A 72,089-nucleotide genomic window follows, 5' to 3' on the forward strand; every position below is an offset into this window, starting at 1 on the left:
TGTCCCGCTACCTACCTGCACCTGGACAAGTCCTCCCATCACAGCAGTGGTACAACTTGCTATACGCAGACCACTGAGACTCTCCCGTTACCTACCTGCACCTGGACAAGTCTTCTCATCACAGCAGTGGTACAACTTGCTATCCGCAGACCACTGACTCTCCCGTTACCTTCCTTCACCTGTTCACGTCCACTCTACTCTCCTACCAGTACAGCTGCAAGTCGCTGACTCTCCTACCAGTATAGCTGCAAGTCACTGACTCTCATCTATTCCATTGGCATTCTCTCTCCATCTGCTGTTATATACGTTCCTACTATTCACCCTACTGCCCAGAGGTCCGCTGTGTAAACCCCGCCCCTCTGGTAAGCATTGTCAACTGGTGAATCCTGGGCAGAACTCCTAGTGCCCGTGACAGTCTCTTGATAAAGATAAAGATGTGAACTGAGAATTAAGTTCGAAGTGCCCTCAAGACTCCACCAGGAGGGCAAAGGACGTCTCCATGGAGAGACCATTCCCCCTGGTTAAATGTCTGCCTGCTGAGACTCTCTTCCTCTCACCTATTCATGTTGGGATAATGGTTAAAAGTATGGAAACCCCACAAGCTGCTCAGGCCATAACCTGGTCGTCTCTCACACTGCCCTTGTGATGCCATAGAAATGCAACAGCCATGGCATAATCTGACAGTCTCTAGAGGTTTCCTGATCAGGACCTGCTGGGCCTGACACCACATTCTGTGCACCAAATTTGAAAGAACAGTCTTCATGGGAGGACTGAAAATACCCTGGAAACCTAAGGATCCTATTAATCTGGCTCCATCTAACAGACTAGAGCCTGTCAGGACCGGGGTCCAGGACCTGGTGAACGACTGACCTCACTCCTGACTGTCTGGTTAAACCACTGAGAGAGAGAGATAGACGTGTGGGTTTGGACAGAGTGATGATCTGTGAGTCCAATAACCTGGGAACCAGCCCTTTCTGGAGAATTTCCCTCTGGAGATGTCGAAAGTGAAGCATGTAAACTTTACTGCCTCGAACATTGGTACTCTGTTTTCCAGAAGCCTCATGCCACTGAGAAGATAAAAATTCCCTCCGCACCAAGAGCATCCTTTTCCTTTGCCGAAATGGGAGGGCACTGTCCTCCAGTAGGAAGACCCTGTGGGTCACAGTACAGAAGATGAGGTCTAAGAAATGTATCTGTTGTGGCAGATCGTGTGGAGACCTATGTAGTTTCCGCACCCAGATGTGTGCTTCCAGGAACTGGATGGAGATCTGTCTGTGAGAGAGAGATGACAGAGCTCTCGGAAAGTAGTCATCCAGACAGGATACTTTCGTGACTCACCATGTGCGCCATAGCCCTGCCATGACCGCCATAACCCTGGAAACCCACGAGGCGCAATGTCCAGAATGAAAAGGCAGGAACTAAAATTTTCTGTACCGCCAGGACGAAAAAGACAACAGTTCCTGACTGGTACATGTAAGAAAACCTACATGATGTATATTGAGGCCAGGAACTCTCTCTCTCTACACTGCCTGCAATAACTGTGCGTAGTAACTACATCCGAAACAAGAGAATGCAAGCCTGCCTGTTGAGGGACTGCAAGTTTAAATGGAACGAAAGGATCCATCTGTGGGCCAGGAAGAGGTTGAAATAAAATACCCCAACCTCCGGAAATACCACCAGGTATATAGGTTCCTTACCTAACTGCACCTTTGTAGGTACTATATGCTCCTATGTGAGCCAAGAAGTGACTACGCAATGGGGCACCCTCACCCCAGAAAATAAAAAAAAACAAAAGGTTTAAGACGGCCCTTGACGTGGCCTAGCGAAGCTGATGGGAAGAGAGGTACTCTTACCTCCAGGGGCCACTGGAAACTACACTGTAATTCTGCAAAAGAGAGAAGCTCCGTTATTGGAACTTCCTCCAGACTACCTCTGGCTAACTGCTCTGACCATGGCTGAATGGCCCTTCTTTAAATCCAAACTATGACCCTGTTAGATGTAAACAAACTGTCTGTAAATCCAGATTCAACTAGCGTCCTCTGCCGAGGAATGGACGATATCCTGATCCTGACTGTGAACAACTCTGAACAACCAAATTATGCTTACCCCTGTGAGATGATGAGCAAATGTGTCTCTGTCTGGGTGGACACGGACCAGGACAGCGACATAGCCGTTTCTGTCTGGGAAGATGTGCCTGCCACAGATCTAATCTATGTGGGCTGAGTGTGTGTAGAAGCGTGAGAAAAGGGGGATTCACGTACCTTTTCGGACCCTAACATCACCTTAGTGAGTTCGGCCATTGATGCTGCCAGTGATTTAGCCCAGACTGGCTTCTCCGGAGCTGCTGATACCGAAGTGGGGGCACCTCGTTCGCAGACCTTAGCATCGTAAGCTGCACATAGATCATTTGGGCTAAGCTTTTCAAAAGATAATTTAAAAATGTTTTTGGCACAGATATAATGCAGCTCAGACATACTAGCGAGTCCGTATGAAACGGAAGACAATGTTAAGCAAAATGTTACAGAATAAAACTGGATCTCGTAATTTTTGTACAAATGCATTACAGATGTTTACCCCTTGAGGTGCTCTTTTAGACATAAAGCAATGCTAGGAAAAGTGTTACAGAATAAATCAGTATCTTATTCTTTGGACATATAGACATCATCATCATCATTTTATTTATATAGCGCCACTGATTCCGCAGCACTGTACAGAGAATTCATTCACATCAGTCCCTGCCCCATTGGAGCTTACAGTCTAAATTCCCCAACATACACACACACAGACAGAGAGAGAGAGAGAGAGAGAGAGGGTCTAAAGTCTAAATTCCCTAACAAACACACACACACACACAGATTAGGGTAAATTTGTTAGCAGCCAATTAACCTACCAGTATGTTTTTGGAGTGTGGGAGGAAACCGGAGCACCCGGAGCAAACCCACGCAAACATGGGGTGAACATACAAACTCCACACAGATAAGGCCATGGTTGGGAATTGAACTCATGACCCCAGCTCTGTGAGGCAGAAGTGCTAACCACTAAGCCACTGTGCTGTCCTATCTCCTAGGCACTTAACAAAAACTGAGGTCTGAGCTGGAGAGGAGGGGCATAGTAGGGGAGGAGTGTGGGGAACAAACAAGTTGATAAGTGCCTAAACTCCTAGTCTCACCTACTATACCCCAATGTCTCGCAGTGTCCCCCAATGGTAGGAAAGAGAAATGCTATATTTATACTTTAAGACTGCAGGTAGTCTGCAGCTCCTGTAATCCTCAAACAAGCAGATTTTAGCTAGAGGTCTAGGTTAGTAGGGGTGATACATTGCTCAATTTTACATATCATTGTTTTTGTTTATTTTTTTGTACTACAAAAATACTATAGTACATAAATTACTATTTGCCTGTTAGTATTATTTGATTTAGGTTGCATTAGTTCTGAGTTATTTTTATGTTTAGCTTGCGAGCAGGGGCTTCTCACCGCTTTGTCTGTTTTACCCAGTTTGTTTATTAGTTTACTATGTTTGTCCCCAATTGTAAAGTGCTATGGAATATGTTGGCGCTATATAAATAAATGATGATGATGATGTTTATACATGGGATGCTGTGGAGGCTTGAAGTATTACTAACCTACAACTATCCAACATTGCACATGCACTGAAAATGCCGCCAAATCCATCAGCATTCTGGATACACTTGCACTGCTGACTATTCATTCAAGTTCTTCAGGGTACTGTTCCCTGGTAAACTGACTGTTAAGCATCCAAGGAAGGGAAAATGCATGTGTCCTGGAAATGAGAACCCTGTCCACAGTAGGCGGGGTGATTGTTTTGTTAAAAAAATTAATTTAAGTACAGTACTCCCTTAAAGCACCTCATGCTGCAAAATGTTCTTGCTCCACATTGCTATTCATTTGATTAAGTATTTAGTCATAAGCATTCTATTTCCCATTGATGGTGGTAGAAAGCCTGTAGTTATCAAAGGCAACGAGGTGTTAGTTAAGAAATGCATAAACAGACAAGGACCGTTGACCGGTGATATTATATGTGCAAAAATAAAACATATTGCATTGTTGCTAGCTGCCCATAACTCATACCTCCTGTCCCGAATTTGAATATTCCAATTTGTGGGCTGCAAAAGCAGGTGGACTGTTTTAACCAAATTTGTGGATCTGTCGGCAGAGTTTAGGCGCAACAGGAGTGCCTCCAGAATGGTCAAGAATGTTGGGGTACTGTAGTACCTGGAAATGTGTGCAGTTGTGATGTTCAGCAGAACATTGTGGTAAATTAAATTCTTTCCAAAATGTTTGGAAATATGCACTAATATCCTGGGATCCTCCTATGAAATATGCTGTCGCTGGAAATGTTGAAGTACAGTATTTAAATGCAAAATACTTCCAAAGCATCCTTTTGTGGGAAATGTCTTAGATCTGCTGCCCCATCCACAAACTATTAAGCCAGTGTTTCCTAAACCCAGTCCTCAGGGACCCCTAACAGTGCATGTTTTCCATATCTCTTTTCTGGAGCACAGGTGTATTCATTACTGACTGACACATTTTTAAAAATCCACAGGTGGTATAATTATTTCACTTGTGACCTGGAAAACCTTCTCTGTTAGGGGTCCCTGAAGACTGGGTTTGGGAAAGACTGGATTAATTTCTAAAGCACTCATAAGTAATTATGAATCTACAATCTGAACTACTGTTTATTTGCTCTAATATTGCTACTTCTGAGTTTCCATTCATTGCTAAGTATTTTTGCTCTAACAGTTAAATACGGCATTTAAAAGATAGTGTTTTAATTGCACCGGTGACATTATCCTAACAATTAAAAATTATTAACAACCAAGCAGTTTATTGAGTGCCCAAGGATGCAAGAATGACATTCAAAGAAATATGGTAGAAGTGAGGGAGCAATGTCTGATTTTTATTGATTAACCAGAACTGTTCTAATATTCAAGACAATACCGTTTACTCTCCTCTATAACACTTCAAAATATATAAGGGGACGCCTGTGAAAGAAATGGTGCACCAGGTAACTCTAAAAAAAACTATAAAAATGATGGATATAATCATTGTTTCTCTATGGGCTGCAGTCAGTGATTCTTGAACCAGCCTTGTTCTATACCCTCAAAATATAACTTAGTCCGGCACTGAAATGACTGCTCAGACTCGGTACCAGCGCTGGGGATCTGCACCCCAAAAGTAGATAATTAAACAACCAAGGTATGCGGTGGTATGTCCGAGTCTGCCACAAAAACACTCATGCACAAAGTATATATTTATAAAATGTTTATTCTAACATATAAAAAACCATAATAGGTACAACCAATGAGGACTATAATCTGTGCCAGAACAATTGGTTGCGAGGTAGGTGCACCTACACGTTTAACCAGATATTATATGTACCAGTCCAGCAACTGTATAAAAACCGTTCCACTCTAATATTATAGAGATTGCGATATATTTTTCACGGAATTTCCAAACCCTGTCAGGGAATTTAAATGGAGAATAAAGTGATGTATTTGGGAGGTCCAACTCCGGAATAACTGATGAAATCCAATACGAAATGTCAAAAGGTAACAAAGGTCTCTTACCAATTCTGGCGATGTATTATAGGACCAGTACCTTATTCTGTACTATGTACTGTGTAACCGACATGGATCCTCCTCCTCTAGATGCAGAAAATATACGGAGCTCTATGGATAGCTCTTGTTCTCACCACATGAACTCCAAACACTAGCGCGTGGTCTCGCTAGTGACCGACGTCATAGAAGTGCGTCCCCGTCTCCTCCGGGACTCCTCGGGACTCTTCAAAAGTATAAAGTTGAACGGTGATAGAAAGATGCACTGGTATAGGCACTAGACTGTAGTCCACAAGAATGGTTAAAATAATTGCTGTTCATCTGACGCGTTTCATCCCCATATAGGCGATTTCCTTCCTTGTTCTATACCCTAACTGCTTCGAAACTTATGCAATTTTAGAACCATTTAAATGAAAAAACAAACAAACCATTGACAAAGTAAAATAAGTTCACGAACGTTCGAGGCAGTTGTTATGTGGAAAAAAGAGCTCAAACATGTTTGTGTTAAATGTGAAATATTCAGGTTTTATTTTTATTACGAGCAGCAAACGAATTACTAACTTTGAAAACAGTAACGTTCGCAGTTCACTTTCAAAGAAATCTAAAATATAGTAATCTAAAAATGTTAAAAACATTTTAACATGAACAGCTATACACAAACACAAACTGCAGATTTTGAACCCATGGTTTTAATACTTCCCCCCCCCCCCATGATTCTATCATACTTCAACTTGATACAATGTAAACTGTCCTTAAAATGATTACACACCCTTCCACTGAGCTTTACCTACTTAATTCAAGCTTTAGGGGGGTATCCAATTGTCAGTGAGTTTTTTCTCTTGACTGAGTTAAGTCATTGTAACGCTGGTTTTTTTCTTGTCATTTTCGAGCGGGTTAACTTTACCCGCAATTCAATTCCATATTTAACGCTATTTTTTTTTTTTCATCAAACGGTCCTCTCGCGCTCCAGTGGAAGGTCTATTGAAAGTATAGGGTGTGCGAGAGGCAGCCGCGTAAAAAGCTATTCAATTGTTTTTAACGCGGCGGGTAAAACAGGAAAATATGCTGTTTTATCTCACACCTCCTTGGGGTGTGTTTAAAAATAAAAAACCTCTGAAAAATATCTGAAATCATGGCAAAATGTGGAAAAAAGTTAAACTTATGTTTATCATTAATGCCTAACTTGTGTAAGTTGATTTTTTTGCGAAAAAATAATGAAACAAAATAAAAAATAAATAAAATCACTAATTAATTATATTTATATATGTTTTTGGTACAAATATGAATGTAGTAATGTGTTTTGAAATGGTGTAGATGATTGTATGGTAAAAAATAGTTCATCTTAATAATATGCTAAAGAAAGTACTATAATGTAAATATTATCAATGTGCAATGGAATTTAATGTATGAAAATGTATTAAAACTCCCCTTCACTTCCTTAAAATCTTGCAAACACAAATTTTAATGCTCGGGGCAGTGTTCCCTCTTTTTCAATTAAACTGCACGAGTTTTCCCGCTGCGCTAACTCAAAACGGTCGCTATTGGCGTGAAAAACCAGCGGGAGATTTTTTTTTTTTTTTTTTACACGGCGGGGAACAAAAAAAACTTGCTAACAATTAAATACCCCCCTTAGGGTAGTTCCTCTGTGACATGCCTATTATATAATTAGTGGTTGTGTTTCTGCAAAGGTCGATGCTGCAAGCAATGAGAGTACCACTGTTTTCATGACCAGGTGATACACAAGAAAAGGTTTAAAGTTAAACTTCACCTTAATAGGGATGAAAAATAAGTCAACTATTTCGTTCTTTTCAAATTCGTTTTTAATGCAGTGTATACAATATATTTACAGTATATGTAGTTCTTTCCATGGTTCAATATCAGTCTAGGTACAAGAAACATTGGATTATATATAAAGAGGAACATTAACAAGTCAATAAAAAAGTAAGATATAAATTGCCCTCTCTGTAATGTAGAACGAAGGAACATATGATCACTGTCTGCTGAAAAAGTTATTCAATAAAGTTTGCTGCTACAGTTAAAAAGAAAGACATAGACAACGGAAGTCCCGGCATACGCTCGCGAGAGTTAGAAGGGCCAGCATGTGGTACTATGGTACGGACAGGATGTTAGTTCTCGCGAGAATTTGCTTTGCGGCGGCCGTAGCAGGGTGAGCATTATGGTCCGAGTCATCGCGACATTTGGCAACTGCAACGAAAGCTCGCGAGATTCCGAGGCCAGGCTGCTGCCTGTGGGAAGAGCGATTCTCGCGAGATTTGGATAAGGTAGACTGGTGCCTGTGGTAACGCCAGGCGGCCGTTTCTCGCGGGGGCAACTTCATTCTTCCCGCCGAAATCCCGCGAGATCCGTCCCCGTAAGAAGCTGTCGGTAACGGGGAAGAGTGGCTCGTTGTGACAGAGCAGACGGACCGCTTGCTGGGCTGAAGTACAGCACCGACAAGGGAGGGGGGAGAGGCCGCACCGTGCTGACAGGCAGGACAGGAGGCCTTCAGTCATACTTCATGAGAGAGATACTCTGATGACTGGTGTTGTGCAGGCAGAGGAGACTGCCCGGTGTTACCTTTCTGAGGAGCCACACGCAGGCGGTGAATGCTTTGTGAGGAGACTCCCATAAAGTGCAAGAGAGAATATCCCACCCTCCACACCACCATTATCCAGCCTGTAAGAGGTTCAGCACCGTATTTGCATTCAAAACAGACTTACCTTCAACAGTGTGTAAATGAAGAGAACTGCGAGGCCCCTGTCATAAGGAGCTTGTCTGGGACTCATGATCCTTCATCTTATTAACGCCCTGAGACTAATCAAAGTTGGGGTTCAGTAACACTGACAGAGTGAAGACTACTTATAACCTCGAAAAGGTGAACTTTTCCACGCCAGTAAACTCAGCAAGAGGACAACAAGGAACTGTTTTGTGGCTGTAATTCTTTTAGCACTGCAATACCAGAAAAGTCATAAAGTTGTGAAGGAGACTTTGTTATATGGAGGGAGGGTAGTTTAGCTGGCCTAATTTTACTCCCAAGTTGGTGGAACACTGCCTCTATGCAAAAGTTAGAGGTCTTGCAATTCTGTGAATGAGGGAAGAAACAGGCTAGTGAGGAAAGAGGGCAGTTGTCTTCTTGTACTCCCTAAAAGTTTGGCTAAGGAAGCTCCTCATATTTTGTGGGGTTCACCCCTCCCCTCTCCTCTCCCTTCCCCTTCCCTTTTTTTTTTCCCCTTCAGAAGAGGAATGCCAAACCCAGCACGACATGGGAACAAGAAGGACAGTGGAGGGTCTGTATCTACTATGCCGCAAAGTAGTGGCAGTAGCAATAATAAAGAACGGCAACGACTTAGTTTTAAACACAAGCGGCACAAGTCCAAACACCTCAAAGATTCTCCAGTTACCCCTGAGCCTATGGCCCCTAGCACACTGAAGCTGGTTGAGTATGATGACATTAGTTCAGACTCTGATACCTTCTCAGATGATGTTCCTTCCAAGCCAGATAAAAGGGAAAATGATGAGCGTAAAGGTTCTGAGAGGAGTGATAAGATTCATAGAGTACGGCATCGCCATCAACACAAGAGAATCAAAGAGGGTACCAAGACTAAACAGTTGGAAAAGGAGCGGAAACCGGAGAAAAGCCAGGATACAATCATGAGCAAGCTACCAACCTCCAAAGACAGGACCTCCAGCATGACTAAGCGGGTGGTTGAGGAACAAGACGAGCATGGACGCAGCTCTAAGAACAGCAACAAGGATATTCGGACATCCAAGATACATAGAGAGAAGACTCGTAGAGAGAGAGAGCTTAAATCTGGGCACAAGGACCGGAGCAAGAGCCACCGTAAAAGGGATTCATCTAAGCGTTATAAAACATCAGACAGTCCTAAGAGGAAAGGACGTAGCCCACGCAGGAAGTATGGAAGCAGCCCTAAGCAGGATGATAGTAACTCTGATGCATCAGGTGGGCAGGACTATGATGGAAGCCCACCACGTTCACATGCCTCAAGTAACTATGCAGAGGCCTACAAAAAAAGTGCGGACAGTCCTAACTACAAAGAGCCCTCTGCCTACCAGAGTAATGCTCGGTCCCCTAGTCCATACAACCGAAGACAGCGTTCAGTAAGTCCCTACAGAAGGAGATCATCTAGCTATGAGAGGGGGAGTGGCTCCTACAGTGGGAGATCGCCAAGCCCTTATGGACGCAGACGGTCCAGTAGTCCTTTTGTGTCCAAGCGCTCAGTGAGTCGGAGTCCTGTGCCCAGGTGATTATTTAATTAATGTTTCATAGTTATGAGTTGTACTTACTAATCCTATTATTATACATATGGTTCTCCAATGTTTTCTGCACAGTTGTATAGAGTAAGTTGTACATGCAGGAATAGTTAGCTTCAAGTATAAGGCATGGATAAAGAGTTGAAATGAGGACCTGGCTTGAAAGGGTTTACAGTCTAAAATAATTTACTTAACTCTTTGGCTAAAGAGGTGAAAAAGCAATCTGCATTCATTGGCAGTGACAATTTTTCTTCTCCCTATTCTGCTTTGATGCCCCTTTGGTTTAAAGGGCAATATCCAGCTTTAATTGTTAAAATAGTACTCCTTTTCAAAAACATTTTGTAATAGAAATCATTGACCTAATTTCTGTTCTTCTCAGGTAGCAGTGAATAACTGTAACAGTCTAAGGCAGGGCAGGACAAATTCCAAAAGCCAATGTCAAATAGTTCTACAACAAAATGTACATTTTAAAGTGTTTTTTTTTTTTTTTTCTTAAAGTCTTTTATCAATTCCTCTATTCTTTCCATTCCAAAATAACTTATTTCACTGCAGGACAGTACCTATACTTATTTTGTACCTGCAGTCCAGCACTTATCACTACAACTGATTCTGATCCCTCTGCATAGCTTCTGGGACCTGGCTGTAAGATCTCATACCTTCAGCATTTGTTTCTCTGCACTCTTCTTCCAGCCATACTGTGCTGTACTGTTTGTTGTCATAGTATAGCACATAACAATCCGATATGACTGTAATGAGCGCTCTAAGTTGCCAGAAATCTGAAATTCCACCAAATGCTGTAAATATAACAACTTACAGCTATTACTCTGAGCTAAACAGACTTTCAGATTACAGACTTCCTGGTCTTCTCCTGTTGGATTTGTTTTACATGTTTCTGAAAAACTATGAGGAGAGAAACCTGTAAGTGGAAATACTGTGGGAAAACACAAGGTACTCAGTTACATAAACTGTACTTGACTATGGATATCTATAGAGCTCTGTCCAGTCTGCAATTTCTCCAAATTTCACTGATCTGGTGGTTCAGTTCTGTGTCAAAGATCTACAATGTTACAATGTGTAATGCTTTCCATGAATGAGACATGTACAAATTTTGTTTGTTTTGCTACAGATGAAATTAGATTTAATCTTTTCTTAAATTCTTGGTGCCTTCATACAGTACAGTGGCTGGTCATTTTGGTGCCGGTCACAAAGTTGCACTGTGTGGGGGTCATTTGAACACTGAAATCCATTTGGTGGAACACTAAACCTATTGTGACGGGAGCAGACTGTTAAAGTGGACTCATCACCTACATACTCTGGAGGCAACCATTTGCATTTTGTTAGCTGAAAATATTCAGTTGGTCAATTCACTAGCTCCCAGCTACATAACTGAGGCTTGAGACACAGATTTAGTAACTTCTGGTGAATATTGGTTTAGACAAATGTTAGATGAAAGGGTACAGTTTTATATATATTTTTATATTGTAGGGTACAGATGTGATTATGGTAGTATGTGCATTCTTTCTGTCAGTGTGTAATTTTGTATGTCCTGTAGAACAGGGGAAAGGTGTTCATTACATGCTTTGTGTTGCAGGCAGATGTCATAAGCCAGTGATTACCTACCAAATTTGACAGGACACGTTTATGTGTCACAAAAAAGTCTATTTGTCATAGTGGAACTATCATATACAATTGGGATGCTTTGAAACCATATCTTAATTGAAAATGAAATTCATGAACACTTGCCTGTGTTAGCTGTAATGTTAGTGTTTATTTTCAGATATCTTATTGTAGTTCTACAGGTGTATACAAAAATCCCAGCAATACATTTTGTAAGTAAAATTTATGCATACACCTGGAGTTCTCATGCTAACTTGTAGACAATTCTAGTTTTCTGTCATAGATTTATTATTCTCTGGATGTCATTCCAAAACCAAAACTCGTAATTAAGGCTTATATTGTGTAGTAAATGTAAATAAACATGTTGTCCTCCACCAACACAAAATATCTGTAAGTGATAAAGATATCTTATGGTGTATGGTGACCCTTATCCAGATTGGTGTATAGATCACTTCTATAAGCAAGAAAGTAAAACCGAAGATCTCCTCCACACGTGATTATACTTACAAGAAATTTTCTTGCTCTGAGCCTTGTGTCATGAGTATTTGGATATCTCGCAATAATAATACTGTTTTCCATAAGGTATATGAACCATTAATAAATGAAAAAAATAGGGAGTATATAGTGTATTAGTCTTTTTTGTTACAACTTTAAAATCAAATGCCCCATAGCACTCACATTATAAAAACATTTATGTATAAACATCCATATAAACAGATTGAACACTTAAACTAGAAGGTCCATATGTTAGAGCTCCAAAGAAAGGAAACGACTGATGGTCCGCCTGGGACAATGATTCCTTTCAAGCAGCAATGATACGTCCTCCAGTGAGGAACTGTACCCCCCCTTCTTTGGGATTTTTGTATATACCTGCAAAATTTTTATAAGTAACTTATATATTTCTAAGCTTTAAAAATGTGCACGTGCTAAAATGTCGGACTTAGAGCATGAATGCAAGAAAGCGTAGAGGAGAGTACTGTCCTATACTACTCCATACACTCTTTATATATTGTGCAGCATACTTTGAATGTACAGTTCTGGGCTAATGGTAGCCTGTTCCTGGCAGGTATATGTCCTTTTAATTGGACTACTGCCAGAAAGTCAAACCTGCCTCAGAAAAGGACATAGTAGCTAAGTTTTAATTGAATATTTACATACAGCCAAGTGTTACTGTAATTTTTTTTTTTCTATTTGTCATAGTTATTACTAAAGTTTTGCTTTGTGTGCCAACGAAAAAAATGAATAACATAGAAGGCATGCCAGAAGATGCTTCGCAACATCATAAATGTTGGGAATCTCTCCCTCAGAAAAAAAAAGCTCTTGAAATGTTTAAATGTTTTACACACAGTGGCTCTTCTGTATAAATGTTTGTACTTGTTGGACGTTTAAATTGTGTGTTCAGTCACAGCAGAGAATGTTCCCAGGAAGGTCATCATGCATATACAGTACCTAGGTAGGTATCTCTGATATGAATCCTGTGCTGTCTGTCACAGGCACTCTGACTGCGCGCTCCCTGTCTCATCAGCTGCTCTCCTGGTAATTGGGCTGGGTCACGTGAAGAAAACCTGCCCATAATGCAAAAATAATGCACTTTGTTCACTTCTGATGTAGAGCATGTTCAACAATGAATGCACTAGTTTGATTTGTTATGGTTTTGGTGCATATTTGCTTTCAGCAATGTTGGTAAATGTCAGTGTGTTTTATCTTGTGATCTGTATTCCTATTTTATGTAGATGTGTTCTGAACTCTTTTCCCCTCTTACAGGAAGTCTGCCAAATCTCGAAGTAGGAGTCCCATGTACTCAAGGAAAACATCATCTTCTCGCAGCAAGAAGCAAAAGTCTCAGTCGCGAAGTCGCCATTCCAGTATTTCACCTGCCCGTTTGCCATTAAACTCCAGCTTGGGTGCTGAACTGAGCCGTAAGAAAAAGGAACGGGCATTGGCTGCTGCAGCAGCTGGTAGAGAGTCTAAGGGCAGTCCGTTAATAAAAAGAGAGCTTGGGGATGGGAGAGGGCTTTCAGTACTGGAAGCAAAAAAGATAACTAAAATGATTAAATCGGATAAATCTGTCTCTGATACAGAGCTGTCAATTGCAGTAAACGTGGACGCAAAGACACTATCTGGTTCCATCAGGGCAGATGAAAGTGAAAAGAAGCCTCTGTTACTAGCCAAGGACACAAAAACATCAGGGTTAAAAGATAATAAGCCTGACCCCATCAAAGAGGAGGTATTAACGCCAAATGAGGGAGTGACTGACGTAGAAAAGGAAAAAGATATACCTCCCCCTCTTCCTCCTCTGAGGTCTCCTCAGCCCCCTTTGCCCACTTGCTCCCCTCCTCTTCCAACTCCTCCACTACCGCCTCTCCCTCCTTCACCAGCTGCTCCTCTACAGCCCCCACCACCTCTCCCACCACCACCCACATTGATATTTTTGCCCCTCCCTACCACTGTGGCTGACTCCTTGACTTCCTACAGCCACACACGGGCATCTGCCATATCTACTCAGGCAAACTCCGTAACGCCGGCAATCTCCCCTGCCAAGACCCAGCCTTCTGTTACCCTCACTGTTCCACATATGAAAACATCTACTCTTCCTCTATTGCCGCTTCCACCATTACTACCAGGAGAAGATGACATGGAGAGGTGAGTTCAAGACTGAAAAAAAACAATACAATTAACGCTGTCTTTTGGATATATGTTGCTTTTGTTGTCAACCTCCTAGGCGACAATAACACTTTGTCAATGAGTTGTCTGTGTTTACACTTGGAATAACACAAAATGACAGATATTGGCTACTAAATGCTGTAAATGAGATTAATTTTTACTTTAAGAGATATATATATATATATATATATAGATATGTGTGTGTGTGTAAACAAAAAAATAAATGCACGCGCACTCGATGGGTTAAAATTCCTTGAACAACTCTAAGCAGAGCTTTACATTGTACATGTCTGATGATCAATATCCTCAGCAAATATACCCAGTTGGAACGAAAAAATTACATCCAGTTGATGAGTCTCCGTTGGCAATAAAAAAAAAAAAGTATTCATTTTATAAGGTAGAAGCTTTTTAAACATGGACAAACTTGGGGAAATCAGTTACATTATTGAAGGTGAGCATATTGCCATCACAGATAGTTTGAGTAGCCATGGATGTGATTGATTCTTGAAAAGAGGTCTTCTCATTTGGGGAGAACATGGGCATACTTAGATTTATTACATAGATTCAGCAATGATATCCAAGTTTCTTAATAAACTAGGCTTTTGTATTTAGAACAGTAGATTAGCCTTAGCAGGTTATATAACACATTATAAATAAGTTGGCCAAGCAGTATTCATTTGTAGCATCTTTCCTGAATAAACTTTTTCTCCTGTTCATCAACGTTTGCGGAAATATTTGCATCTATTTGCTTATATTTTGTGAAAAACATTCATGGGAAGTAATAACTGCATATGGTAACTTATTTAAGCTTTTTGGGGTTTGTTTTTAATGTTTGTTGCCAGCAATTGGCTTCCTCAATAATCAATTGGCAGAGTTTTAACTGCTGTCCTCTGCTGCAAGTTCGGTAACTTGGAACGAAGATTCAATTAGCTGCAAGCTTCTGTGCACATTTACTGCAATTACGGTACAGAAAACATTACTAATTTGTGCAAAATGAGCAGAGATTATGGCCTGAAACATCCTTCATAGTCACATTTTGCAAGGGTTCCTATGGGACCTTGTGGCTATATGAATCTCACATTTACTGTACTTTCATGGATGAGTTAGTGCTTCTAAATCTTTCATATATATATATATATATATATATATATATATATATATATATATATATATATATATATATATATATATATATATAATAATTTACTACAGTTTTTTTGATTCTGCTGAACAGACAAAAAGCTTATATCCTAAAGCATAGCCTGTCAAGTATTGCCTTTCAACCTTGACACTCCACTAACACTTCAGTACAGTTTACTTGATTTTTTGTGGTCGGTTTAAAGGACATGTCCACTAGTTTAGTCCCACAAAAAACTGTTTTTCTATGCTCTTTCCTGGAATAATTGACCATAGATAAACTGACTTTTATTCATCTTGAACAAGCCAAAAAATTATATTAAGTTTAAACACAGGCTATTTCAGGCATGTACACAGTACTTTTATATTGTAATGTAAAATAGGGACTTTAATTGATCATTACATTTTCGGGATCTAATGCAGTAATTCACAACCAGTGTGTTGTATACATATATGCCATTACCATCAGTTTCAATGTCAGAAGTTTATAGTTTAAACATATGTGATTTTAAGAAGTGTTAGGCGTGCAAGCTACAGTTGAACTGTTTTTGAAACCTGTTGCACAATCAGCGTAAATGTTGTTGTTGATCATTTGTTTCATCTATTAGTCTATAAAATTGTGTTTCATTATATATTACCCTCTTTATGTCATATTCATTACTGCTATGCATGTTTTGCCCTGTATGTTAAGCTGGGGTTATAAAGAGGAATCATATTTTAATAGAAGGTATTTGAATGTGTATAGTACCAGGAGTAGTATCTTCTATTTTTTATATTTTATATTTTTCTGTTGAACTCCTCCCCATCCTAATTTTAATTCTTCTGGCAGGCTACACTTTAAAAGTTGTGCTCATCTCGCCAATTTTAAAGAAGCCATCTCTTGTTCCATCCTCTGTCCATCTACCACCGTATTTCTCTCCTCCCCTTTGCCTTCAAACTAGATGAGCGATTAGTGTACAAACACCTGTCTCACTTTCTCTCCTCTCATTCCATTCTTAACTCTCTGCAATCAGACTTCTGTACCCAACATTCCACTGAAACTGCTCTCACAAAAGTGATCACTGATCTACTTACTGCAAAGTCTGATAGTCATTTCTCCATACTCATTCTTCTGGACCTTTCTACAACTTTTGATACTGTTTATCACATTCTTCTACTACACACCTTTCACTCAGTTTGCCTTCATGACTCCTTTCTTTCCTGGTTCACTTCTTACCTATCAGGCACATCCTCTCTTCTACTCCCACTATCTGTTGGGGTCCCACAGGACTCTTTTTTTTTTTTTTTTTGGCCCTTTTATCATTGTACACCTCTTTTGGAGCACTAATTCGCTTATTTGGCATCCAGTACCACCTTTATGCTGATGACATCCAAATCTACATCTCTTCCCTCTGACCTCTCCCCTTCTATGCTATCTCGTATAACAGTCTTTCTGCTATCTCCACATGGATGTCCAAATGCTACCTAAAGCTCAACATATCCAAAACATAGCAATTCTCCCTCACTGTCAATAACACCACAATTTCCTCAGTCTCCCAAGCTCCCTGCTTTGGTGTCACACTTGACTCTGCCCTCTGCTTAATTCTTCACATCCAGACTCTTTCTCAGTCTTGTCGACTCCACCTTATAAACCATTGCCTGAATATGCCCTTTTCTTACTCAACATGCTACCAAAACTCTTATCCATTCTCTCATCTCCTGTCTTGAGAAATGCAACCCCCTGCTATCTGGCATTCCGAACACCCATATATCCACACTTCAATCCATCCTAAATCTGCCTCAAGACTGATCTTCCTCCCTCACCGCTCCATATCTGCTGCACCACATTGCGAATCCTTACACTGGCTCCCTGTGTCCTCCAGAATCCAATTCAAATTAATCCTCCTTGCCTACAAAGTCCTCAACACAACCCCTTCATACATCTCAAATCTCATATCAAAGTACTCTCCCTCCTGTCCTCTTATATCTACCTCTGACCTGTGCTTTGTCTCTTCTCTGGTGACCACCTCTCACTTGCACCTACAAGACTTTTCCCATGTTGCTCCCCCCCTTATGGAATTTCCCTACTACACCCAATTAAGCTTTCCCACAGCCGTCAAATCTTGTAGACGTTCTCTAAAAATCCATTTTTTTTATTTACAGCTTACCTTGTCCCTGTTGATATTATTCATACTAATGCACCCTCAAAGCTATCCAAATCTCCACTCTAAGACACTCCTCTTGTTTCAGCTGTATCCTCTTCTACTTAGAGTATAAGCTCTCTAATGGAGCAGGGTCCTCCATACCTTTCCTTTTAAGTCTGCCTTGTATGTCATGTTTTCCCTACTGTACGGTACAGCGGAGCACTGAGAAGCCTTACAAATCTACGATAATAGTAATACACAACGGGTCTCACACTGGGTGTACTGAATTCAACTTGAGCCTACTATTATATGCAGTGTGTGTGTGTATATATATATATATATATATATATATATATATATCTCCTGCAGACATTTTTTTTGTAACAATGTCATGATCAGCTCTCTTTTATGAAATTCTTCATTTTTCACAGTCCCATGGAGATTATACCTCCCAAGCCAGTCAGGAAGAATAAGGAGCATAGACCCCGACACCTCCTAACAGATCTCCCGTTGCCACCTGAGCTGCCAGGTGGGGATCCTTCTCCTCCAGAATCTCCAGAGCCAAAGGTGGCAACACCCCCACAACAACCCATAAGGAAAAGACCAAAGTAAGCTTGTACACTTCCATCAAACTATTATTTTGTCTGGTATCTGTAGTTTTTGTTGTAGTACACATCTAGTTTCCTTGGGGCAAGGTGAATAGGTTAAAATAAAGTAGATCTGCTGTCCACCAAAGCGGATAATAATTTATCTTATGAAATACATATAGCCATTCATTCTTACATACTTTATAGTTTTAATTGCAGTATATTTACAATTTGATGAAAGTAATTGCTAATCCTGTTCTCCTCTAAATTTGGGAAAAGGTCTTGTGGATGCAGCCGTATGTCCCTTGGGGTTGCCTTAAAAACCCCCACATATAACTGGAATTTCTTTGATAGGGAGAGGGTGCAATAGGAAAGGATAGAGGCTTGGAAAGTGTTTCTCAATCCAGTGTCAAAATTTCAAATACGATGGAATGTGTGTGTGTGTGTGTGTATATGTATGTAGAGATATATAGATAGATATATTAATTTGTTTTTACATACATACACAGATTCCATCCTATTTGAAATGTTGGCACTGCACTGGATTGATAAACTTTCCCAACCTCTATCCTTTTTCTATTGCGCCCTCTCCCTATCAAAGAAATTCCAGTTATATTTGCTATTTGACCTTGAAGGCTTGAGTTGGGTATCATTAAACAATGAACAGTGGTTTTAGCTACAAGTTGTTAAAAATGAACCCTGAGTTAGATTAAAAAAGAGTTCCTTGCAGATGTTTTTCCTCTATGGACTTTTCCAGTCCGATGTGTTCTTTCACAGCGATGACTGTCATATGTTCTGTCTTGTGTGTCTCAGAATATGCTGTCCCCGTTATGGCGAAAGGAAGCAAAAAGAAATTGACTGGGGTAAACGCTGTGTGGACAAATTTGATATTATTGGTATCATCGGAGAAGGAACCTATGGACAGGTGTACAAAGCCAAGGACAAGGATACTGGTATGACACCTTGTAGCATTTCTACACACTTTTTTTTTTTAACTTTTTTGTGTTATTACTCATGCCAGAAATAGGTAAGATGTTAATATTTACTAAAGACACTTAATGGTGCTTAAATAACATTGTGCAAATATGCTCTGTAAACCAACTAAAAGTAAAGCTGCTGTCTTTCTAGTACAGCTTGGAAAATGTAAATAATGTTTTATCAATGAAATGCACCACCGTGTTGAAACTTTTTTTTCCTGTTGTTTATTGGTCTTGGTTGTGATTTAATGGTGGCACCTCCCTGTAATATTCAGATTGGAAGATCTTTTTTAACAATAATTCACTTAATAAAGGAGTGGATAATTTTGAATATCTTAGAAGACCTGGTACAGTGGCATTTTTATTTAAAAAAAACCCAAAAAAAACAAGAAAAACAAAGGGTAAATCTGCATCAGATTGGTTGCTATTTATTACAGCGCATTGTTAATGTAGAGAAAAAAAAACGTAAGAAATCTGTTAATGGGGACTACCTCAGTGGCCGGCTCGTGGGCTGTGGCTATTTTAGGCTTCGGTTTTGGCCTACCCACAAAGGATCTTAAATAGACACAGTCCCCACTAAATTGGTATGAACACCCCAGCCTCTGGACAACCCTAGTGGTTGGGGTTCCCTTGCTAATACAGACTGTTGATAACCGCACAGTGCTGCCTCCAACACTAGGCTACATTGAATCTATACTACTTTAATCTTTGTTATAGATAACTTTAATTTATTGGAGAGCAACATGCCCTTCTATAACCTTTACTAATTACATTATTAGAGGTTATTACATCTGGCACTACTACCCAGAGTGTAACACCATATGTAATATTACTGTTTTAGGAGAACTTGTGGCCTTAAAGAAAGTGCGTCTAGATAATGAGAAAGAGGGCTTTCCGATCACTGCAATACGAGAGATTAAAATTCTTCGGCAGCTCATACACCGTAGTGTGGTCAACATGAAGGAGATTGTCACTGACAAACAGGATGCCCTGGACTTCAAGAAAGACAAAGGTGATTGTAGAAACTACACTTCAGTCATGTGCTTAATTTGTCTTTTACCAGTTTATTGTATCTTTGTTTATTCCTGTACCTTAGGTGCCTTTTACTTGGTGTTTGAATACATGGACCATGACCTGATGGGGCTTCTAGAGTCTGGTTTGGTGCAGTTTTCAGAAGACCATATAAAATCCTTTATGAAACAGTTAATGGAAGGACTTGACTACTGTCACAAGAAGAATTTCCTGCATAGAGACATAAAGTGCTCTAATATTTTATTAAACAACAGGTAACAAAAAGGAGCTCTGTACTTCTTGATAGCCACTGCATTGAGAACTAAAAATTCATACTGTGTTCTCCTTGCAGTGGGCAGATCAAGCTGGCGGATTTTGGACTGGCACGGTTATATAACTCGGAAGAAAGGTGAGTAGTTTCCTTTGCTTATCTAATTACACTTTTGTTGATGTGAAGACCTATAAAATCCATACGTTTTACATAACTAAAGGCAATATTTAACTTGCCATTTGCTCCAGAAAGTAGAAATTTCTCACTAGGTCTGTAGTTGTCAGGCAGCTGTGCACAAGTTTCAACTAATGCTATTCCCAACTAGCTAGTGATGAGGGTCAAGTTTCTCAGCAACAGCTTGAGTTCAGCGCATGTGCTGTACCTATTACGTTCTCTGACAATATACTGACATTTTATAGTAGTAGTATTTAAGCATATGTTAATGGGGAATGTGCTGACTTTACTCTGTGTAATGTCTTCTCTTCTTTGCAGCCGCCCATACACAAATAAAGTGATAACACTGTGGTATCGACCTCCAGAGCTGCTTCTAGGAGAGGAAAGATATACCCCTGCCATAGATGTGTGGAGTTGTGGGTAAGATTTAAAAGTTGGGGTTTTGCTTCAAGGATGGTTATAGATCCTCATGTTGTAGTCTTTTGTTTTGTCCATAGAAAACGTCACATCTCTTATGTGAAGGTTGGCAGACAGTTACTTTACGTGTAGATAACCCTTTATGCCACAATTCCTGTTTGTTTCTTTTCAGCTGTATCTTGGGTGAACTCTTCACAAAGAAGCCAATATTCCAGGCCAATCAAGAGCTGGCTCAGCTGGAACTGATCAGGTAATATTCTTGCACTCTACATTAGAAATGTGCAGTATTGTTGAGCAAGGAAAACACAGCTCTGAAGAGATTACAAACCCCAACTTGTACACACACTTATTCAGGAGAAAGGACCATGTTCTTTGTAAATCCCAAATATATCCTATAACAAAATAGAGACCTAAGCAATGGAGTTTCAGCGCAGGCTTATATTCTCTTCATTCACAGGAACATGATTCCGGGAAATGGGCCCATTCTAATCCTAAAAGTCCATGCATGTGCCTCTTTATTTTGTTAAATCAAGTAATTGGTGCACTGATTAAAACTGTCCCTCTGAGGAGGTGCTCCAACCAGTTTTTCTGTTTGCTTTAATGCCTTATATGCGTCAATATGTTTTATATAGATATAGATATAGATATAGATATATATAGATAGAGAGAGACTGTTCTAGCGCAGATTGATTCGTTCTGTGTGATTATCATATATAGTTATGTTTTGAAGAACCATATTGTTCTATGTAAATACCCACCCTCCCCTTAGATTGTACGCTCCTCCGAGCAGGGCCTCCTCTCCTCCTGTTCTCCACCACCTTAACTCTGCTCTCCAGCTCCTTGTCTCCTCCGTGAGGTCCTCCTGCCCTTCTACCCCTCTAGCTACCCCGCTGGGGGCTCTCACCTCTCATCTAGCTGTACATTGAGCTTCCGAGTTACTGTGCTTTCTTGTTAACTGTACCGTGCTGTCTCACCCTGTATCGTGTTTCTGTCTGTCCCTGTACGGCGCTACGGATACCTAGTGGCGCCTTATAAATAAAAATTAATGATAATAATGTAGGTGTACGTCAATATAGGAGTGTAGGCTTATTGTAACAAAGCCCAGGGCCCAGTACCAGGAGCCTAGAGAAAGCAATTTTGAAATAAAATAAAAAAAAAATTGTGTGCAGTGTAATATATATATATATATATATTTTATTTTTTTCTCTATTTTTAGTCGTGATGCTATGCATGTTTTTCATATACCAGCATTATACTGATCGACCATTAAATGGCTGCTGGAAGTATATATTATACTGTCCAAATGACCATATTATTATACATAGCCTGTGCTAACACAGAATCCGTCCTTTCCACGCATATTATTGCATCAGTCTGTGCCCACATTTCACCATTTAGTTTCCAAAAAAAAAGTGGATGCGTCAACCTGTACCCTGATTAAACTGGTTTGTCAAAGCAAGGGCTAGGCTGCCCTCATTAGTCTAATGAGGCTGTGTCATTATTTGTCTAAAGGAAGAACAGAAATGTATTTAGTATATCATGTAATCAGCACATGTGGTGGTTTATTTACCTATATTTTCTTTTTATGTATTTTTCTTCAGTCGTCTCTGTGGAAGTCCTTGTCCAGCTGTTTGGCCAGATGTCATCAAATTACCATATTTTAACACCATGAAGCCGAAGAAGCAGTACAGACGTCGGTTAAGGGAGGAGTTTTCCTTGTGAGTCTAGTTATGTGTTGGAAAAGTCACATTTTGCTCTGATTCGGTTTTTAGAAACTAGCTTTAAAATGCTACAGTTTGTTTTCTGCAGCAGTGGGTCATCAGATAAGTGGATAATTTCTGAAAAGCTCCTATCAATGTAGACATATATATGTAAAAACAAGAGATATTAACTTTTTGCAATTAAATTTCAGCTACAAATCTGAAATAGCCGCTGTGAGATCATAGCTATCCCTAAAAATTCTTGTAATTTTGCCTTCATAATCTGGCATGTTTTATGCCTAAATCAGTATTCCACATGCCAAGCTGTACATTGATTATATAACCGTTAATGTTAAATGGATCCTACAGCTTCAGTGGCAAGGAAATTAGTTGTATAGATCTAATCCTGTCTAGAATTAAAACATTTAATTTGCTTTTTATTTTATTAAACCTATTTTATTTTCATGTTATGGGGGAAACTGAACCACAGGCTATAGGCACTGTCTAGGACTCCGGCACTTTTTAAATTATTTACAGTGCTTTGCTCCTCCCTCTATGCTCCCATCTTGTAGGAACTCTATATTTTGTTTTTTGCTTGCCAGGCCACATAGGCAATCTGTTTTTGTTCAGTTTTTGTTTTGTCTTTACACCATCAGCTTTAACTTTTGAATAGCCCACTGCAGCCATTTATATTTACCTCTTCAGTGGTCACTCGGAGCAGTTCAGCACTCAGGAGGCGAGATCAGGTGGGGACCCACATAGGAAGGAACCAGCTATTAGAGGGCTGTCCTTCCTGGGATGATGGCTGGTATTTGCTGGGTTGTGGGTTAAGGTGCAGCTCTCTGGTGCCTCTTCCTTGGCTGACTTCCGTAATTTTGCTGTGGCCCAGCCAAAAGAAGCAAACTTGGCAGCACCCAGTGTTTCCAGTGACCCCATATGGGTGGAAGATTTTCATACTTGCGTTAAGTCTTTCTCTTTGAGTCCAATGACTAATACTGGAGGCCAACCCTTTTACATTCTTGTTCTCCTTATTTTATATGGTCTAGAAATACACCTGGGACTTGAGTTACATTTAATAAATAAAAAATGGAAAAGCATTTTTTTTTAATGACTCATCTGCTTTTCCCCTTTATAAGGGAGCAAAAACAAAACTTTTTCAATATGAGATCAAAATAAATACCTGTATCTCAGAACTGTCATGCACTTTAGGTTTAGAAAATTATAAAGCAATGCTGAAAGAAGCCAGCGCAGTGCAAAACCTTAAAAAGTTGTCATAGGCATCAACCACTTCTAGTCCTGAAATGGGTTAATCAGAAAGTGCTAGCATTGTCTTCAGCACTGGATAGTTCATTCTCCCTTAATGGATATCTAAAATTGAAAAACTAATAACTTTATTAGAGCACTATTGTATTTAATATCTCTTATCCCTTTGGAATATTAATCATATTGCTATAAACCCGCGGCACAACTGGCTTTAGTGTAGTGCAAACTTTCTGTTTGAGATATTGAACAATGAAAATGGGGGAAAAAATAGATGTGCTCCAAAAAACCTGCTGTTAAATTTTCTGTAAAAATTCCTTTAAGGTCTTGTAATAGTAACTTGTGTTTAAAGGCTTTATTCTTTCATTTAAGATTATTATGTGTTATAATTTTCTCTGTCTTCCTTTGGGGGACATTGGGGTGAACTGGCACTTTAAACGTCTGTTTAACTAAGCCCTAGCTCCTCCCCCTCTATACCCCACCTTCTGTCCAGCCTCCGTTTAGTTTAAGTGCCCGGCGAACGGGCTGTGTCTGGGCTGCTCAGCAGCCCTCTTCTGTTATTTTTATTTATTTTACTGCAGTATGTAGTGCGCGGCTCTGCGCTGTATCGAGGGGTGGAATCAGAGGTGCTGTGTGAGGTGCCTCTGTTGCCAGCCTCCCTCTCCCAACATTTTCATGCCCTCCTAGGACCCGGGCACAGTCGACGCAGGCTGTGTCTGTCGTCCTGATCTGACAGCTAGATAAGACTGCAGACACTGCCTGAGGAGGGATGGCAGCAGGTAAGTGAAACCCTCTCCCAGAACAGTTCTGGGAGAGGGAGGTAGAAAATCGCAGTTTGTCCCTGAGCAGGCTGCTTCTTACATAGAAGCAGTCATTTTATTTAAAAAAAAAAAAGATTCTATTTTTAGCTCAGGAGACTGGGTCAGGCTAGGGTCACTAAGATAGTGAGCCCTGCTAGGCACTGGATTGGTTGAGGGGGTTATCCTGTTGAATACTTGCCAATTCAGTGCTGGGCCCTGGGGGAGTAGTGTTTCTTCTATTACACTTCCTCCATGGTGGTCTCTCACTATTTTGTGTGCAGACACCAAATAGACAGCCATTTTATAGCTCCAGCTTCTTCCCTTTTCTGCTTTTCTGTCCCGAGTCCTGATAAGGTAAAAGGTTTGGGGGTTGTTATTTTCAAAAGTTTGTTATTTTTACTCTGTGGGGCTTTATTGGCTCTATTGCAGGCTCACTTTCTGTTCAGTTTTGTGTTCTGCTTGTTGTTTATATTGTGTTTTGTTACACTGTTTTGTTTGTGCTTTGTCCCATCTGTTAACATGTCAGAAGGGGAAAAACCATGCGTGGTAAAGCTGTTACATCAATGTTGTGTTTCACCTGGGCTGTCTGTCACGTTAAGTTATCATCATGTCAGTCAGGTGCGCAGGCTCTGTGCGCATCCTGCCGGCTTTCAGAGAGCATACCGTGTAAAACAGCAGCTGCTGCTTTACATATGGCAACACATGCCTGGGTTCAGTCTCTCTCCCATACGGTGGCTGAACTTGCTCAGTTGGTGCTGTTACAGGCTGTGGTCGCTCCATCTTCTGATTCTGCTTGCACTGTAGCAACTGACATGGGTTCCAGTTCGCTAAGTCAAGGTTTGACTGTTTCTCCCTGGCGGAGTCTGTACAGCCTGCTTGGGTACAGGGAATTGCATCCTCTGTACAGGGTTTGGTTTAGGGTTCTTCCTCTGTAGAGAGGGTGTTAAAATCTGAGGCACCGTCTTCCTCACGTTAGCGTAGGAGGATGGCGCCACAACTTCAGCAAAATAAGCCAGATTTTGACTGTAGTTCCCAGAATGAACGTAATTTAGCGTTGAATTCTGACATGGATGCTCCTTCGGTGGTGGAGGAGATTCATTCGGTTCGCCAGAGTGTGGAGGAATTAATACAAGCTGTGTGTCAGGTACTTCACTTTCCTAAGTAAGAGGTTCCTCATGTTGCACAAGCTCTTCTTTTTGCACGGGAAAAGAAAAAAAAATATAGATTTCTTTTTCCTGGCTTCTTCCCTATTGGAAGATTTGTTGTCAGAGCCTTTGGACTTCCCCAGATAGCAAGTTCCAAGTATTTCGGTGACTGCAGTCGGTTTATCCTTTTCCTCCTGAAGTTTTTGCTAAATGGTGGACGCTTCCACGTGTGGATGCTGCAGTTACAAGGTTAGCCAAGATAACTACTATTCCTTTTCCTAAAATAGCCACTCTTAAGGATGGTACAGACCATTAGATTAAGGCCGTCCTTAAGTTCATTTTCGTGGCAGCATGTGCCTCTTTCAGGCCTGTTTTGGCAACTGCGTGGGTTAACAAAGCTGTAGAACGCTGGTCAAAACACCGGTTTCAAGGTTTGTTGGCAGGCAGGCCTTCCTCTTCCATTAGTGGAGCAAAGTCAGAGGGCGATAGATGATTTCCGAGAAGAGGGAGCTACATACGCGGGACTGATTGGTGCACGTATTTCTGCCTCTGCAGTTTCAGCTCGTCGTACTCTCTGCCTTAAGTCCTGGAAGGCTGATGGGGAGTCTGAAAAGGTTCTTGACACCATACCTTTTTCTGTGGGTCTTTTGTTTTGGACCTCAGCTTGACTCCATTATCAGTCAAGCTACAGGTGGAAAGGGCACTTTTCTCCCGGTTAATGCTCCCAAACAAAGATTATCCAAATTCCAGTCCTCAGGAAGGTTTCGGGGTTAACATTCCTCAGGCCAATCTTCTATAAGCCAGTCATCCGACCCTAGGGGTGGTTTGCTGCGAGGGTCCCAGGCCTAGTCTGCTCGACGTCCAGCAGGGAAACCTGCAAACAAGCAGTCCACGTGACGGACATTTTGCTCCTCCGCTGTCGCCAATGGTGTGAGATCGTCTTTTCTTGTTCCAGAATCAGTGGTTGCAGTCTACCACCGATGTCTGGGCTTGAGTATTGAGGATAAAAGATCGATCTGCTCGGTCTCCCAGACAGTTCTTTGCCATAGGGCTTCCCACTTGTCCACGAAAGCGACTGGTTTTACGAGAAATGATTCTATCCCTTCTTTATTCCGGAGTGATTATTTCGGTGCCAGATTCTCAGAGGTTTGGGTTTTTATTACAACCTTTTTCTTGTAGTAAAACCAAAGGGCTTAGTCAGACCAATTCTGATTCTAAAAATCTTTCAACACCCATGTCACAGTGCCCAGGTTCAAGATCGAGTCTTTAAGTTCGGTTATTCACGGCATGGAACAAGGAAAATTCAAAGGGGTTCTAGACATCAAAATGCCTATCTTCATGTACCTATCTAGAGGGGTCATCGGTCCCTTTTGAGGTTAGCGGTTTGGTCAGAGCACTAACAATTTCAGGCTCTTCCCTTTGGTCTGGCCACAGCCCCACGTGTCTTCACAGAAATCATACGGGTCGTGGCTGCTCTGCTAAGGTCCAAGAGGATTGCAATCATCCCTTGTCTGGACGATCTTCTTTTAATGACAGTCTCCAAAGGTGCTTTAGTCGACATATTCAAGTAGTAATCCAGACTCTACAGTCTCACGGTTGGATTCTCGACTGCAAAAAGTCCAAGTTGCTTCCATCTCAGCAAATTATCTTTTTGAGTATTTTTATTTCACATGCGACAAAACAGGTGTTCTTACCCACCAAGACAGGATTCTAGCCTTGTAGAACAGGGTAAGATCTTGGTTGGCGGCAAGGTAGCCTTCAGTACATTTCACCATGAGCGTTTTTGGCAACATGGTATAGACTTTCAAGCCGGTCCAGTTTGCTCGGTTTCATGCACGGCAGTCTCAGTTGGATCTTCTGTTGCAATGCAACAAATACCATCTGAATCTTGCGGCCCAGGTATTTCGCCTATCTCCGCAGACCAGTTAGTTGCTTCTTTGGTGGTTACATAAACAGATTCTCTCCAGGGGACGCAATTTATCAATTTAAAATTGCACTTTAATCACAAAGGATGCCAGCCTTCGCGATTAGAGGCCCTCTATCTTCGTTCTCGGTTTCAGGGTTTTTGTACTTGAAAGGAATCCAAGCTTCCAATCAATGTCTTTGAACTGTGAGCAGTCTTTAATGCTCTTATAAGCGCACAACACTTGCTGTAGGGAAGGCCAGTGAAGATTCAGTCAGACCATGCCACGTCAGTGGCATACCTCAATCATCAGGGTGGTACCAAAAGTCCCTTGGGCATTCGGATGTTTTATCAGTTGTTGGAATGGTGGGGTCAGCCAAATGTCGACATGGTGGCATCTCGGATGAACCACAGGGTTATCCTCTTCTGCCCCCGTGCAAGAGATCCTATGGCTGTTGCAGTAGGTGCCATGTCTGTCCCTTGGAGGTATCGCTTAGTGTACCTTTTTCCACCAGTAGCCATGCTCCCCAAGGGTGTTAAGAAAGGTAAAGAGAGAGGGCGTTCCAGTTCTTCTGATTGCGCCTGATTGGCCATAGAGGTCCTGGTACACCGATGAGCTCGGACGTGGCGGCTGCCGCTACGCCCAGATCTATTAACTCCAGATTCCTTTTGTCATCTACGTTTACAACGTCTGCCTTTTAATGGTGTGACTGTTGAAGCCAGTTAAGGGTTTTTCCGAACGTGTGGTGCAAACCATGCTTTGTGCTCGGAAACCAGCCTGTGCAAAGATTTATCATCGAGTTTGGAAAACTTTTATTGACTGGTGTAAAAAGGGATATCCTACGTCGTCTTTTTGCTTGCTCAGGTTACTTGGGTTATTGCAGGGCGGGTTGGATGCAGGTTTGCGTCTTAGTTCTCTTTAAAGTTAGGTGTCAGTTTTTTCGGTCTTCTTTCAAAGAAACTTTGCTGTCGTTCCTTATGTGCATATATTCATTCAGGGTGTTCTCCATGTACAACCTCCATATGTTCCTCTGGTACCACCATGGGATTTGAATTTGGTGTTGAATGCTTTATAGCATCCGCCTTTTGAACTTTTGAATACAGTGGAATTCAAATTTCTATCCTAGAAAACGGTTTTGACCATTTCTGCAGCACGCACAGTTTTCAGAGCTTGCTGCTTTATCTTACAAGTCTCCTCTACTTGTTTTTTATAAAAACAGGCCAGTTCTTCGAAACAAACCCTCTTTCCTTCCTACAGTTGTCTGTTTTTTATCTAAATCAACACATTGTCATTCCGGCCCTGAATGATTTTATATATTCAGGTTAATGATATTTCTATTCGATTTCTCAATGTTGTCCGAGTCTTCCGAATTTATGTGCAGAGGTCTCAGAAGATGCGCAAGACTGACTGTCTTTTGATTCTCTATCATGCTCACAAAAGAGGCTGACTAGCTTCTAAAGTAATTCTTGCTAGGTGGATTACGGCTTTTATCCGTTAATCTTATAGTAAGGCTGGGGGCAGCCTGTCCCAGATAATCAATGCGCGCACTCTACAGGGTCTGAAAGTACTTCCTGGGTGGCCTGCCATGGTGTCTCCAGTGAACAGCTGGGTAAGGCGGCCACGTGGTAGTCTGTACACACATTCACTAATTTTTACAAGTTTAATGTGTTTGCATCCAAGAATGCAAGTTTTAGAAGAAAGGTGCTTTGTGCCATTTCTTCTGAGCGTTCCCTCCCGTAGGGCAGCTTTGGAATGTCCCCAAAGTCCCCCAAAGGAAGACAGAGAAAATGGGATTTTTATACTTACGTAAAATCCGTTTCTTTTAGTCCATTGGAGGACACCGGGCGCCCACCCTTAACACTCTAGTTTCTCCTACAGTTTGACATGTAGTTTTGTTGTTAAGAGAATGTTGTTTGTTAATTTTATTCTCATTTCCTGTTTCTCTCTATCTCCGCTTTCTGTGGGCTTGGTTAAACATAAACTGAGGCTGGACAGGAGGTGGGGTATAGAGGGGGCGGATCTAGGGCTTAGTTAAACAGAAGTTTAAAGTGCCAGTTAGCCCTGTCCCTACTCTATACCCCGGTGTCCCCCAATAAACTAAGAGAAACGGATTTTACGCAAGTATAAAAAAAAAACATTTTTGTCATCGGGGTGATGCAAACTATATTTGTTTTTAGTGGATTTTGCATTACTACAGTTTTTTTTTAGTTTTTTTTATTTTGGGGGGGGGGGTGGGTTGTTCCCAACCTGATCTCTCATTATCGTACTTTAGACCCTCCCAACTTCTGCACCTCTACCCCACTGCATGCCAACCTCTAGCTCATTTCTCTCTTCACTGGGCAATTTCCAACACATGCTCACTTCATCAATCCTAAAGACACCATCTCTAGACCCAGTCGCCTTCTCTCCCTTCGCAGTGTTTCTCTTCTCCCCTTTGCTGCCAAACTACTTGAATGGCTTACATACGACTTATCTCTCTTATCTCTCTCTTCTCACTCGATCAGGCTTCTGCCCACAACATTCCACTGAGACTGCACTCACAAAAGTGATCTACTTACAGTAAAGTGTAAGGGTCACTTCTCCATGCTCATTCTCCTGGACTTCTGTTGCTTTTTATACCCTTTTCTCTGTTCGCTATTATGACAGTCTTGTCCTGGTTCACCTATGGCATATCCTCCCCTCTTAAGTGTATGTTTGGGTCTCACAATGCTCTGTTCTCAGCCCTGTGTGTTTTGTTTTGTTTTCCTTACTGGTACACCTCTTCTATTAGAGAATTTATTTGTTCATTCAGCCTCTAGTTCCACCTATACATGGACACCCAAATCTACCTCTCTTCTTTTTCTGTACTATCTTGTGTAACTAACTGTTTCTCAGCTATTTCCGCATAGATAATCCTGAAGCTCACCCTGTCCAAAACAGAGCTCATCTTCCCTCCTATCGTCTCTCCTCAAATGTTTCTCATAGTCAACAACCCTGGTCTCCACCTTCAAAATATGGTTAGAGTACACTTTTACTTAGTCAAGATGCTAAAAAAAAAAAATAACCCCTTATTCATTCTCTCATTTCGTGCCTGGACTACAGCAGTCTCCTCCTTTCTGCCCCTCCCCCTTTCCTCAATCCATCTTAAATGCAGGACTGATCTTAGTCTCTCACTACTCTACATCTGCCTCAACACTCTCTGTGAATTCCTGCACTGGCTCTCTGTGTCTTTCAGAGTTAAATTCAGGTTACTCACCCTCCCTTAGAAAGCCCTCAACATCACTCATTTATACAGGGTGATTCAAAAGTCGCAGTACACCCTTTTATTTCAAAAACTCTACAGGAAATTGGGAAACCTGAATACTCCAGTAAGTATGGTTGACGTGGTCTATCTTTTACGGTATGTACCAAACATGGGCGCCATCTTGAAATCGGCCCAATTCCTGTAGAGTTTTTGAAATAAAAGGGTGTACTGCGACTTTTGAATCACCCTGTACATCTCATCTTGATATACTCTCTCTTAAATCTACCTCTGACTTGCACTTCAGCTCTAACCACCTCTCATCTGCCTAAAATACTTCTCCCATGCTGCTTCCCACTTATCGGACTCTCCCACAGTTTTCAAATCTTTAAACACTCTGAATAACCATGTCTTTGAGGACTTGCCCTACTTCCACATACATGTACCAACACAACTGTCCCAATCACTACTCTGAGCCACACTCTCTCCTTGTTTCAGCCCACTTTCAATTAGATTATCTGTCAAGCAGGGCCCTTTCTATCCTTTGTTTTCTCTATTTTATTTATGGCCTGTTTAGTCACTATCTAGCGCAGCAGAGCCCTATGGCATCTTACAAATCAATGATAACAACCTCCACCTTTTGGCACTTTTCATCCATAAGAGTTGTAAAATTCCATGCTAGTATTTCAAAAGCAAAGGGATATGTTTCGGAGCCAAACAGTTCATAAGGCAGTCCTGGCATTTATCCTCAATATTTTAAACCAGAGACCCCAAACCACGCAAAGCTTTTAAAGGAAAGAGGAACAGAAATGAATGGAAAGAATTGATTGTACTCCCAAAAAAAGGATGGTTGGAAAGGCGTTCATTTTATCTACTAGGTGACGTTTGTACAGTTTTTGTAACATAGTTTGCTTTGTTCCAAGTGCCAGCTATTCTGGAAATAATTTGTTGTGTGTCTGAGGTACACTATGCCATGAAGCATGTTTTAATGTCCCGTAAACACTTGTTGAGAAACACTGCAATTGCTATATATTGTACAATAGGTATCTGGTATATATTTTTTTATGGTGGTGACGTCAAACCTGCTTTCTTTACTTTCTCAGCATACCCACTCCTGCTTTGGATCTGTTGGACCACATGTTGACCCTGGATCCCAACAAGCGATGCACTGCAGAGCAGGCCCTTCTAAGCGACTTTCTGAAGGATGTGGATGTTGGCAAGATGCCACCTCCAGAGTAAGCCTCACACACATTGCGTGATGTCACATGAGATGTAGCGTATCTAGATTTTAGTAAGGCTTTTGACACTGTCCCACATCGCAGACTGTTAAATATACTTGAACGCTTGGTATTGGATTTTAAGATGGTTGAGTGGATAAAATCTTTGTTGCAGGATAGAAAACAGAGTTGTAGTAAATGCAGTGCATTCACAGGAGGGAAAGGTTACCAGTGGAGTACCCCAAGGATCTGTACTTGGATCGGTGCTTTTTAATATCTGTATTGGAGACATTACAAATGGTATTCAAGAGAAAGCATGCCTTTTTGCAGATGACAGAAAGATATGCAACAGGGTAGACGGACCAGGAGGGGTAAAACAAATGATTGATGATTTAGGTAGTCTAGAGGAATGGTCAAGAGAGTGCAATTACAGTTTAATGTCAAAAATGCAAAATCATGCACTTGGGTCTCAAAAACCCAAAGGCTAAATATAGTATTAATGGCATATTAATGGATAGTGACCAGGAAAGTCACTATTTCAGGTGATTTAAAGACAGATAAACAATGTAACCAAGCAACTAGGAAGGCAAGTCAGATTCTTGATTGCATAGGGAAGAAGAATCGGTAGCAAAAAGAAGGAAGTAATAATGCCACAGTATAGGTCATTGGTACGGCCACATCTAGAATACTGTGTTCAATTCTGGAGGCCAAGTCTCCAGAAGGATATAAATACATTGGAGACTGTACAAAGAAAGGCAACTAAAATAGTGCATGTCTTACAGCACAAAGCTTACCCGGAAAGCCTCAAAGATCTTAATATGTATAGTTTGGAGCAGAGCATGGAAAGGGGGGGACTTGGTCGAAACTTTCAAATATATCAAGAGTTCGAACAAGTTACAGGAGGGAAACATTCTTCAAAGGTAGAGAAGTACTAGAACACGAGGACATGCACTGAAACTGGAGGGAGGTAGGTTCAGAGGAAATTTGAGGAAAAACTACTTCTTCAAAGGATAGTGGATAAGTGGAATAGCCTCCCATCAGAGGTGGTAGAGGTTAATACAATAGAGCAGTTTAAACATGCTTGGGATAGACATTAGAATATCCTTATAAAGGATCAAATAGGGTTTAAGGTACCCTAGGTTAATAAAAAATGAGCAGACTAGACGGGCCAAGAGGTTCTTATCTGCCGTCAAATTCAAAGTTTCAGTGGGGACAAGCTTTAGTACTGAAACGTAAATGCTTCCCAGCTGTGAGACTGTTGCAATTACAAAACAAATCGCCTACAAAACATGTTTAGGCCAATAGTGGGTAAGCGGACACCTATAACACACCATTAATAGAATAAACAGCAAAGAGCAAAATATATGTGGACACCCATTTAAAGCCCATTGAACTAACAAACAAGATTTTAAATCTTTTTCTATTGGTCATGAGAGAGTCTGGTCTCAACTTAAAGCAAAATTGATTGCATATATACATAATAGACCTAAAAATGTTATTTCTCTTTCATCCAATTTGGGGGACATTGCTACCATGGGGCTGTATGAGGGGACACAGGAGTTGGCACTTGCTTTGCACATTTAGTTAACAGTTGACAGAACTTCTCCCCTCTGCAACCCCTGTAGCTCATCTGTTTGTTTGTTTTTTTAAGTGCCCAAAGAGTTGGGTTTAATTTTTGCTACTTTGTGGCTATCTTTACATTTGTTTTGTTTTACTTTGTGTGCTGCTTCGTAGCACATTTATTTCACATGCACAGTCTGCTGTGGGAAAGTTTTCCACTAGAAAATTTCAGCAGTATGAAGAGGCTCTCACCGACACGTCTCCTTAACAGGGTGCCTGTGGATCTGTTCTTCACAGTGGCTCATGCCACTGTAGCTTTTTCTGTCAAACCGACCGGCGCTACCCTTTGGGACATAGAGCACCGCGGGGTGAAGATGGCGTCCGTTTGCGGGCTTACCCAGGGAAGTCAGTGCAAATGAATATGCAGCAGAGAGGACTGGAAAGGGAGGGCCTACCGGAAGTGTTGGAATATTAACGGGGATGGAGCATGTCAATTCATTCACGGCTGCCCACTCACCCCAAGTTGTAACATCCCTGTGGGGCCACTCTAAGGATCCAGATGTTGCTGCAGGCGCTGGTGAGGCATTCTGTATAGTACCTGCCATGGACACTGCTGTTTCAACAGTATCAGCTGTTCACAGGGTTCCTCTCCTCTCAATCTCCTTTTCAAGTGTTTGCTACTCTTGTCTACATCTGGAGGGCTAAGTCCTTGCCACTCGCCTTTTTTTTTTTCTTTCCTTTACATATGTAATCTGTTATGTTTTTATGTAAAAAGCTGTCTACAGTCATTCATTTTTTGTGTACTTGACCAGGTAAGGATACTGCTCTTGTTGATAGCCTTTGAAGAGTAGAGACAAACACACTGTGTCTCTATGTATGGAGAGTGGGATATTTGTATGCATCTATGTATACACTGTGTAATGTTTTACCTGGTTTCTGTTCATGATCATAGAGATTTCAGGTTAACTAGTACTGTTAATACTCTTGCGGGACAATGTCCGACAAGGCTAAAGAGCCCAGGGTTTAATATTTTACCTGTGCAAAATGTAAGGCCAAACTACCCAGTGAACGATGGGACCCAATTGCGGACTGTGAGGCGTATCCCCAAATTGAGCGGCCCTCCAGTAGTCTGCCGCCTTAGATGAAGAAATATGCGTGGGCGACACTGCCTGGGCAGTCTATTGCTGTTCTTCTTCAGCTTCTTAACGTCCTGCTTAGACCTACGCTGGCTGTGGCTATAGCTCCAGCTCCTCTACCAGTGACCCTTATGCACAGCTTGGAGGATATTAGGGCGGGTCCTATTGTATCTCTGACTCCTCCTGTTAGCACTGGCAGCACGGTGGCTCAGTGGTTGATGTTTCTGCCTCGCAGTGCTGGGGTCATGAGTTTGTTTCATGACCAGGGCCGCCTTATCTGTGTTGAGTCGGTATGTTTTCACCGTTTAGTGTAGGTTTTCTCTGGGTTTTCAGGTTTTCTCTCATACTCGAAAAACATACCAGTAGGTTAATTGGCTGGTGACAAAAGTAACCTTGAATATTGAATATTAAATAAAATTGTGGTGGACCCTAGACCTCAAGCTGTTCGTAAGCAACATAGGACCACTAATCATCTAAAGACTGGTGTTCTGAGGAAGATTGAGAAGTGTTTGAGGACTAACTCCTCAGATTGTAGATTTCGAGAAATCTAGAGGTCAAGGAGGAGGATCTGTTCCTAGTGGTCCATCAGGCCTTGGATTTATTAGACTTGGATGACACTAAAGTGTTTGAACCTGGACTATCCAAGCGGATTGTTTGTTTTCTTCCTTTCACTGAACTGATTTTGTCAAGTAGGCAAGGAAACAACCAGACAGGAAAATTGTGACACCGCAGCGATTTCCTAGCTTTTATCCTTGCAAGTAGATGAGATGGCACTGGCCTACGGCCACACCACCATTGAACATGCCCTATCTTGTATGATGTCTGAAGCTAAGCAGGGTTAGGCCTAGTAATTACTTGGTATCCCCATGTGGTCTCCCATCCAAGTACTGTACATTTACCAGGGCCCTGTACAAGGGGCCTAGAGTAGCAACTGCAGTAGCACGGTTGCTCAGACTTACCGCTCTCCATGTACCTGGTTCAGCTGCACTTCAGGGTGGCACCGACTGGAAGGGGACAGTGTCTTCTACTCCATTTATTTGCGGCAGGCACTTTGCCTCAGCCCATGCTATCTTCCACTTGCATTGCATCTGAAGGAAGTCTTGGGGTATCTGATGCAGCTCAGAATTCAGCCTCCATTTCTTCCTCCTTTTTCTTTATCAGCTGTGGCAACCAGTAAGACCCTGTGGCTGCGTTACTAGGATGCTGATGAGGAATCAGACGCCCTTGGAATATCTTTCTTATACTTCCTCTGTCCTTTTTTGGTCTAGAGCTGGATGACATGATACCTCAGGCCACAGGAGGTATGAGCTCTTTCCTCCCTTTTTACAGCTCACATCATACCGTGAGGGCCTCGGTTGTCCTTCAGTCAGCCCTTTGTGGTGGCTCTTGACTCCAGATGTCACTCAGAGTGACAGACCCCCCCCCTCCCCCAATATTCCACGAGGCATCCAGAGCTTCAAAATTCTGAGAAGCCCGCATCCTGACAGGGATCCTTCCCGCCTCACTACTTCCGCAGTTGTTCTCTGCTTGGTCCCAGCGGGGCCAAGGGTTTCTATTTAAACCTTTCTCTGATTCCCAAGCTGGATGGTCTTCTCACCATTCTCTCCCTCTCTCCCTACTTCAGGGAGGGAGCCATGATACTAAACACTACGGGAGGCTCAGTCCTTCAGTCACAGCAGTGACATATGTCTATCGGCAGGGTGGCAGGAGAAATTTCAGACCAATGAAAGAGGCTGGCTGGATATATGGTCCTTGGCAGAACAGTTTGTCCCAACGATATCGGCAGTGGTCTTCAGAGTGTGGAAATTGAGAGACTGCCTTTCTTGCCAGTCACGCGGGGCTGCAAAGGTTGTGGTTGCGTCCAGAAACGGGGTTTTCCAGACAGGGACCTCATGTTGTCTCACCACAACAGGACCAACGATCCCTTGGAGTGTGTGGTGGATGTTATGACCACGCTGTGGGAGTTCTGTCTGGGGGGGGCTTGTCCTCCCCCACCCCGTCCTGATTCTTCCTGTGGTTCTCCGTTGGATCAGGCGGGGGTGGCTTCCAGTGATTCTGATCGCTCCCCTCTTTTTCTGTTGAGCCTGGTACCCATCCTGTGCATAGCAGTAGATATGGGATGTCGTCTGCCTCCTCACGATGGCCTGCTACTACTGGCCCCCTTTGACACCAGGATCTTAAAAGCGACTGGCTTTCAGGGCTGTTGAGGCCAGCCTCTGGTGGTCCAAGCGCTTTTGTCTCCAATGTGGTAGTTGGTGTGCGCTGTCCGTCTTCATCCTTCAGCTTTCCCAGTTTCTAGCCACCTTCTTACAAGATGGTTTGGTTGAAGGCATCCGACTTAGCGTCTTCAAGGTGCAGATGTTTACCTTTTTCGGTCTCTTCTAGCAGCAGTCGACTGGGAGTCAGGTGGTGCAGACCATCCTTCAGGGTTCATCTGGCCTTATGTGCTGCTGCCCATGGTGCCTTGTGACCCGATATGTTCTTGTGGGCTTTCTAACTTCTTTCAACCATTGGGGTCAGTAGAGCGCAGCTTCCTGACTTGGAAAAGGTGTTTTTTCTTATCGCCATCGCTTCCACGATGTGAGTATTGGAACTTGGTGCTTTCCCTGCCTTTCGTATTATCTAGTGTTCCATGATGACATGGCTGTGTTGCATATGTGATCTCATGGTCCTGGTCTTTCGAGAGGCAGCTTCCTCTTCTGATTGAATATTTTTGGTGAATTGGATGTTTTCTGAGCCCTGTGGATTTACATGGATAGCCCATCCACTGCCCAGTGACTGGATTCATTGTTTTGTACGAGGCTGCCAAGTGGGGTTGCCCGGCTACTTAACAGACCATCGACATGTGGATAGCATCCACTATTGGGCAGGCTTATCTTGTTTCCGATCGGCCTGTGCCTGGTCGTGTCATTGTGCATTCTGCCTGTTCAGTGTTAGCCTCTTGGGCTGTGTGCCAAGGGGTTTAGGCAGATGAGCTTTGCTTGGAGATCACCTGGTCCTCTGTCCACGTCTTTGCCTGGTTTATGGTTAAATGTTTTGCATCTTCTGGCACAAGTATTCGCTGCAAGACTTTGCATGCCAGGTTGACAGTGTTCCCTCCCTTTATTGAATGATAGAGAAGGTCTGAAAGAGGTACCAGCAGCCGCAAATATAGACTTTGAAAAGGTCTCATTTTCTGTCTGAGCCACCCTTAAGTGAAGCGGCATTAGATATTGGGATTAAAAGTGGACTTGAACAACCTAACAATAGGGGGCATCCAGTTTGGACAGAGATTCCCATTTTCTATTTCCTCCTCTGGAAAGGGGTGAGAAAAGAGAATTTTATATGAATCCTTAAACCTTTTATCATGTTTAGCCCAACCATTTCCATAAGTAATTGGGCTGAGGAGTAGCTGGAAATTAAACCCCCCCCCCCCCCCTCTTAAATAGGGACATGTCAGGAAATGCATGTCCTGAATATTGAGTATGTGACACAGCCATCGCTAAATCCTCAATCATTTTCCTGACTTGGAGATTGGCAAAAGTAAGATGGTCTTACAGATAAACTTGAGGTTCACTTATTCTTTTAGTTCAAAAGGAGCTTGTTTCAATTTCTTCAACACCAGATACAAGTCCCAAAAGGCTACACTGAATGGTTGTCTCAAATGTAACACCCTGTAAGAAAGTCTGGTTAAGAGCACTTGTTTGTTCTGGAAGAAAAAGTAGAGAGATTTGAATCTTGAGAGGAAGACGTTGGAAATTTCCTATTCTCAGACCAAGAAGGACAGGTCTTTCAGACACTATGGTCATTTTTAGCCGAAGCAGGTTTCCTGGCCATAAGCATGGTTTCAATCACCCTGTCAAAAAATCCATCCTCCTAAAGAATCATGGCTTCAAATGCCACACTGTGAAAGCCAGTTGTGTTAAGACCAGATGGTAAAACAGTTCCTGGGTTAGCAGATCCATCCTTTAGGGCAAGACTGGAATGACATCCTGTGTGTGTCCGTATACCATGACTGCCTTAGCCAGTCCAGTGCTAAGATCTGAACCAGGGCCTTTTATCTATTTCAGAAAGTGGTGCGGCATCACCAGCGGTGGTAATAGATATATGAAAATCCCATGGAACAGTCATGGCATCTACATAAAATACCTGTGGATCATTGGTCCTAGATGTGGCTCAGATGAGAGTCCACCATGTTGATGTCCGGCTAACTATATTTGTACACAATCTGCTGAAAGACGTCCTAGTTTATGGACCATTACAGGATGCAGGACTTGCATGCTGAAATAATCAGTCTCCCGGTTTTCCACCCCTGGTATGAACACTGCCAATATTGTGGGAGCATTTTGCTCTGCCCAGCACATGATCCTGGTGGTATCCTTCATTGCAAGGGAGGTCTTTTTGTCTCCCTAATGTCGTGCTCGCCGACTGAACTGGTATAGGCTTTTTGCGCTATAGAAATTGTTCTTGAACTTAGAGCGTTTAACACTTAACCTTTAACTCTGGGGAAATTGAATGAAAGCTTAAACCTCTACCAGGGCCACAGAACCTGAAAATAGTGATGGACGAATTACTGCTCCCCAGCATTGAAGACTTATGTGTGTTATCACAATTGTCCAGTTCCTTATAGCAAAGGGATGGCTCCTGTGGAGGAGGTTGTTCTTCAACCACTAGAAAAGCGAGTGGCGCATCCTTTGAGAGGTAGAAATCTGCTGTGTACTCAGGTGAAAATGAGACTTGTACCATTTCTAAATGAGTTGGATCTGAAATGCCCTTGAATGAAACTGTGCAAATTGCACAGCCTTGAAAACCATCTTCCTCAGGACCATACAGAACATGACAGATGTGAGTCTGAGCCTATAGATCCCTTACCAATCTATGTAATGAGTCTATATTGTCTCATGAAAGAAACCCGCTCTGCTGTTTGGTATCAACAACAGATGCAAAAAAATAAAACACCCTCTGGGCAGGAAGCAGATTGGTTCTCCGATAATTGCTCATCCAATGATCACGGGTACATTACTGTGAAACCCCACCGGAATTGAAGCAAAGTCTTGGACTGAGACTTAAAGATCATCAAAGTAAGGATAATATTTTATCTCCCTGGATCTCAGGAGTGCGACCACAGCTGCCATAATATTTGCGAAAACCAGAGGGGCTGTCGCTACACCAGAGGGGAGGGCTAAAGACTGGAAATGGTTGGACTGAACCACAAATATAAGACATTGTTTGTGCTCCCAGATTGGACATGCAAGTAATCATTTTTGATATCCATGGACATCATGAACTTGTCCCATTGTTTGCTTTTCATTAATCTTAACGACTCCATTTTGAATTACCCACCCAAACGAAAAAGTTGGTTTTGAGGTTCAAAATTGTAATTGTTCAAAAGGAATAGTTTGGTTGTTGAATACATTAGCCCATAGAAAAACTTAATCATTGCTAGATACAGTCGTTTGTCAGAAAATATTATACATAAAAGTTAATACACGTTTTGACCTGTTGTGAACAGCCAGGAGTGATATACAGACTGAGTGACCCATTCCCCAGGGCGATGCTCTTGATAGGATTATAAACAAGTGTTCTCTGTTTATCCATTGCAAACTATGCATGTTCAGGAAAAGAGGTCCCAGAGTTAATTTCATGTATCCTAAATCACTCTCGTCCAGTATTGATTAGGGGAGAGAGAAGCATATCAGAGAGGAGGACAAAATTTAAAGTCCACAAAAATGAGTTAATCCCCATAGTATACACAATTTTGTGAACTAAGAAATAGGAGGCATCTTGCAGTGATATAATAGTGGCAGCATAATTAGCAAGACCGGTTTTACGCTGCATTTTAGAGCGGCTTATTACTGCTGACCTCTAATGTTGAGGAAAATGTTATAATTTTCATGCAGTTTTTTTTGAGCAGTTTATTTTTCATCCAAATAGCAGATCCCATATGCTTTAGTTATATAAATTAACAGCAAAGATCTGCTGCTTTTTACTGACAATTTTTTTTTTGCCAAAATGTATGACACCAGTCTAAACATTGTGGTTGCCATTACCACTGCAGGACTCTACAGATGGAAATCTAGAGATTGCATGGCTGAACAACCTTACATGGGGATGGCCATCAGTAGAAAAATCTGTTTCTCTTCTAGGGCTTTTCACTGAACAGAAATGAAGAAAATGGAATGGGGATATTTTGAAAAAATGCATTTAAGTAAACATTTTCAATTTAGGACAAGCTTCCCTTTGTATATGTCTTGCCCATCTGGTGCTTGTGATCAGTGTTTAAGTAGTACTGGCTACAAGAGTGTTGAAGAAAGTTTCCTCTGTAATATGTAAATCAAATTCTCTTTTCTGTAAACTATGCTATTACAGAAATAGATGAATTTGTGCTTTTATTTTTTTATTGATGTTTCATAACCCTGGGTTCATTCTTTGAATTTCAATGTAACTTTCTTGCAGTCTTCCACACTGGCAGGACTGCCATGAGCTGTGGAGTAAAAAGCGCAGGAGGCAGCGGCAGAGTGGCATTATTGTGGAGGAGCCTCCAGCTATTAAGGCTCCACGCAAAGAAAATGTGACTGCTCCTGGAGCAGACACTATCAAAAACAGCAGCCCTGCACCCCCCCAGTCAGTGAATGTAGAATCTGGTACTGCCGACATGGGTGAGTGACTGTATTTAATTTATGAAAAATGTTTCACTGTGTAGTATACCAAGTACATGGTTGTAAAGCAAAGTCAGATGTTTTACGATATAGTAATTTAGGAGTAGCATCAAAATGCAGTTTAATCTTCAAGCACAGTTAAAGAACTAACACAATTACACAAAAATCTACAGTATATGATGTACAAAATATTGTGATTCCTCAATTGTCTTTTTTTTTATTTATTTATTTCTAGCTATCTTGGGGGATATCACACAACAACTAAATCAGAGTGAACTGGCCATCCTGCTCAATCTTCTCCAAAGTCAAACAGACCTCAGTGTCACCCAGATATCTCAGCTGCTAAATGTTCAGGCCAATCCAGACATGCAGCAACAACTGGAGGCTCTCAACCAGTCCATCACTGCATTGACCAGTACCACCACTTCAGAGGTGGAGCCCCCTAATGAAAATCCACCCACAGAACAAGCAGAATTGGAGGGGCTCGGAACTCAGGGAGATGTGCAGAACGTGCTAGCTGTTCTTTTGAGCCAGTTCATCAAACCCCAGGAGGCTGTGGAAGCACCTGGGGAGAGCAATGGAGAGCAGAGTGGAACTAATCCAACTGTAAAGTTAGCACCCGAGGAAGAAGAGGAGGATGGCGTGGTGTTGGAGGATGACGCAGGTAAATTCTGCTCACCCGGAGTCACCCATCTTATCCACACTGCATTTAAGTAGGCATGGTAGAGTCTTTTATAAATGAGCAGGAGGCGAAGATCTGTTAAAACACATCACTCTGTGTGCTGTGAAGTGTTCTCTGCACTAAGGAGAGGCAGACTTTACAGCACAGGGAGGGGGTGATTTCCGAGACCTCATACTCATGTATTTTGGTTTATAATAAACTGTAAAATTAAACGGTTTTCTTAAGCTCACTTGTTATTTCCACCATTTATTGCACCCAGCAATATGAAGTATTAACATAAGTAAGGGGGCATGTGTTGGACAAATTTGATGAAGGGGGTCATTCAGCCTGATATTTACTTTCTCTCCATGCATGTGACCAACTGCTCTCATAGCCTATGTTTTATTTGCCCACCTTTCTTATTGTCGTTTTCCTCACGGAACCTGTCTTTGTTTTTCCCACCATGACTATTTTTACAGTTTTACATACTGGGTTTTTTTGTTTTTTTTCTATCTTTCTTTTCTTATGCCATTTTCCTCATCCTGCAACTACTTAATTAACTACTTAATCCTTTATCTACTCAAACCAGTGCTTCTTTTTTAAGTGTTAACTCACCCCCAATATTCTGGTCTTCTTATGTACCTGCACTTGGCTTTGTATACAAATTCATCACTCACATTAACCATAATAACCATGAATATATATGGTATGTTAACTCAGGCTATAATACAAACATAATGGTAAAAAGGTGACAGAAAAAAAGAATCTTGATACTGGCCATATTACATCTTACAAATGCTAATGATAAAATTCACATTTAGGTATCCAGCATGGAGCAGTATGGTGTAAAGCACTTCAAAAACCACCTAACAGAAAAAGCATTTTCTAGCTAAGGAAAAAATTTCCAGGTCACGTGTTAGATTTTTAGTTAAAAATTTCTCATTCATTCTCTTGGGAGACACTGGTACCCTATGGTATAGAAGCTCGCCCTGAACTCCTCTCCCTTTATCCCATAGCCTGCTGTGAAGTCAGTTATTTAATATGCTTGCCGGAGTTGGGCTATAACTCTGTGGCTGCCATCTGCATTGATCCTTTTTTTTTTTTTTTTTTTTCTGTTAATTTTATTTACCTGTTCTGATTGTTATCCCACCAGCCATGGTGGTTGTAAAGTGCTAGAAGCGGGCCATGGAGGTGCCATTTCTATACCACCTCCTGCCGTCACTTCCTTCATGGGACTGCTTCTGGGAGGACCCCGGTCACTCCCTCTGCAGCTAGTGCTGGGAACCCCATTCTACCAGTGGCATTGGGTATCAGGAGCGAGCACAGACCATATACTAGAGATACAGCTCCAGGTTAGTGTCTTCCCCTCCTCTGCTGGAGATGGAAGCCTGCTTTTAGGTCATGGTCAGCTCCCCATCAAATGGGACTTGCACATCAGAAGTGTATGTGGTGCCTTGACTGTGTGTGAGGGCAGGGGAGTGTCAGGTGGGGGCTTGTCAGTCGCAGCAGTCGTGCACTAGGCATGGGTGGAGGCCATTCCTTTTGCTGGTCCCTGGGGGAGTTGCTATTACTGACAACCTGCGCCTCCTACTTGATGGACTTTTCCTCAGTGTGGCAAGTCTGCAAAAAGAGACTGAAGCACAGCCAGCAGCTCTCCTCCTCCTGTTTCTAACTTGCCCCTTTGCTAGGAAGAATAGTGTGTGGATTGTGTGTTTTGTGACTGGAATCTTCAATCAACTGATGTAAGGTCTGTGTCTGTTTTACAGATTCACGTTCATTATTGTCCTCTTTCTTCCCTTGTCTATCTTGTCGTGTCTGATAAGGGATGTACTTCCAAGACTAAGCCTGGAGGATAAACATCAGTGAGATTTTCTTACTTGCTCCAAATATCACCCCCAAATTGTCTAGTGGCCAATCGGGTGCAGACGTCTTATGCACTGTCTGAGGCAGATGATCAGGGCCACACTTGCCTGTGGGGGTCACAGCTGAAATTGCAGAACCAGCAAGGGAGATCCTTGGCCCATTCTATTTCAGAACTCGCGCAGTTTGCTTTACGTGCCTGATTGTGAGCAGAGATAATCCCTCTTCTGCCAATACTGTGGATGCCTTTGGGTCTAAACATTCTGTCTTGCGGGTGGTTGGCCAGGGGCCTCTGGGCTATGCAGCCACCTCACCAGTTTTGGGCTTAATATCTTTTGCTCCTTGGAAAGGATAGGGAAAGCTGCCTCCACAATTAATCCGAGGTAACGTCAGAATCCTGTTGTATCTTATGCCTAGCAGTATGAAGGCTTGGAGGCTGAGGATTCAAACATAGTTTTTCTCCTTCTCTTATGTGGATTCCAGTAGGATGCAGGGAATAGAAGATTTAGTGCAAGCCATTCAGCAAGCACTAAATATTCAGGACAGTGAGGAGTTGGATGTGCTTGTCAATTCGATGTTTACAAGGAAGAGTAAACAGTTTCCTTCCCCTTAGTTGGAAGACTCATTAAGCGAGTTGTGGACCAAATCTTAGCAGAGGCACTGGGTATCATGCAGGTTGCAAACCTTTTATCACTCTCCCCAGTAGGATGTGGTAAAATGAGAATCTCCTCCCATGCGGTGGTGTCTAAAATCAACACTATTCTGCTTTTGAATGCTTAAGAATGGCCTAAATTTTCCTATCTGTGCTATCACATATATTGTGGCTGTGGTCTCCCTTAGGCCTGTCCTTGCTTCGGCTTTGGTTAAGTCAGTGGAGAAGTGATCAGAGCAATTGTTGGAGGGCTTACAGTCGAGTAAACTCAGGTTGTAATTGGCTTGGCACATCCGCAAGGCATCCAAAAATATGGGGGATGTGGTTCTGTATGCTGGGCTCATTGGTGCTAGATTTACAGCCTCCGTGGTCTCGCACATCCTTTCTGGTTTACCTTTCTCTGGAAATGTCTTTCGGTCCAGACATGGATGATGATGTAAACTTGGCCATGAGGGTTTTTCTTGTTTTGTGGTTGTGTGTTTTGTTTTTTTATTATAAATAACTATAATGCCAGTTAATGTTCCCAGGCCCTAAGGATGCCAGGTTTTCACTCTACAAGGAAAAACAGGAGTCAATATTCCAGTGGGCAATACTCTGCCCCTTGTGGAGGTTACCAGAGAGAAAAACAGCACTGAGGTGTGGGCAATAGTTAATCTGATTTGATGTTGAAGTCATATTAATTAGTATTTATTAATAAACTATCATTTGAGATGATTAATCCTTTGTTTCAGTCATAACAAAAACTATACTTAAAGGAACTGACTTGGCCTTTATATAAAAACACCATACATTTATTTAAATCTCTCAACTTAAAAACAAATGATCTCAATGCACAGCAATAATATCAGAGAAAGTCAAAAAATAGGAGAAAAGAGTCCCTATACTCAGACTACTAAAAATTAACAGAACTATACTAAGACTATGAGATTGATAATGTATTCTCCAAAATGGCAGGTCTCGTGGAGTGTTCACGGTATGCAGAGGTTAGTACCTACCAAAAGTGGTCCAAGGAAGGACAACTGGTGAACCGGAGACAGGGTCATGGTCTCCCAAGGCTCATTGATGCACATGGGGAACGATGGCTAGCCTGCCTGGTCAAATCCAAAAGAGCTATTGTAGCACAAATTACTGAAATAGTTAATGCTGACCTATGATAGACAGGTACCAGAACATATTGCATCTGTTTGCTGCGTATGAGGCTGCTTAGCTGCAGACTGGGTTAGAGTGCCTATGCTGACCCCTGTCCACAGCTGAAAGTGCCTACAATGGGCACTTGAGCACTAGAACTGGACCATTGGAGTAATGGAAGAAGGTGGCCTGATCTGATGAATCCTGCTTTCTTTTAAATCTTGTCGACGGCAGGATGAGTGTGCTTTGTTTACCTGGGGAAGAGATGGCACCAGTATGGGAAGAAGACAAGCCGACGGAGTCAGTGTAATGCTCTGGGCAATGTTCTGCTGGGAAACCTTGGGTCCTGGCATTCATGTGGATGTTGCTTTGACACGTACCACCTACTAGAACATTGTTGCAGACCAAATACGTCCCTGATGGCAGTGGCCTCTTTCAGCCCAATAATGTGTCCTGCACACTGAAAAAATTGTTTAGGAATGGTTTGAGGAACATGGCACAGAGTTCAAGGTGTTGATTTGGTCTACAAATTCCAAAGATCTCAATCCAATCGAGCATCTGTGTGATGTGCTGGAAAAATAAGTTTTTGCTGTGGATGCCCCACCTTGCAACTTACAGGACTTAATGCATCTGCTGCTAATGTCTTGGTGCCAGATACCACAGGACACCTTCAGAGGTCTTGTGGAGTCCATGTCCTGTTTGAATGCTGACAGCAGATGTTTTTGCTGGAGGACAAGATTCTTTCATTCCAGAGACTAGTAAAGACTGTATTAGCTGGCATAGAGACGTGTGTTCTCTTTTGCAAGAAGGTCTTTGTAAAGATGGTCTTGACCTTTCAGATGGTGCAGTTTGCACCGTTCCACTAAAAGGAGTTCCAGATCTAGCTAGTAACGAAATGGAACAATTCGCACCATCATTTGACCAGCCAGTTAATCAGATTGCCCCCATGTGTCCTAAAGTCGCTCTTCTGGTGGCTGAAGGTCTGTAGGCTCAATATGAACCTCCCCTTCATCATTTCGGACAACAGATACCAGGCTTAGTGACTTGAGGGCTGTCACTGTTCTGTGCCGCTTTCAGGATCTTTGAACTCCGGAGAAGTGAAAGCTCTCGATTTAAATGTGCGGGAATGGAGTGGTTTTAAACGCTCTAGTCAGAAGACACCATCAAAGGCCATAAAAGTTAGTTCAGATAATGCCAGGGTGGTAGCTTCCATCAGGGAGACGCCAAGACCTCCCTTGCCAAAAGGGAAACCAGCAAAATAATCCGTTGGGTGGAACAAAATGTTCCAGCTGCCTCGGCTGTGTTAATTTCAGGGGTTGAGAACTGGGAAATAGGTATGCCCTACACATTGGGATGGTCTTCATCTAGCAGTATTTCATTATATTGTAAGAGAATGGGATCAGCTAGTTATCTGCATGATGGGCTTTTTTCTGAATCCCTTTGGAGACACTGGGCACCCTCCCTTTACTCCTTGTTCTCCAATTTTAAAGCTGATTGTCGTTTGAGAACCTTGTCTTTCCTCCTTTGTTCCTTGTTTTATTCTGTCCTTTGTTCCTTGGCTAGAAAAATAGCTGACTTCCCAACAGATTATGGGGATATAGAGGGGGAGGAGTTCAGGCTTTGTGTTGACTTCTAACATGCTCAAACTTCAGGATGATCATCTATACTCTAGGTTACCCATGTTCCCCAATGGATTCAGAGAAAATGATTTAACCCAAGTATAAAAACTTTTGTAGCCTTTAGGACATAAGATACAATAATGGACCCTTAAGCTGTTGATATGCATAACTGTTTAGACTGCCAATTTGGTTGTTTTAGACAAAACTGTCCACAACCTGGTACGTGGATCTGAACCTATCAGCAAACTTAATAAACATGTAATCTGGATAAATTGGTTGTTTGCTAGGACTGATGGAAAATGTGGTTTGATCACTGTGATCTGACAGTAGGCTGTCATTGAAAGACTACAGATTATGTCCCGTTGATCCATTGGACAGGGATCATGTGCGCATGTGTACAGACTTGGTTAAACCTCCTATCCAGCAAAACCTCGCCTTACTACATGCAGCCAATCCAGATAGCTTCGGCTCTGAAGTTTTACACTAGTGCATGGGGTCTGGAAGCTTTATATTTGTAGTTTGACTTTCTTTATATGACTTCCCTCTAAAATTTCAAATTTCAGAAATGGTGGTTGCAGTCTGTAAGTATGTGTAAGAGATCTAATATCTTCACATGCCACAATTACCTACTGCTTAGGAACTTTTCAGCTTAGGGTGGAATGTATAATTGGGAAAGGTTCTGTCAAATGTCACTCTGATTGTAGAACAAATTAATAATATCCTCCTGGCAGTGAGCTTGATGGGTAAGTAAACCTAAGAAACCAAATATTATTTTTTGAATTTAGGAGAGGCTTGGTATTTGAAAGATATAATCTATAGAAAGAATATAAGATTACAAATGTTTTGTCTGAATTGTGCTCATTTTGGACTGTGTAGTGTAATTCTGCATTTATGTGAACCACAACCCTCTCCCAGATCAAATGCATGCAACACAGCTGGCTGATTTTAAATACCAATATTATGTTTCTAATTTGTCCTCTATACTGTTGTTGTAATCTAATCTTTTGTCCCCGCAAGCAGTATGCGGCTCAATGTGTAAAAGTTATTTTTTTTTGTTTTGTTTTTTTTTTTCTTTCCCTCCTCTTTTCTGTTTATCTATCTGCATTTTTTTAAAGATGGTGTCAAAGGAAGTAACCATTCCCCAGATTGTCACCCACGTATCCTGCCACCAGAAAAGAGACCGCCTGAGCCACCGGGTCCGCCGCCTCCACCACCACCGCCTCTTCCACAGGGAGATGTTCCAGATGCAAATCCAGTGGTAACAGCTGCCCTATTGCAGCTTTTCACTCAGCCAGAAATTGAGCCTGCACCTGTTAAGGGTGGTAGAGACATCCACAGGTTGCCCTCAGACTTCTCACGAAAACTGTCCTCTAGAACTTACAGCTCTGAGGGGCTGGAGGACATATTTAGCGTAGGGCCAGAAGACAGAGACTCAGGGCAGCTGCTTGGAGAATGTTCCCCTCAATCAGCAGGGAAAAACAGGACATTCCCAGGACAGCTGGGGGAATCAAGTGGTTACCAGGGAACAGGATCCCTGCAGTTTCCTGGGGATCAGGACCTCAGGTTTACAAGGGTCCCTCTAGGACTGCACTCTGGCACAGTGCCTCAAGCTGGACAAACAGAGGGGAGCAGTAACAGTTCTCACCTTTACCAAGAAGCCAAAATCTCGAACTACAGTGAGTTGGGGTCAGGGACTGCATCATCAGCAGGAACAAACCAGGCTTGGGTGGCCCCATCTCAGGCATTCAATAAGGCATACCGAGCACCCACTCATGCACCTCCAAGAGGAGGGCGGGGACGAGGAGTCCCTTATTGAAATTTAATGACACTGCCGTAAAACCTCCATTCTTCCGTTCTGCTTCCCAGTAGGGTGACAGATAAAATGCAGCTTATTGTAGTGGCTGCAGTAGTTATATACCCACAGAGCCTTTCAACTATGTTGGGTTTGCAAAAAGGGGAAGTGAGAGGAAAGTGGGACTTACTTTGGAATGGTCAATTGCTGCTTCACTAATGTGTTTTGGACAACTACGCTGTGACCTAGTTTTTGCATCCCTCATTCATTTTTCTGTTTCCATCACTTGGACATGTGATGGCTCACCAGAGATTTCAAGCATCGTTATTATAAAATGGTTAAAATGTGGGCTGTGTAACACGGGATATGTGTGTAATATTATCCCTTCCCTCACCAAAGGGGTCACAATGCTATTGATATAGTATGCCCCTTTGGCATCTTAAGTGGTAAGTGGTACCTCTCGGGAAATTAACTAGAGAGAATCCACATGAATGCAGCTGGCTGTGTACAAACTTTGTTTTGTTTTGTTTTTTATTTTAAGACAAGTCGGGTTTTACGGTTTGTTTTTTATTTTGTTGTTTTTTTTTTTGTGAAACTGTTGGATTATACAAACAATTTCTTACTCTTTTCCACCCAATGACTCTTGTTTTGCTTTACCTCACACGTTCCAGAGCATCCTACCCATAGAGAAAATTCCAACAAAACAGACTACGCCAATGAATAGATATTTCTGTTATGCCCTATTGAGTTTATATAATATATACTTTTTTTTTTTATTTTATTTTTTTTATTACTAGGGCTAATTTAAGCCAATGTCGCACACAATCCTAACTTTCGATGTTTCATTTCTCTTTTTTTTTTTTTTTATTTTACCCACCCCTCCTTTTTTATTTCATCTGTTCTCTGCTTGACACCATGAAAGTTGATCCTTTTTTAAGAGTTGTAAAAGGGCCTAGAGAAATAAACAAGAATTACAAAAAAAAGGATATAGTGTGTTTTACATGGTTACTAACTGGGTTTGCTGTTCACAAAAGCTTGCATCACTTATTTTAAATAATCTATTAATTCTAAACTCAACATTGTTTACTGATGAAATAATCTGACTTGAAACACTTTATGGATATCCATGTTACTTTGACAGGTTTGAATATATTTGTTACTATGCTGGAAGTTATGGATGCATTTACATTTTACTTTACTATTTAAAATCAAGTATATAATTGTGTCTCCAGTGTTATTACTATGAATGTCATGGATTAATAGCATTTGAAGGTAAGTTGTGTAGTTATCTTACCAAATCTTTTGTTTTACTGCAGAACTATTGACCTTTGTTCTGGACTAAATCAAATAACCAGGTGTCTGATTGTTAACATTTGCCACTTGCGTTCAACCAAGGGTTAAAATGGTCGGTACTTGTAACCGCTGGCTTTCTGAGGGACTTGTAACTACTGGCTCCCATGAGGCTAACTGAGCTATACTGCAACATTTGAAAACAAACGTGGCATGCTGCAATTTCTTCCTATTGTCAAAAGAAGGGCAACTTGTGATGCCTGACTTGTAGACGGGGTCATTGTTTGCAACTAGTTTTTGTCCTACGGTCTCATGTCGGTGATCGCAGCTCAAAATCACTTGTGTAATCCTAACCTGACAGCAGATACATTATTATATAATTTAATACATAAGTTAACAAAAGTACATAATAAAGAGCACATTTACAATGTCCCAGGCAAGCATGAACTTTCAACCCCATCACTATAGAATAACATTTCTTCTGTCTCCAATATTTGCATAACTGTCTCCTGAAACATGTTGTCTACCTCACACATGTTCTAAAAATAACATTATTTGAAAATAACATACTTTTAACATATTTTCACACTAGCTGTTGTGCTCTATCTTTTCTGTGCTATAGATGGAATAAAGTAGTACTTTCTTTACTTTCATCTCTCCATGTTCATGCTCTGTGTGCACATGAATGTGTTTAATGCCTGTGGGCTATCATTGCACACATTCAAAAGCAGAAAAGACTGAACAGGAAGTTTCTGAATAATTAATTTCAAATGGATACTGACCCTGATATGTGGGCATGTTGAGCAGAGTAAGGTGTGTGTGTGTGTGTGTGTGTGTGTGTGTGTGTGTGTGTGTACAACATTTGCTTAGTGTTCCAGAATAGTGACATTTGTGTAAAAATGTATCAAATTTCAAGTGTGTAAGCTGCAAATTGTCTTATGACACCGACATTTCCTATTCATCCAATTGGGGAACATTGAAACCATGGCTATATAGAACCTCCATTAGGACTTTGGAACTTTTAAATATTTTTAGAATACCATAATATAAAATATAGGAATTTGTTTAACCTCTTCATGGATACTGGCACATATGTGTGTTTACTTTTATTTTAAAATAACTTATTTTTAATTGCAAACTTTTTGAAGTTTGAATATATATTTAAATCATTCAATATAATCAATATTAAAATCTATTTACAGACAACTCATTTAAAATGTGTGCATTTGATTGAGACACATTCACAAATATTCAACATCAAATTGCAATAGTAAAGTGGTGTATTTTTTTTACCAAATTAAAATTTTGTACAATAAAAAAAACAGGTATGTAGTCTAGCTATGTTTAAAAATTGTGATGGTTTTCATTTAACAGGTTTTTTGTCTATTCAATCCAACGTAAATAGTAATTGTCCACATTTGTGGACATTTAGCGCTTGTGAGTATTTTTTGTGTCCGTGTATATTCTACATATACTTTTTTTGTGGCAGTGTGTCTTGCTGCCAGCGCCTATTGAGGACATCACTTCCACTCCATGGCACAAGTCTCTGCTACTCCCGGATTATTGCTTGGGATTGGACATCAGTAATCCGCCATTGAAACTTACCATCGCATCAAAAGAATTTGATGGAAAAAATTGTTCAAATGATTTGTGCATGCGTGAAAAACCCTGTTTGATCATGCGCAATTCCCCAGCCGGCTGGCGACGGAGACTGGGTGCGGTATCGGGGCATTCCACGGAGTGGTGACTCACTGGTAGAGGTGGTACAGAACATGACAACACTGTTCCTGCCATCAGTGACTGACTGCTGTGCTGAACACACAGTGGTCATGCAGGTAGCTGTCTGAGTGTGATTCTATATCTGGCTGCTGCAGGGATAAAGGCTGTGCTCAGATTATTATTTTTATTTCCCCCCCCCCCCCCCTATGAGAAAGTAAAAGCTAATCGGAGATAGCAATATTCTCTGTTGCCTAGCAGCAGCTTAGATTGGGAAGGGACTGAACCAATCTTGTCTGAGGCAGAGAGCAGCAGCTAGAAAGGAGCTCAATGTCCATCCCTACTTCTTGCTGCTGTGTGTTCACTATTCTTTTTAATTATATACTTGACAGGCTCAGAATGTGGACACGCTGTAAATTTCTCAGTGATGTAAAAATTATGGAAGCTTATGAGAATCCTCTAGATTCTGATATTTAAGACATTTGAAAATGGCAAATAAATCGCATTTTTATGCAGTTGGCCATACCAACGAATAGCTGAAGAGTCCTCTGTAAAATGTGGGCTGGTTTCCATGGACAACTAACAAATTCTGTCATCTAAAGCAAAGTGACTCCGACAGGGAGGACTCCACAACAGCTATAGCAACCCCTTCAGTCCAGCCAATACAATTTCAAACTTAGTGGTATTCTGGTAAGGGCAACTATTTTGCTAGCAATGTGCCAGTGTTCTTGGGTGCCCTCGAGAGAGAGATTATTGGTACAACCCCATATTCCTTGAAATGTACCAAAAGTCCAACTCCACGATTGCAAAATTTGGTGTGATTGCGCATACTGTGATAAGACTGTGATGGATTAGAAAATAAAAACCACAAGCTGTTTCTGGATAATATCTTTACCGCTCTACAAATTGTTATAAATCTGATGGCAAAAGGAATTTTTGTTGTTGGGTACCATTTACAAAACAAAATTTAAGATTCTGACTCCAAGCTCTTAAACGCTAAATAGATATAGTGGATGTTGGTGAGCGCTCCCTGGTATGTGTAGGGTGTAATAGGTATTGCTGCACAGGGGGAATGGGATCGGCAAGGGTAGTTCCAGCCTTTACAAAAACATGTAAAATAATAGTGGTGTCCTCTTGGCGCACATGTATATAATTTGGGCAAAAGGATTTATTCCAAATGTTACAATGACATCACGAGAAATGACACAAAGTTGCAACTTGTGAACAAATACAGACGTATAATGCACAAAAAGTGATCTAGAGTTACAACTTGTGAATAAATACAGAGGTTGAACTGCATATAAGTATAGCGAACATAGACAATAAAATCACCTTGGCTCATACCTCAAACAAATAGCAAAGTGCTCGCTAGGTTGGACATGGAGGTCCCAAAGAGGTAAAATGAGTCCAATAGGTGTATAGTGGTCCAAGTAGTACTCGGAATGCCAGGCTCTGATAAACAATAAATCAGAGAGTACCTCGCCTTCAAGAAGATTGTATTATCCTGAGAGGCAACATAGGTCAGAGATAAAGTGCATATAGATAGTCCGGTAACCAAGCACAAAGTCTTTAAACCTGTAGCGTGGATAAAGTCAGAGTGTTGCTGCATAAACAGCATAATAGTCCCATCCAAACAATGCTGGTGTGGTTCGCTGGTGGCAAAATACTTACCCCTATAGGGTTGGTGCGCTGTGAGACCTCTGGAGATGACTGCCTCTAAACGGTGAGTGCAGTGGGATCCCCCGGGTACCGAAGGGTTAATCACTCTTCAGGGCCACAGCGGAAGCCGGTGCGCCGGTTAAACCGAATTAAAGGCAATATTTTATTGTGGCTGCGGAGAAGCCAGATACCTGGATACGCAGGTATCTGGCTTCTCTGCGGCCACGATAAAATATCGCCTTTGGCCCTGAAGAGTGATTAACCCTTCGGTAAGAATGATCTTTATTTCCTTATCTATATTAAGTCCGTTTACATGGCCTATTTAAGCTTCTGATTGGGTTAGCAAGGCTGGTGAAAATACTCTGAGTGTTTGCAGCCAGGTAGGCCTAGGTCTGAACATATCCGAGAGGTGTTGGAATATTGGAGGGGTGCAGCTTTAGATGCTGGTCTATTTGGGGTAGAATTTTGGCTTCTGTTGTGTCTGCTTGCTAAACTCTGGCTAAAAGCTTGGGAGGTTGTTTCAGAGTCCAAGAAAATGTCTGGAGTCCTTCTCTGATGTCCTATTTAGCTCAGACCAGGATAAGATCCTTAGCTGGTTGATTGGTTGGCAGAGTTCTTTCCTGTTGGTAAATATTTCTAAAGCACAAAACTCTATTTTGATCTTTTTGCCTCGGCTGCCACGAAAGTAGACCGCTGCCTTTAGGGAAGGACAACATAAGGAAAAGCTGGCCTGGTCCAACAAGAAGCTGACAACTAAGCCCTCAGGCAGATTGTCTGCATTACGAACATTCAGCCTATCCAGCGGTGGCTCTGATGAGAGCATGTCTGGTCCTCTACCCAAGATCAGTAGTTCACTTCAACTGCAGATTTCTGGGTGAGGGACATGATTGATCGAGGATACATCATTGATCCCCTCAGAACACCAATCAGAAGTTTTTTCACTACCAGCCTTCACATCGGCCAGATAAAATGCCAGGCTCTGCCAGTGGGCACTTAAACCCTGCTCATGGCTGGGTAATCACCCCAGTGCCAGCACATCAAAGTGAAACGGGGATCTATTCTAGTCTGTTTCTGGTCCAATAATCAAACTTTCTTTTGGCTAGCTTTTGACACTCAAAACAACCTTTTTATTTGGGTGGATAAGTTTAAGATTGAGTTGTTAAAATCTGTCATCAACAACATGACTAAGAAAGGGTGCATGGTGTCCATAGATGTCAGAGATGCTTACTTAAATGCCCCAAACCTGAGAAGGCCATCAATGTCTTCCCAGATTTGCGGTTCAGTCCCACCATTTCCAGTTTTGCTCCCTACCTTGTTGTTTAGCAAAAATATCTCTGGTATCCAGTCCTTGGCGCACCAGCGAGAACATGTCTTAGTCTCCTAGGAATGTTTTCCTCAACAATAGGAATGCTTCCGTGGGCAAGATGGCATATGAGAGATCTTCAAACAAACTTTTTTGCAAAATGGGATCATAGTGTGGGGTCTCTAGATTTCAAACTCAACCTCTCAAGATCAGCAAGACGGTCCCTATGCTGATGGCAGCTTCCAGGCTTGAGAGAACATGGTGTGACTCTCTCGATACCAGACTGGTGTGTCCTTACCACAGACGCCAGTTCAAAAGGTTGGGGTGCTCACATGCAAGGCATGGTCACGCAGAGAGACTTCTCCAGGGAGAGCGAACTGGCGTGCAGTCCAGTACTTCCAGTCTTATCTGCGAACCAAACATCTGCGAGCGTTCTCCGACAACAGGACTGTGGTAGCCTATATAAAGAAGCAGGGCTGTACCAAAAGCAGAGTAATGCTGACTGAAATAACCACACTAATGGCATGGGCAGAGACAAACCTGAGGTCTTTGTTTTTGTCCGCCACATGGAGGTCTGACAATGTGGTGGCGAACTATTTGAGCAGACACCAAGTCCACCCAGGAGAATGGGCGTTGCATGAAGAGGTCTTTCAACTCATACGACACAGGTTCTGGAATGCCAGAAATAGACCTGATGGCCACAGGAAGCAATGTCAACGTACCCCTCTTCTCCCGTCACAGAGATAGCAGGGCCCTAGGAATTAGATGCCCTGTCAATGCAGTGGAACTTCAAACTGGGGTACGTGTTTCCTCCCTTTCCAGTCATCCTTCAGGTACTCAGGAAAATAAAGAGAAGATGGAGGTGATTGCAGTCCTCTCGGCGTGGCCGCGGTTCACAGTAGCACAGAGGATGTTGCTGGAACATCCATGGCTGTTGCCGGTCAGACCAGACCTCATACATCAGGGTCCGGTGCTACATCCAAATCCAGACTCCCTCAGTTTGATGGCGTGGAGACTAAACGGCAATTACTGAAATCCAAAGGTGTTTCAGATGAGGTAATAGACATTCTAATTCAGGCCAGGAAGAAAAATTCCTCTGTAATTTATTACAGAATTTGGAAAAGATTCATTTGTTGGGCAGGGGACATGACAAAGGATCCCATGTCTGCCAGTGTGCCGATGTGTTAGAGTTTCTCAAAGATGGTTTTGTTAAAGGACTAGCACCCGCTACATTAAAGGTGCAAGTATCTGCTCTTAGCATCTTTCTTGATATCAAGCTGTTATCTCAAGGTCTCGTCTTCCAGTTTTTTCAAGCACTGAAGAGGTTATGACCGAGACTGAAACCATTCTTAGCCTCTTGGGACCTTAATATTGTCTTGGACACCTTAACAGCTTATCCCTTAGAACCTTTGCAAGACATATCTTTCAGGTGGCTCACTTTGAAGGTGCTCTTTCTGGTGGCAATCACTTTGACTCGTCTAATAGGGGACATACATGCGTTCTGGTGTGAAGAACCCTTCCTGAATATCTATGAAGATAAAGTAATTTTGAGGACAAATCCGGATTATCTCTCCAAGGTTGTATCTTCCTTCCACATAAATCAAGAATTAATTCTGCCATCTCTCTACCGTCATCCCACTAATAGTGACGAAACACTAGATGTGGTGACAGCTATATCTACTTAATTATCAAGATGAAAAATCTTAGGAAGACAAAGCAACTATTTGTACTTCCTAAAGGTCCCCGAAAAGGACATGCCCCATCCAAACCCACATTTGCAAAGTAGATCAGAGAAGTGATTGAACAGGCCTACAGGGAGGGAAAGGGCGTGAAGTACCTAGGATACTGAAGGCGCATTCAACTATGGCGGTAGCTACCTCCTGGACACATAGAACCCATGCTTCGGCAACCGACATCTGTAGGACAGCCGGATGGTCGTCAATGCACACTTTTTCTAAGCATTATCTTCTTGTCGTTTCAGTCTCTCTAAGGAGACACACTTTGGGAGAAAGATTCTCCAGCAAGCTGTGAATAAATTTTCTGTTTGACCGTATTAAGGTGTTGATTTTATTGCCCTCACAATTATTGTACTGCTTTGGTATATCCCATTGTACGGGCTGCCATGGAGTAGGGAAAGGAAAAGTGAGAATTATTCTCACTGTTAGTTTCCTTTCCTTGACGTACTCCATGGCAGCCCTATATTTTCCCACCCTTGTTCTGATAGTTATGTTATAGGACGGCTTGGGAAGATACAAAAGACACTGATGAAGAGGAGGAGGGACTACCTTATATAGGGTCCAGGTGAGGCAAAATCTTTCCTGTCTACATTAGCTGATTGGGGGATTAACCCATTGTAAGGGCTGCCATGGAGTATGTCAAGGAAAGGAAATTAACAGTGAGTATAATTTTCAATTTTCTTAATGGTTCTTTTTTGTTTGCAATGTCTGAAAAGAGACTTGTAGATATGTGCACCATCTATAACAATCAGGTGTAATGAATCAATTAAAGTAAGAACACTTTATTGGTGTCGGGGAGTAGTGTCTATCAGTGTTGGACTGGGGCATGAGGGGCCCACCGAGGCACTGCAATGGTAGGGGCCCACCAGACGGGGTGTGGTCAATCACCATAGAGGCGAGTCCAGACATTGAGGGGGAGTGGTCAGCCCATGAAGGACATGGCTAACAATGTAGTATATCAAGAAAAGTAGTGTATATAAAGAGTGCATAGTCCAGGCCCCGCTCCTTATACCAGTACAAAGTCCTGCTCCACTAGAATTGGAACAGTTGGCAGACTGTCCTGCTCTCTGCTACCTGTTCTTGCAGCGTTCACTACGTTTAGGGGTTGGCTAAAATCTAGTCAAGCCCAGGTGTTCCAGTAGTGCCCCAGTCAATTTATGCCACAATTCCTGTTATGTCACACAGTAATGCCCCGAATTCATATGCCACACAGTACTGCCCCCAAACAATATTATTTCATAGAGTACTGTCCCCAATCCATATTATGCCAAGAACATTCTACATACCCCCAGGAAAAAAGGGAACATTGTCAAGTTAAAAAAAAAAATACAAAACACAATAAAATTAAGTAAGCGTGACTTACCTCTGCTTCATTTCCTCTCTGTGGTCGGCTAGGCAGGCTCCAACGTCATGGCGGTGCAGTTGACTTGCGCTTTTTGCAAATTTTCGGGTGGGCCCCACCTACATAAAAAAGGGCAGGGGCAGATTGTGAACTTAAAGTGGCCCTGGAAAAAAAGTCTGAAAGTGTCCTCATGTGGGCCGGGCCAAATAAATGTTAGTCGGAGCCCAGTATGTGTGTGCATCCAATGTAAGTGTGTGCGCCTGCTGTATGTACCTGAGTATGTGTGTCCTGTTCTTGTCGCTTTCCCGACCTGTGGCTGCTGGTGTCTTTAGTTCAGTTGCTGCTTGTCTGGATCCTGGAATGTTGGGAGTCCTATCTGGGAAAAAAAATGGGTACATGAAATTTAGAAAACTACAACCAGCCCTTGGCGTTAAATAAATAGTACACACGTTTAATAATTAGGCCTCCCTCCAGCCCCAACAATAAAATAATAGTATTCACTTTGATAAATAGATCTTTTTCCCTCCATCCAGGCCCGACGTTAAATTAATAGTGTCTGCATTTAATAAATAAACCTATTTCCCTATCTCCAAACAGGCCTAGCAATAAATAGCATTTAAGTTTAATAAATATAACCATTTCCCACAACCATCCCCGGGATTATATTCACATATAATAAATAGCCCTCCTGCCCAAACTTAGCCCCATATTCAAGTAATAGCCCCAAACCGCCACAGCATTAAATTAAAGGTCCCGCCACCTCATGGAGTGTGCCGGGCGTCTCAGAGATGGCAGCAGTTGTTTTCACTCCGGACAGCAAGTGCAGCTGAAGGAATTTGGCTTGAAATATAACAGCCTGAACCATCTGTCAATACTAGTTCAGGAGCTGTCAGTTTGTAACATCTTGTGTGAGTAAACATCTCCTTATTACTCAAGCGCTTGTTGTAACCAATCTATAAAGACTATTTTATCAGTGAGAACTTTGACCCATTTGAAGTGTGCGGATGTCGGTATGACATCTCTTTTTTTCAAATTGAATTGTGTGGATCTCACAAAAATTGTCATTCTGCTGGTTATTACTGGGTCAAGAGTGATCTTTAAGACTATTGTAGAAAGCTATAATTTAAATAGAACTGTGGAGCAGTGCATACATTTTTTTTGATCAGATTACATCACTAGAATATTTTATTGTGGGATTTTTTTTTATACAAGACCTTGAATGGATTGAATAAGTCAGCTGACCACTGACCAATCAAGGTTCAAGTTGATACTATTCTATGTATATTTAATCATAAATAGTATATGCTGACGTTTAAATGTAGCGTTCATTAGATTTTCTGTATATTGTATATAATTTTAAATTGATGTTTATTAAATATACATTAAATATCCACAAGTCTCTTTGAAATTTAGTGGTACAGAGTGCGCAGTTGCAATATTTGTTGTTTTTTATGATCCTTAAGAAGAAAAACTGCAAAACTGCACCTACCGCAAGGGGCATCCTTGTTACTTCCTCACACATCGTGTCCCCCATATGGATGAATGCTTTTTTTTTTTTTTTGTACGATCTGTTATTTCCTTGTTAAAACTTCCTAGAGTTTATCAGTGATTGTTTCCTTCTTTTTGGTTCTCTCCTGAGGGGCTTTGTTAGAAAAAGAATTCACTGCATGTTGAGGATATAGGAGAGAGGGGTACTTAAACCGCTTACAGATTTTTAAAGTGCCTAAGTACTAATGGAGGCTCTATATCCCCATGGTTCCAGTGCCTCCCAATTGATTTAGAAAAAAGAATTTAATGCAAGTTTAAAAATTCTGTTAACAGTCCATGTAAAATGTTTGCTTTTGTTAGCTATCAATGTATTTGGAGATGCATGTGATCTGTGGAGGAAACTACAGCCTCCTCAGCTGTATACTTCCTGTTCTGTAACTACTGCACACCAATATACTTTTTTTTTTTTCTCCTGTTAAGGAGTGCTTAAAATGTTCACCTGAAGGAAAAATCGAACCTGCGGCTCTCAAGCAGCTGAATCCCAATGTAAATGCTATGTAGCAATTATGTTGCCACAGACTTCCTGAAGCTTGGGGTTGCAGTTGGGGAGAATTGATTCAACTCTCCCCCCTACATCTCTGAATTTATGGATAATGCCTAATAGTGATATGTTGCTACAGAAATGCAGGGCAGTATGGATTAGGTGCCCCCTTACATGACAAAATAATTGAATAAGTCCTCTCATCACCTCTTGCTTTTATTTTTATCTTAATATTGACGCCCATTCTTCCTGGCTAGGGTCATGTAAAAATATATAAATGTCATGCATAAGGCATTCCCAAAATTACAAAAAAAAGACTTATTTACATTCTGTTCCTGCTACTATGCTCATTTACTCCTGTCTTAAGGCTCCATCTGTAGGGGCGTTAAGCCTTCAAGGAGAACGAAAAAAAGCTTTTAAAGCTAAAATTGTGTACATGTTTCTGTAACTGCTACAGATATTTTGCATTTAAAAATACACATTTGTTGTGCTTATATGTGGGAGAACAAGTTTGTTAAATTGTGAGGTCAATTTCTAGTTTATGTAGATTGCACTAATTCTTCCCAACGCTACTTTTATGCAATTTTGCAAAACTTGTTTTTTAGATTGTTAGTATTTTTTATTAGATTTTTTTTCTTTAAACCAATGCAACAATGTTTAGTTCACTATGCTACCTAAAGAAAGCCTTACCTTTCTGTCTGTCTAGATATGGATATATAATTTCATTCACACCATCTCCAGAGAAACTGAGAATCTCTCTCCAAACAGAGAATCTGGTCTTTTCAAGAAGGGCAAATCACTTTCTCCAAAATGTCTCCTTTGCTCCTAGCTAGTGCTATTGAGACAATTAACTTTTTATAGTGCTTCAAATATACAAATATCTTGCAGCCTTGTCAAAACTGTATACAAAATCGTTAATCAATTCTGGTGCTAGTTCTGTATTTAACAATGTGTAGTAGAGAGAATTATTTGAGTTGTTATCCTTAAACTCTTATGTCAGAGGAATAATCAAAGCCCCCTATGTCCATACACTCACTCGTCTATCTTTATGGAAAAATCTTCCCTGCGCTCGGCCAATAACCTTCTCCGCTCTGCATTGATCACCTCATCCCACGCCAGAATTCAAGACTTCTCCCGTGATGCCCCCCCCCCCACTAGAACGACGGACCTCCCTCCATCCGTCTGTCCCCTAATCTTAGCACCTTCAAATGGGCTCTCAAAACCCCATCTGTTCCTCAAGGTCTACTAGCCATCCACCTAACCTTCTCCTTCCTTGTTCTCCTCACCTCCCACTTCCCTGTCTCCTCTTGTGCTCGATCCCCTCTTTGGACTCCTCTTGTACCTGCTGTCTGTCTCCCCTCCCCTTAGTATGTAAGCTCCTACAAGCTTCTGTCTCAATACCATTTCCTACCCTCCTAAATCACTGTCTTGCTATGCTTAGAGATACTGAACTCTTGGTTATACTCATTTTACACTCTACTGTTGTACCCTGGTATACAGTCATGGCCAAAAGTTTTGAGAATCACAAGTATTGGTTTTCACAAAGTTTGCTGCATGAGTGTTTTTAGACCTTTTTGTAAGATATTGCTATGGTTACGGAAGTAAAATTACAAGCATTTCATAAGTGTCAAAGGCTTTTATTGCATTAAGTTTATGCAACGAGTCAATATTTGTAGTGTTGACCATTCTTTTTGAAGACCTCTGCAATTCGCTGTGGCATGCTGTCAATAAACTTCTGGGCCACATACTGACTGATGGCCACCCATTCTTGCCTAATCAATGCTTGGAGTTTGTCAGAATTTGTGTGTTTTTGTTTGTCCGCCCACCTCTTGAGGATTGACCACTAGTTCTCAATAGGATTAAGGTCTGGGAAGTTTCCTGGCCATGGACCCAAAATGTTGATGATTTGATTTCCGAGCCACTTAGTTATCACTTTTGCCTTATGGCAAGGTGCTCCATTATTATGGAAAAGGCATTGTTAGTCACCAAACTTTTCTTCAATGGTTGGGAGAAGGTGCTGTTGAAGGATGTTTTGGTACCATTCTTTATTCATGACTGTGTTCTTAGGCAAAATTGTGAGTGAGTCCACTCCCTTGGCTAAGAAGCAACCCCACACATGAATGGTCTCAGGATGCTTTCCTCTTGGTATGACACAGGACTGATGGTAGTGCTCCCCTTTCCTTCTCCGGACAAGCATTTTTCCAGATGCCCCAAACAATCTGATTTATCAGAGAAAATGACTTGACCCCAGTCCTTCACAGTCCAATCCCTGTAATTTTTGCAGAATATCAGTCTGTCCCTGATCTTTTTCCTGGAGAGACGTGGCTTCTTTGCTGGCCTTCTTGACACCAGACCATCCTTCAAAAGTTTTCGCCTTACCGTGCGTGCAGATGCACTCGCACCTGCCTGCTGCCATTCCTGAGCAAGCTCTGCACTGGTGGTGCCCCGATCCCGGAGCTGAATCAACTTTAGAGGACGGTCCTGGCGCTTGCTTGTACGTTCTTGGGCGCCCTGAAGCCTTCTTCACAACTATTGAGCCTCTCTCCTTGAATTTTTGATGATCCGATTAATGTTTGATTTAGGTGCAATCTTATTAGCAGCAATATCCTTGCCTGTGAAGCTCACTTTGTGCAAAGCAATGATGACTGCACATGTTTCCTTGGAGGTAATCATGGTTAACAGAGCAAGAACAATGATTTCAAGCACCACCTTCCTTTTCAATCCAGTCTATTATTCTAACTCAATCAGCATGACCGAGTGATCTCCAGCCTTGTCCTCATCAACACTCACCTGTGTTATTGAGAGAATCACTGACCTGATGTCAGCTGGTCCTTTTGTGGCAGGGCTGAAATCCAGTGGAAATGTTGTTTTTGGGATAAAGTTCATTGTCATGGTTAAAAGGACTTTGAAATTAATGGCAATTCATCTGATCACTCCATGACATTCAGGAGTCAATGTTCCCTCTAAGCTGCTCGCTCGCGCGGCAGCGCAGCTTCCCTAACACCGCCGCACACTGGCCGCCTGGCTCCGCGCAGCCATTTGCCTCACTCGTAATGGCAATGACGCTCGTTACTGTTACACGCCTGGAGAGGTCGCAAGCTGTTGATGTGGCACGTTCTTACCGTCACTCGACAGACACTCTGAGGAGCGAGTGAGATTATTGAAAGAGCACTCTTCTTTCTGGACTCAAAACCGGTACCGGTAAGCCAATAACTGCTTGATCTTATGTGGATGTTTGTCGTGGGATTCCTTGTAGGAGCAACACTAAAGAGGCACTTGGAGAATTGGTGAGTAGCCTGATTACCTTGACTTATACTAAGTTAAGCCTCCGTTGCCTGTGGATCCCGTTTGGATAGTTTATCTTTTCATACATGCTAGGAATTGAATCAATCATTCCGTCTAGGAGGAGGACTTGAGGGGATTCCCTCCTTGATATTCTTATCGGTCTTTATCTGATATCATTACGGGTAGTTCTATTAGATTGAATAACAAATACTATTGATGATTGTGTTATAATGGTTGTTTTCTATTATTGATCTATTATATTTTTTATATTTTGTTTATTTGTATTGATGTGGATATGTGTTCGGTTTTTTCGTGATTATTAAATATGTCATTTTGATTATCAATGCTTTTTGTCTACTTTCATGTATTTGAGAGGTACTCTAATAACGTATATTTATTTATATTTTTATATTTTTTTTATATCCTTATTAATTTGTGATATATTTATCACCATTCCACAGTGCAGCCTCTTTCTCTTTTTTTTCTTATTTTTTGGTTTTTTTTGGTTCATTTATGGCTGTGCAATTGGCCTTAGGCTTGCCGCAGTGGTTGGTGTTATTGGATTATTATTTTATTTTATTTTTTATTATTAGTGTGGCTATTAATTCGATCTATAATTTTCTTCTGTGAGTGCCGGATTAACCCTTTAGTGGGTATCTTTCTTTTTTCTTCTTTAGGTCAAATGATGGATATGTGGTGTGCTGGATGCCCAATGAATTTGTGACTTCATCTAAGCTGCATAAAGTCTTGTGATCCCTTCAAAAAAGTCAGAAGCCTGCACTCTTAAAGGGTTAAAGTAGCAGTTCTTTTGAAGGCTTATATTCCTGCTATTATGCAGGAATCTAGAATCCCTGCTGTCTTAGATGCTGCATGAGTCGGGATGTGTCCCCACTACCCCCACTGCTGCTGAATAAATCACATCTTTGCACTTGCAGACTGCAAGTATAAACTGCACGTTGCAGTTTATACTATTAAAAAGTTCTAGTGTGTGTGTGTGTATGTGTGTATATGTGTGTATATGTATGTATATATATATATATATATATATATATATATATATATATATATATATATATATATATATAGGCCTATAGAACCATGTGTATAATGTCAAAAAGAAAAACAGCAGAGTCTTCAAATTCGTTAAAAAAGAAAACTTGTTCAAGATTCAAAGAAGAGTGGCTTTCAGAACTGGTGGAAACGGAAATACCATCATCGTCGAACAAGCAAAAAATGAAACTTGGAGATATTTTTTACTTGTAATGATGCTGGTGCTGTTGTCTGCACTGTTTGCTTGAGGGCAAATGCCGCAGGAGAGTTCAGCACGGGTAAAAAGTGGGACGAATGGAAACTGGATTACCTAAAGCGACATTTCAATCAAAAAGTACACACTGATTCAGTAATTAAGTTACGTAATCAGAAGAGCGGTGGAATTTTGCGGATGCTTACTGAAACTCTCGAAGATCATAATGTGAGATTAGAGTTGTAAGAGTGAAAGAAGTCAACATCAGATATGGTGAAAGTGCTGGTTGATAACGTCATTCTTGCTATTAAAATGAATGCGTCCATGCTGTGTGTACAAGATATCCATGACCATATTGCAAAATGTTAACGATTCCAGAGAGTTGGCGTAGCAAGAACTATGCTTTTGAATTTGTCGAGTGCATCAACTTCGTCGTACAAAATCAGCTTATGAATGAATTGCGACAATCGGCTTTCCACACATTGATTATAGATGAAAGTACAGATATTTCAGTTAACAAAATGCTGATTGTGTATTTTAAGTATCGGCCGGAAATTGTTTATAAAACGATTTTTGCCAGTATTGTAAAGTTGACTACATGCGACAGCGTCTCAATTGTGGCAGCAATTAAACAATTTTACTTGGATAATTGCCTTGATCTACAGAAGATGGTGATGTTTACATCAGACGGTGCATCTGTTATGCTAGGGAAAAATAATGGAGTGTCTGCAATACTGGGACGTGACATAAACCATTTGTGTAAACAGCATTGTGTCGACCATCGAGAAGACTTAGGCATTGATGATGCTTGGAAGAAAGTTTCATTAATGCAAGATATTGAAACTTTACTTAGAACAGTGTATTCATTGTTCAACAGGTCGTCGGTTAAGAAAGACAAGTTTGATGAATTGGCCAATGTTGGAGAGTGCGATGCTGTGGCATTTCGGCCTTTGCATGAGGTGGCTGTCTAGACATTTTGCAGTCAGTGTGTTTGTGCGAAACTACAACGTTTTGATTGACTACTGCACTAAACAAGTGAAAGTGAGCAACGATCCAATCACCAAGTACTGCTTGAAGAGGCTTCAAAATCCACAGTTTCGTGTGGCTTTGACAGTACTGAATGATGTTTGGGTGAACTGTTATCAATGTGCAAATACTTTCAGAGAAGTATTTTGACAACCATTGAAGCGTTTCAGTTTGCGAAGGCCAAGATTAGTAAACTAAGGTCGCAGTATCTTGGCGAAACAGTTTATTGGAGTTATGCAGTGAGGGAGGTTCTCAATTCAGTTGACAGTGACGTCGACACTGTTGCTATCCTTAGATTTATCCAACTATTATGTCACCACCTAGACAGAAGATTTCCGGACGATGAACTAAGGGAATGGCAAGCTTTTGATCATGATGCGATTGGAAAGGCTACAAATTTTGAATTTTGCAAACACAGTGTGAAGCGTCTGATAAGAAAGTTTTCAACTGTTATACCAGATTGCCAAGAGTGTCATCTCAAAGATCTGTGAACAATATGATGACTTCAAATTTTTGATTGTGGAGAAAGTGAAGACTGGTTCTATTCAGACTTTCACTGACGTCATGAGCTATGCCCTAAAAGATGCAGATATGAAAGAACTGTCGATGCTTGAAATGTCCAGAAGAATCAAGTGCAGACTGCGAACGTGGTTTTAGCTTAATGAACTCCATTAAAACTAAATCTAGAAACAGACTACAAGTAGATCATTTGGACAATCTGATGCACATCAAGTTCTACACTTCCTCTGGAAATAACATTGATCTAAATGCAGTTTACAAGCATTGGACTGCACACAAGGATAGACGTGAAAAACCACCAAAAAAAAGAGTAAAATAACATTTCCTGTCGACTGACGAGGTATAGTATCAGCTTGATATAAACTCTTTATTGATTTATGTTAATCAAAAGTATATTTTAATATACTGTAATGACATAATTTATTATTGTGTTGTTTAAAACAGTTCTTTCACACAACAAATATGTATTTTATCAAATACAGTAAGTCTGCTACATGCCTAACTAATTAACAAAAATTATTGTGGCTTCCGCAAGTTCCGCTCAGTCAACTTTTGCTTTATTTGTTTTCCCCACACGTTATCCTTTTTTCCACCCAGCTTCCCAAAAAATTAGAAGGAAAATTGTCTGTCTGGAGTATATGCAAATTTACATATATAAAACACTGAGGCAGCAGACTTTGTGAAAAATAATATTTTTGTAATTCTCAAAAGTTTTGGCCATGACTGTACTGTAATTTTGTTTCTTATACGGCGCTGCGCATACCCTTATGGTGCCATATAAATAAAGAAAAGTAATAATAATTAGCAGACCTAAAGTATTTTCTTTAGTAATGAGAATTTACACAGTTTAAATATGTATGTAATGTCAACACACAATTAACATTTTCTGCACGTTAACAAACTTATAGGTATTGCCTGTAGTTTGCATGTGGGGAAAATTGCCTGTGGACTTTACATTTCGCTCTACTGGTGTCTCTGATTACATGTCAAAATTTTCTTTACTGTAGTACAAATCCACATTTGTAGTTATACGCATAAGGGGAAATTATTATACATTAGTACTAAAGGGTGTCACATATAAAGCTTTGTGATCTAAATACTATTTAAAAGAAAAAATGCCAGGGGTATGATTATGAGGCGAGAAAAAAAAACTTACATTTTGGTGACCCCAGTACTACACAGTTATGTTATAGCATTTTGTCACCAATGTCTGTGATTATTGATTAAATTATTCAACCATAATGCCCATGTGGAAGTGTTTCATATTTGTAACCTTAACAGAAGGTAGAATTAAAAGATGTTGTAAATTTTTATTTTTAAGGTTCAGTGGTCCTGCAGGGTGACTAGGGTTCTGATGAGAGCTGGTAAAGTCTATTATATGTCAGCATGTAGGCACTGTTGTATCAGCAGATTTGGCCTCTAGTTCTGCCAAACTGGTCTTCCACTATGGCTTGAAGTATTTGTAGCTGGATTATAGTAGTTAGTAGTGATATCTATGGGATTTTCTGTTTTGCATTTAAAATTAATCTGTATTGGAAGAATGCCAGCTTAATAAAATTTTACATATACAGTGGTACAGAATATTTCAAGGGCCTAGTGGATCATGCAATACAGTAATGTTTTTTTTTATCGTAAAGGGTATATAAGCTACAGCAGTTCAACATCCTCAGAGAATAAAAAGCAAGTGTTCTGGCTAATACAATGCAACAATATTGCATGAAACAGCATCTTAAGTTTTTATAAAATGACTACTTTGTTATATACAATAATATCCAAATTGAACACCTCTTTGACAATCCATTTACAAATGCTGGCAAAGCAGACGTTTTTTTTTTTTATGTCTGTCAGATTTCTTGTATTGTCAAGACTGTTATTGGCCTGCAGGACCATTCCATCTCTAGTGACCTAGTCGTCATTATTGTGTGTTCTGTGCCCAGACTCGCTCATATTTCTTTTTTTTTTTTTTAATGGCGAAACTTTGACACAATTGCCCCTACCACATTCTCATCCTTTCTGATCTTGCTTATTTTTCCGTTCACCACCGTGTCTTGCCCTAAACTGGCTGTCTTCAATCACACCCTTACCTCTGCTCTTGACTCCATTGCCCTGACTTTCACTACCAGCCTTAGTCGATCTTGACTCTAGCCATGGCACATCTCAGTCGCTACCTACAAATATACTCCTGTACCACTGAGTGTCTTTGGAGGAAGTCACTCTCTCTCACAGATTTTCTCCACTTCAAATTCCATTTCTCTTCTTACAGTTCTGTCCTATCAATCTCTGCACTACTTTAATGCACTCATTTCCTCCCAGTCCTTCAACACCTGTTGCCACTGTCTTACCTTTTAACTCCCACCTCTGCTCTCCTCCCCACCTCCCTCTCAGATTTTGATTGCCATTCACTTCACATCTAAAATTGAGTCCATACATCACAACATTTCCAATCAGTCCCCTATCCCTCCTGTTTACCTGCATTGTCCCCCCTACATCTGAGGAAGGTATCTGCTCCCTTCTCTCTGTAGTGCCCCCCCCCCCCCCCCCCCCTCTTGTCCTCTCTGCCTTGCCCCCTGGTCTTTGCAGATGAAGTCTGCACCCTTCTCACCTCTCCCCTCTTCTCTTAATCCCCTTAATCTCCTCCACTTCTCATCTGAGGCTGTTCCAACCTTGCCCACAGCCTCCTTCAAACATGCCAATACCCCCCCCCCACACTCACAAAACCTTTCCTTGACTGCTCCTCTCTCTCTCTATTTTTTTTTTTTTATTATTTATTTGAATCGTGCACACTACAGCCAAAGTACTTCACTTATGTAAAGCATTTTTCCCTCCATTTCTCTGTTTCAAAGCTTCCTAAATGGACTGTTTAGAACCATCTTACCTCCTTCTCCATCCACTCACTCCCTACTTTACCCAATTCAATCTGACTTTCTCTCTCTCCACTCAAACCGCCCTCACCAAATTCACCAATGACAGTCTATTAACTCCAAGGGTCCATTTTTATCCTCCTCAACACCTCCATCAGCCTCCGTAACACTGTCCTCTCCTGGTTTACATTCTACTTCATCAACCACTCCTTTACTATGTCTACATCTGACTACAATTTCCCCCTTACCTGTCGGAGACCCGCAACGATCTGTTTTGGGGCCCCCTACTCTTCTTCCTCTACACCTCCTCCTTTGGTGATCTCATCAGCTCTTTAGCCTCCAATATCACCTGTGTGCTAATGACAACCTTTCAGGAAACCTGCATTTATTTTCAGGACACCATATCTAGCTTCATTTCACAGTATGGAAAGCACAGCTGATGCAAATTCACTGAGATGCAATCAGGTGCTCGCTGACAGAGGTGGGGAGTTGAAATTCCATACACCTGCTCTGCTTATTATTCCCTGCCCGAGTATCCAATCTGCCCTACTGAGCATGTTATCCTGGTCACTGCTTAACGCCTGATTATTGACCCTACTTGTTCCTGTTTTTGTAAGACTTGAATCCTGACTTTGTACTGAGGTGACAGATTGGTTTTGACGTTTGGGTTTTTCTGACAATTCTCCTGTCTGCTGATTTTTGTTTCATGTTACCTGTATCCTGCTGACCGCAACTAGTCTGGCCATTCTTCCTTCTGAGTTACTTAACCTGTAGTGCTCTGCCCACCACTCTAGGAGCCAGGTCAATGTACAGCGACCTGTTTACTGCAAACAGCCAAATCCATCCCTCATGACAGTCCACTCATATGAATACCGGTAGTAACTTAGACTCTACACCACTGCTCTCTGGCTGTGTTAATCCTAGCTAGCATTGTGTCCACAACCTATTTCCTGATGCACACAAATTTATTTCTCCTTCCCTCCTCCCTTTTGCCACCTCCTCTCCTGTAGTCTTTTGACAATCTCGATCCTAGATGTCACAGTGCTTTCTGAGACTCAATATGTCTTAAGATTGAAATCTTTGTCTCCCTCCCTTCCTTTTCCTATGCACTGAAGGCACTACACCCTCCCCTGTCTCTCAAGTCATCCTAGACTACCCTCTCCTTCCCTCCTCATATTCAGTCATGGGTACCTGTTTTAAATTTGTTTTGTAGGGAAAAAGGAGTATGATAAAATTTGGAACAGCGTTGCTATATAGACAATATTTTTGCTGTTTGGGATGGCTCTTTAAACCAGGATACATATAAATTGGATTGTAACAACTTCCTATTAGTTTTGAACTAACCATCACCCTAGTTGGATATGGAATATTCCAGGAGGCCAGTTCCAATGACTGAAAGAGTTGCACTAGTTCCCCTATGTTCCAGATACAATGTAATACTATAAAAAAAAATTATAGAACAAAGATACAACAAGCATAAAGTACAAGAGGCTTTAACAAACATAGAAACTAATTGGCCTGATAAGCAGCTGAAAACTTTGTAGTGTGTACCCAGCTTCACTTCTACATTGGTTACCTCTTCACACTCCCATCACCAGGATTTTGCCTGTACTGCTCCTGACTTGTGGAATGCACTCCAACTACCTAATGATTTTAAAATAAATAAATAATACAGTTGATTGTGGTGAAATGAGCTTGATTTCTTTAAATTTTGCCTTGAAAATAACTCAAGCTCCTCCCTGTGCCATGCATTGGGGCTCATGGATATAATGGGGCCCGCTGCATAGCAGAGGCAAAGAGTCGGTGGCCCCGGTTCTCTCCTTCCCGCCTCCCTGCATTGGACCCCACAGCTCGTTAGTTCCACCTCTGCTGCTCATGAGACCTTAGTTTTTAAAGTGCTCACTAGATCTAGATGATTTCCATATGGGTGATCTCCTTCGGTCTCCAGTATCACGCCGATGACTTTCAACTCTACATCTCTTCTCCTGACTTCTCCCCTCCCCCTTCCCTTCCTGTCTCGTGTATCTGACTGCCTTTTTGCCATCTCCTCTTGGATGTCCTCACATTTTCTTAAAAGCAGCATTACCAAAACTGAACTCATTGTTTTCCCTTCTTCTAAATCTTTATCCAACCTTGATCTTTCTATCACTGTTAGCAACACCACCATCTCTTTTGTTCCCCAACTCCGCTGCCTGGGTGTTGCCCTAGACTCCTCCCTTTCTTTTGCTCCCCACATTCAATCTCTTGCCCAATCCTGTTGCTTCCAACTACGTAACACTGCCTGTATCTGGCCCTTGCTGTCTCAGGATGCCACCAGAACCATTATCCATGCACTCATCATTTCCTGTCTTGATTATTGTAACCTTCATCTCACGACACCCGCCCTCACCCCCTTCGTTCTATACTTAATGTGGGTGCGAGTTTTTCTACTTTTCACGATACTCTTCCTCTGGCTTCCTTTCACCTACAGAATCGTTTTCAAACTCCTCAACCTCACTTACAAGGTCCTATCCCAATCCATTCACCCTTATATTCCAATCTCCTCTCCATTCACATTCCCGCCCATTCCCTGTGATCGGCCCATGACCGTAGCCGCTCCTCCACTCTGGTCTCCTCATCCCACAACAGATTTCAAGATTTCTCCCGGGCTGCACTCCCTCCACGGACACTTAAAACTAATCTGCTCCTCAAAGCTTACCAACCATCCATCTAACCTTCTCATGCTTGGTCTCCTCACCTCCCTCTGCCCCTGACCCTGTACACGCTCCTCTTGTGCCTTATCCCATCCACAGACTTCTTTGTGTGCCTGCTGTCTGTTTGCCCTCTTTATAGTATGTAAGTTCTTACGTGCCAGGGCCCTCTTCTCTCCTGTCTCAATACTTATTAATTCTACTCCAGCTACACTGATACTGGTCCTGCTTGGAGCTTTTGGAGATTTAGTAGTACTTGTTTATTATTCTGT

General features: G+C 41.5%; 1 protein-coding gene across 1 annotated transcript; it reads left to right on the forward strand.

The window, feature by feature from the left end:
• Nucleotides 1-7,721: 7,721 nt before the first annotated feature.
• CDK12 (cyclin dependent kinase 12) lies at nt 7,722-50,338 on the forward strand. The gene is made up of 14 exons (XM_075177066.1): nt 7,722-9,838; nt 13,230-14,108; nt 17,821-17,997; nt 18,790-18,929; nt 19,795-19,965; nt 20,050-20,239; nt 20,317-20,373; nt 20,728-20,829; nt 20,999-21,076; nt 22,428-22,544; nt 31,959-32,090; nt 41,204-41,406; nt 41,642-42,070; nt 48,442-50,338. Exons 1-14 carry the CDS (start codon nt 8,820-8,822, stop codon nt 49,140-49,142), a joined length of 4,395 nt encoding a protein of 1,464 aa, XP_075033167.1. The 5' UTR covers nt 7,722-8,819; the 3' UTR covers nt 49,143-50,338.
• The last annotated feature ends 21,751 nt before the right edge of the window (nt 50,339-72,089 follow it).

The sequence above is a fragment of the Mixophyes fleayi genome, chromosome 6 (assembly GCF_038048845.1).
Source record: "Mixophyes fleayi isolate aMixFle1 chromosome 6, aMixFle1.hap1, whole genome shotgun sequence".
Lineage (NCBI taxonomy): Eukaryota > Metazoa > Chordata > Amphibia > Anura > Limnodynastidae > Mixophyes > Mixophyes fleayi.

Bases quoted from the DNA above. Each gene is read 5' to 3' on its own strand.
- CDK12 (XM_075177066.1), top strand. From the start codon at position 8,820: ATGCCAAACCCAGCACGACATGGGAACAAGAAGGACAGTGGAGGGTCT. The intron at 18,930-19,794 runs GTATGACACCTT...TTACTGTTTTAG, and splicing joins AGCCAAGGACAAGGATACTG to GAGAACTTGTGGCCTTAAAG. The intron at 20,830-20,998 runs GTAAGATTTAAA...GTTTCTTTTCAG, and splicing joins ATAGATGTGTGGAGTTGTGG to CTGTATCTTGGGTGAACTCT.